The sequence below is a fragment of the Mastigoproctus giganteus genome, chromosome 2 (genome assembly GCF_048544385.1).
Source record: "Mastigoproctus giganteus isolate SK-2022 chromosome 2, ASM4854438v1, whole genome shotgun sequence".
NCBI classification, from domain to species: Eukaryota; Metazoa; Arthropoda; class Arachnida; order Uropygi; family Thelyphonidae; genus Mastigoproctus; species Mastigoproctus giganteus.
This window is the reverse complement of record NC_143576.1, coordinates 181,153,522-181,225,610: the sequence shown is the minus strand read 5'-3', so window position 1 is coordinate 181,225,610 and position 72,089 is coordinate 181,153,522. Positions and strand designations below refer to the sequence as shown.

The window sequence follows — 72,089 nt, the reverse complement described above, 5'->3', positions numbered from 1 at the left end:
ATTTCTGCACTTATCCTATAGAATAAGTATTGAATTAACTACATGTAGAATAGATGGCCTTTAGCCAGCGGGTGGTTAATTGCTGGAACAAACTTCCATCTGTCGTTGTGGAAGTTGATAGGTTGAATAAATTTAAGGAGGAACTGGACAGGCATTTGGAAGGAATAGTGTGATTTTTTTTTTTGGCTGATGCTGCATAAGCTCATACACTTGCTTTCTTGCATCACATGCCACTACTACTACTACTACATGTATCCCAAAAGAATCCCCTTTAACCATTATCTATCTTTAGCTACAGTCCTTTTGTATTACCTAATGGTGCATATGCCGTTAAGCACTTACTTCTGGTGGGCTGAATTCCTCAACTAATACAAGGATTGATCTTTGATTTTCTGCTCTGCATCGGGGTCCACCATCAGTCTGAGATCGCTCTTCTTCAGCTCCTGAACTGCTATCATTTGTCTGGGATACTATTCGCTTCGCCGATCATTCCTGGTGTCATATCTTTCTTTGCTGTGCTAGATCATTCAGTAGGAGTCGCTCCCCTTTACTTTATTTCTCTCTGTGGGCTGCAGGGCGGTCTGGTGTTCTTCCGTAAGCATTATCTCTCGCCGTCCTCCTTCTAAATACCTCTCTCAGTGGACGCTTTCGGACTGCTATGTTCCATCTCGAGAAAGTTCACTTTACTATAACCTATCTATACTTTACTTAAACTACCAGAACTTAGGCAACTCATCTTAACTGGTTCTACTGGTGGATCACTTCCGGGGACTGTTTCCCAAGCCTACCTCTCCGAAAAAACTTTCATCACCCCCTTTCTCGCATTCTCTTCCCTTTTTATTCCCCGAAATTTCGTATTGCTCCTCCTTTTCTCAACCAATCATTTCTATTCCCCTCATCATCATCTCCATTCTCATTTGCCTATTGTACGTCACATTGCCTCGACCCATGACAGGAAGGTCGAGCTCCTTCCGGTGGAGAGAGGACTTCCGGTTTCCACTCTTCGCTTTCTCTTTCGGGTAGTGGGCGCTGATCCTATATCTCTTTCTAATGTTTATTTTCACGGTATATTTGCTCTTACATTAAATATAGCCTCCACTTAATTCCATTAGCGTGAGACCCACTATCTTAAACAATATTTGTGATTTGTAATGTGTATTACTCTACCAGAAGCTTCGCTTAGAATTAATCTTCAAGTTTGGGGTATGGCAACCCCGTCATTGTTATAATAAAAATTATATATTTCTCTTTCTTTGATTTGTAAGATATTGTATCTTACAGTACGAAGTATAAGTCTTGGAGGTTTCGTAGTTAGGATTCAATTTCTGCAGTGATTGCTGTCTTTTTTGTTGTGACTTTGTGTTTGATTTAGTGTAAAGGTGGGAGTGCATAAGAAACAACCTTAAAACGGGAAAATAACAATTACACCCACTCACGATGCTTCTTGGCAGGAAAACGTAAGAATTTTCATTTAATCCTGATCACTGTGGGACTACAACAAATCCGGACCACAAAATAGCTCGTCGAGCTATTTTATTTTATTTTAATAAAATACCTTCTTTGCGACGAGATATTTTGTGGTACGGATTTGTTGTAGTCCCACTGTGATCAGGATTAAATGAAAATTCTTACGTTTTCCTGCCAAGAAGCATCGTGAGTGGGTGTAATTGTTATTTTCCCGTTTTAAGGTTGTTCCTTATGCACTCCCATCTTTTCACTAAATCAAACGTTTTGACTTAGGTTGGCGTTGTTCTGTCTTATTGTGTGTAAAATAGTCGTCGATCTGCAGCGGTTATTTTATTTTTCAGGTTTATTTTGGTTCCATGTGAATGTGAAAATAGCATGCACAGTATGTATGTGTGTGTGTGTTAGTCTAACTGCCTTTGGTATATTATTATACAGCAGTATTCGTACCAATAACAACATATGCTTCGGAAGTCTGGTTCCATAGAGCCGTTAATGTTAAACTCCGTTCCAAGCTCATCTCCATTCAACGGATTATGCTGCTTGCCATGCTCCGGGCCTGCAGGACAGTGTCCTCTGCTGCTCTGCAGGTCCTTGCTGGAGTCTTACCACTAGACCTGCATGTCATCTTCAAAGGACTATGCTATCGTCTAAAGCACGGAGTTCCCGGCGAGATTCTCGGCATCTCATGCAACTTAACTGCTAACATCAAAGACGAGAAACGGAGAATCTGGAATGAACTTATCAGTGTGTGGCAATCACGATGGGATTCCAGTACTACTGGTCAAGTCACCCACTCTTTTGTTCCTGCAGTTACCTTCCCTCTCAACAAGAGCGTCCGCCAATGGTTTTCTCCTAGCCTAACAACATCGTATATACTTACTGGGCACGGCTCCATCAACTCCAAACTATTTAAATTTGCCTTGTCTGACACCAATCTCTGCTTGTGTGGTGCTGAGGAAACCTGGACGCACATTCTGTATCGCTGCAACCTGTACCACGATGACAGAAATACATTACAAGCTGCTGTCAGCAACTTCTCTGAAGGAAATGAAGTGGCGCTGACTGAAAATTCTCAATCGTTCTCAGCTCTACAACAGTTCTGCTCTGCTGTTTTCACTAAAAGAAAGCAACTCTTCTCAAGTTTATCAACATATCAACAACAAGGAACCAACCCAACACCTGCAATGTCTATAGCCTCTTGAAACTGATATCGCCTGCCATCTATTCTCTTTTTTTTTTTTTTTTTTTTTTTATTAGCTGGTACCCCAGTTTGGGCAGCTGTGGATACAGGATTAGCTAACACCCATTGGTATATAGCACTACCTTCAGTGGGTGCGGTTTTCGTTCTTCCTAGGATAGGAAAAGACTGCTGTCTTGTGGTTCCTGGGACACAAGTAATACTTCTGTTTAATTACGTGATGTGAGTTGCTGTGTGAACATGATACATGTTCATCACACATATAACATTGTAATTAACACGATTATATGTATATATCATTGTATGTATCATTATATATTATATCATATATATATCATTGTATATATATCTATGCATGTACATAGCGGATTTGCCAGTTTCTGGCTAGGGGCCGCTTGCTGTTCTTTGTTAATAAAGAACCTATACAGATAACTGCCTTTGGCGCGTACTATTTCTGCAGAGCCCACGGCCTCCGTAGCCGAGTGGGCAGGAGCGGGAGTGCAGTAGCACACGCTCTTTGAGTAGACCCGGGGTTCAAGCCCCTGACTGCTGAATACGGTCGATCTGCCAACCCGCACTGGACCAGCGTGGCAGATTATGGTCCATTTCCCTCAGCATGAATTGTTGAGGAGGCTTCCACCCTGCAGTGGGTTGATAATGGCTGCACTTTACTTTTTACTATTTCTGCAGACATCGGCTATTTTTAGTCGAAATAATGAAATTAAAAGTGGTGACACTTCAATATACGCTTCCAGTAAAAATTATCTTAATTTTTCATGTGTTTGCTTCGAATTTTTCCTTTTTCAAATATAAAGTAAGGTGTTACATTGGTAAATGAAGAATTAAATAATAAACACGGCATCTGCTGATACATCAATAAGGATTTGATTGTAACAGCGGTGATTATTGATGCTATTACCATGGTTTCAGAACCCTTGTTTGCTTTGAGATTCAAAATTACTTATGTTTCTGGAAAATTATATGGTGAGTTTTGCGATTGTAACACACTGCTGGTTTTTCTTATTGTAACGTGCCCTTTAAAATGGTAGTTTAGAATTGTTTGAACACATGTATGGTGTTTTGCCTCATCTAGTATGCTGTTTTTGTCTAGCTTTGTTAAATCTCAAGGTTTTGTCTCAAATTACCGTTGCTCATCTTTTGTATGAGTGTGTGTATATGCAAATTCATCAGTTGTTATACAGATAGATTCATAAAAGTGTAGTTTCTGTTGTCATTGTTAATTTTACAGAGTGGGTGGGTGTATTTTCATGTTACTGCTGCAACAACAGATCCAAAAATTGTTAACATTTCAACTGTTCAGAGTACTTTGAAAAGTTTTTTTTATTATTAAAAATATCATCTTTTTACTGTTTTGCTATGTAAAAATCAGCAAAGTTATTTGTCTGTATGTCGCATGCATGCAAATTTTCAAATTTTGATTGTAAATAAGAAAAAAATGCTTTTTTATTTGAAAAAACCCTCTTATTTTTCACTAATTCTAATATATTCCTTGATTCCAAATGTGTCATTTCTGAAATTTTGAGTGATGATGGAATTCCTGGAAACACAAAAGATTTAATGTAATTATTTCAATGATATCGGTTTATGTATTTTTAACCTTAGGCGTGTCTTAACACCATACTCGTTTTGAGGGTGGTGGTTAAGAACCTGTGAAGTTGTGGCTGGGGTCCGGGGGTTGAATAAATGTTGAGCTGTATTATTTAAGATAGTTTTACTCAATTTTCTTATATTTCTGTCTCTTGACAGTGTTTTGTGTGTTTCGACCCAGATTTTTATTGTGATGAATGAATTTCATGTTTTGACAGCACAAAAATTTTGTGATGTGTAAGCAAATTTTAATTAAAAATCTCACAAACACATCCCTTGGGTACATGGGAAGAAGTCGATTCTTTTCTCTCTTTTTGACCATTTTCTCTAATTTTAAAGGGTCCATTAATTACTTGTATGCAGTATCCATGTGTAATTCTGAGAAAAAAAGCCCAAGACCATTGTAATTATTATTAATTCCCTTGAGTTGGTGATGACGCTCTATATATTTTAGAATCATGTGGCGTTAATCTGCAGTGATCCTTTGTGGGAACAATGGAGGGTTGGGATTTGGGGTAGGGGTCTCAATCTTAAATAAATGTTGAAAAACATTTCATTAAGATGTTTTCACATAATTTTCCTTAGATTTTCCAAGGTTTGGCTGTACAGTATTTGGTGGAGTTTTACGCTATTTGGGGATGCGTGTTACGCTGTTGAACAAAATATTTCCATCAAACATTTTCTTTTATAAAATAATTTTCCATTCCAATTGTGTTTAGCTGAAATTTTTTTTTGTGGATGTGGCTTTCTTGGAAATGGCTCTCTAAGGAATATATCAGTTTTGTATCACGTGTTTACAAGCTCAATATAAATCCAATGGTTCTTGGAGACGAGCACTTTTTCTTGTTGCGTTTCATGATTTTTGCTGTTATTTGGTTGCTATCAGTTGTAATTGGTGATATGTAATCCAATACTGTAAGTATTATTTATAATATTTGAATTTTTAACTTTAGTTTACTTGTTTAATAAAAATTCATTTTTCAGAACATTCGTTTTTTTTTTCAACTAATGATAGTTAAGAATAGAATTAAGGTGGAATGCTTTCTCTTTCTATTTTTCCAAGGTAACAAGGCAGTTTGGAAAACACAACGATGTTATTGTTTATCGATAAGTTTTTATTACAAATTATGCATTCTTTTAACAGTCAAATCGTTAATGTATAGGATGTAAATCGTTAATGTATAGTGTATAATGTCCACCGCATTCATGCGAAAAATGGGATGTGTAAAGGTGTGACTAGGGCATTTTTGATACTTTCGAGAACCTTATAACAACAAATTAAATTTGCTGGTTTTGAAATTTTTACTGACATTTTTATGAATATAAGATCTTTATGATTCATCGTTTTAGGTTGGATTTTAGATTTATCATAATTGAATCGCATGCATTATTTTTTTCCAGCATTCACAATTTTTTTTTCAACTAATAATAGAGTAGAAATAATTTGGGATGTTTTTTTGTGGTAACGATATGGTTTTGAAAGCACAACGATATTACTGTTTAACGATAAGTTTTAGCTGTCGAATCGTTAATGTAACCTTTTACAGAATATTGTGTATAATGCACACCAAATTCGTAAAAATTGGGATGTGTAAAGGTTTGACAGGGACAATGAACATTCGTGATATATATTTTTTTCCGAAAAGTTAAGCAGTCTGTTAATATGGTAATCTTATTCTTTCTACAGTGTTTTTTTTTCATATTCTTAGTTGTACATGTGAAATAACAATTAGGTGTCATTATCTTTTAGTTATATTTGTAATAAATTACTGAACAAATCTACAATTATTATTAATAACCACTCTCTTTCTTTGAAGGTAATTGAACGTGTTGTCGGTGATGTTTCCAAAATCGGTATGATTATCGACATGGACGGTTTTATGTTGAAATGTCGGACCACCTCAACGTCAACTGACCACAGGCGGGTTCTAGGAAATGGGTCAAAAATCAGCTGTGATTGGTTTTCAAATGTTTCTAAATTCTCATGGAAATTATTTTATAAAGGAAGTTGCATTTTTGACGGTGAAAATTTATTTAGTAATGTAATCTACCCACCATGTGGGTGGTCCAAACGCAAAATATTTGGATTTTTAGAAACTGTCACCAATTACTATGGAATTCGGGTTTCATTCAACATAAAGATTTAAGGATGTGGTTGGAAATGGTCACTACAAAGTGTAGTATAAGGTATGTGAAAGGAGAAGAAAAGAAACACATTTTGTCAAAATATACCAATGCATCTGTAATTAATTTAGAAAAAAAATGTCTGTCCACGAAGAAAGGAAATTCAGCTTGAAGCGGCCCCTTGTTTATTATGATCAAAATAGTTATTATTACGCTCATATAAAAGTGCAATTATTTTTTATTGGCTACAAAGATAAATTAAAATAATGTTAAAAATAAACTATTTAATTAGGAATTGTGTTCCAAGAATTATGCCAAAGGTTTATGATGTCATAAGACGTTTTATACCCTGTATGGGGAAGAAAACCTTCTCTTTGAATTCCAGGAATTACCCCAAAGGATTATGACGTCACAAGACTCGTTACACCATGCAAAGGTTTCAATCACGATTGAACATGTCTAAAGTTCAACAATTTACAGATTTAAAAAGTTTTGAAAGTTTATACCTTTGCGCATGTTTCTACGCATCTGTTTTTGATTGGCTGAAAACTGTTTTTGATCTGTGCTCATTTCAGTTCTCTCTCTAACCATGGCGTTTAAGTTTTTCTATTACAGTTTGTATCCCTCTGTGTCTTCAAAATGCCCCGCGAGTAAGTAGAATACCACGGGTGCACAGCGTTTGTTAGTGACTAAAGTGTTTTTGTGATACAAAACTTTGGTAGAGACTACTATCAAATTTTAGTTTAACTTAGTGTTGTGTGAAAAGTGGTGATACTTAAAGGCCCTCACATCCGCGTTGTGCGGGGCGGGCGGCCAGGCGACGCCTGGTCGGCAGAGAAGGGCCTTGTTGTTGGTGAACAACTAAATACAGCGTAGTTTTGGGATTTTGAGAAAGGTATCTCGAGTATTTCCGTGCCCTTTGGGAACGGAGATCAAGACTCCTGTTAACTTTGTTTAGAACTTGTTGTTGAAATTACGACATTCTCTTTGTTATATTGTGTTTTTTGTGTTGTTTTGTGTTGGTGTGTTATTGCATACTGCTGGTATGGCTGAGCGACCTGAGGATATCAGGCTGCCGGGTGATGAAATGGATGTGTCCAGACCAGCAGATAGGGCTACCTCTCCGCCAAGACTGAGGTCTTTGTCAGTGCGGGTGGAAAGAATGCAGAGTGCTGAACACGACGAAGCAGGGACTTCGGCCCAGGAAATGTGTGCAGAAGCTGAAGAACTGATGAATGTGGATACGATGCAGCGTTCTGGGAAAAAGCGTTTGAGAGTAGAGAGTGAAGAGGACGAGGACGACAGTGCTGAAGTTTTCGCTGATATAAAGCAGGTGCGGAAACAGCTCCATGACTTTATGTTTAAGGATTCCAATAAAGTTAATAGGGCTGCCATGAACTCCATCCTGGAGATGTGGGATTCATTGGAATCAAAAGCAATGAAAATACATATGGAGAATAGAATCTTGCATGCTAGGTTGCAAGAAAGGGATATTGTAGGTCAAGTGAAACAGACGTTTGCCGAAGTAGTGCAAAGAAGCGAAGGATCAGGTGAGAAGAGAGTCAAGGAGCGACATGCTGTTTTTATAAAGGCGAACTCGGATCACCTTAAAACTAGTGAGGAGGTGCATAAGGAGGTTATTCGGCATGTGAGACCTGAGCTAAAAGATGTGAAAGTTCGGGCATTCCGAACCATTCGAGATCAAGGAGTTGTCCTAGAGGTTGATTCCAAGAGTGATTTGGATAAGGTTCTACAATGTGAGATGATAAAGACCAGAGGCATGAAGATAGAAGTGCCGCGCAAACAGGGCTGTCGAATCATTATTTATGATGTTGATGGAAATGTTGAAAAGGATGAATTCTTAGAACAGCTGTACCAAAAGAACGTTCGTGATCTACAGATTGGGAAAAGTCAGTTTCTTCAGGACACGTATGTGAGATCTGTGGCAAAGGTTTTTGACAAAGACGCTAAGAACTGGATACTGGAGGTTCCTGATGGAATCAGAAGATTCTTGGTGGAGAGGGGCCAGGTTTATGTAAACTGGAGTTCACATCGTGTGAAAGATATTGTGTTTATTACCAAGTGTTTTAAGTGTCTGGCTTTTGGGCATGTGTCCCGAAATTGTAAAGCTAGACTTACTTGTGGGCATTGTGCTGGAGAGGGTCACCTCTTCAAAGATTGTCCTCGGCACAAAGATGATGCTAAATGTGCCAACTGTAAGCGTGGAGGTGGGAAGGCTGACCATTCAGTAAGGAGCAAGGAGTGTCCGGAGTTCCGGAAGTTTATGGAGCAGTTAAAGAAAAAGCCTGTTAATGGGTAGTACACCCACTAACAGTGTATTAACGAAATTGAAAATACTTCAGGTTAATGGTCAGCGTTCCTACCAGGTTGCTTTGCAACTGGCTGAGAGGACAAGAAGAGAGTTGTGTGACCTTCTCCTGGTGCAGGAGCCCTATAGAGTGGGTAATTTTGTTAGGGGCTATCCTTTGGATTATAAGGTGGCTCAGTATAGTACTGAGTGTCAGGCAGCTATTGTGGTGTGTAATCCGGACCTGGTAGTCACTCAGATACATGGACTTACGTTCACACATGGGGTGTGTGTAGAAGTAACTGGTAGAATTGGGAAGATTTATGTGGTAAGTTTATACTGCCAGTTCCGGGAGGCGCCGGATAGATATCTGGAGTATGTGGCAAGGGTGTGTCAGGTTTTAAAGGGAAGAAAGATAATATTTGGAATCGATACCAATGCAAAGTCAAGAACATGGTATGGTTCAGAAGGTGATGCTAGAGGTGCTCTATTCGAGGAGTGTTTTGTGGCCTGTCGCCTGGAGGTTGCGAATCGTCCACGATTTCCAAGCACATTTTCTACAGTCAATGGGCAATCTAACATTGATGTTACAGTAGGTACGGCGGATGCCGTATCTATGATTCAAAATTGGTGTGTTTGGGAGGGTTGGACGACCAGCGACCACCGGGTAATAGGCTATGAAGTGGTTGTATATGAAAGAGGGCTGTTAGAAGAGGCACCTGGCTCACTACTTAGAAAATCAGTGAATTGGAGTAAGTTCCATAAGAGTATCCAGGAGTGGCTAGTAGGGAAGGAGAGCACGTTTACTAGCAGCAATGCCGAAGTTAAGGCTGAGTTTGTGACTCATATGTTGAGAAGGGCTTCATGTGGCTCAATGTCTAGAAGAAAGAAAAGAGCTAAGTCTGTTCCCTGGTGGAGTGAAGACCTGGAGAGGTTGAGAAGGCAGGTTAATGCTTTGAGAAGGCGGGCTCAAAGAGCCAGGAGCTCGGGGTCTGTGTATGCAAATACCTATGGGGCAAGGTATAGGAGTTTAAAGAATAAGTATGTGGGAGATATTAGAGCAGCAAAACGAAAAGCATGGGAGGACTTTGTTCAAGTAGAGGGAAACAAAGACCCATGGGGTCTCCCATATAAAATTATGATGGGGCGTGTTCGAGTAGCTACTGTTGCTCATTCTATTCTTGCTGATAATGCTGAGACTTTGACATGGGAAGAGTCAATGACACGGATCCTGAGTACCCTGTTTTTGAACGACTCTCCATGGGATGATTCACCGATCCAGGGGCAGGTGAGGGCTGAAAATGTAACCTATGTTAGCTCAGATACGGAGGAAGAGTTTAGCTTGGAAGAACTGAAAACGGCACTACAGCAATCAAAAGTTGGAAAGGCGCCTGGTGGAGACGAGATCTTCACAGAGGCGCTGGTTAAGTTAGCAGAAACTCATGCTTGGTTGTTGATTGCAGTATATAATGCTTGTCTCAGTGAGGGAGTTTTCCCTAAGTGTTGGAAAACAGCAACTTTGCGGCTGCTGCTAAAACATCCCGATAAGGACGTTAAGGATCCAAAGTCCTATAGACCAATTGCCCTCTTATCGGTCTTGGGCAAGACCTTTGAGAGGATGCTAGTCGGCAGAATCATGAAGAGATATGCTGGTCAGGGGTTAATATCACCCAGACAGTATGGTTTTACTAAGGGCAAGGCCACTGAGGACGCAGTCTCTCAGATGCTTGACATAGTGAGATGTAGTGAGAACAAATATGTGCTAGGAGTCTTTGTTGACTTTGCGGGCGCCTTTGACTCTCTCTGGTGGGAGAGTATACTGGCACGATTAAGACGGATTTGTTGTCCAATGAATTTATACAGACTGATGCGGAGCTATTTTTCTGATCGAGCAGTCGTTGTAAGGAACAGATATTCTTCCGTTGAACGGAGGGTGGAAAGGGGAGCACCACAAGGCTCGATTTTTGGGCCGGTGGTGTGGAACCTTGTACTTGACGAAGTTCTGGATGACGACTGGGAAGATGTGGAGATTTTGGCATACGCAGATGATGTGTTGCTTATAATTCAGGGTGATGCCCGCTTGGCCCTGGAAAGTAGGGCTGAATGGGCTTTGAGCAAATTGAGTAATTGGGCGGACTCTAATAAATTGAGTATCTCAAAGGAGAAAACGGTCTGTATGCTTCTAAAAGGGAAGCTTAGTGCCAGTAGAAATCCTACGGTGAGGGTCGGGGGGTGCTCATTGAAATATTGCACGCAAGTCAAGTATCTTGGTATAATGATAGATGAGAAGCTTAGCTTTGTCCCGCACGCCCGATATTTAAGAGAAAAGATTAAGAAGGTCTATGGTAGGATTAGGAGAGTGGTGCATCAAGAGTGGGGATTAAGAGGACGGACTCTTAAGCTGATGTACGATTGTGTCTATAAGGCAATTGTGACTTATGGATGCGGTGCTTGGGGTGGTGCGGTGACACATGCTTTTGTCAAGAGACATCTGTTTGCTTCACAGAGACTGGCGATCCTGGCACTTACTAGGGCCTGTAGGACTGTGTCCACAGATGCTTTGCATGTTTTGTCGGGGAAGTTCCCAATTGATCTGGTTGTGGCGCAGAGATATCTTCTGTATAAAACAAAACGAGGGATCCCGGCAGAACTTCTTGGTATGCAAGCTTGTCCTGAGTTAAATAGAAGCTATGGTTTAGCTGATGTTCGCCTAGAGAGAAAGAGATTTGACTTAGAAATGGTTAAGATCTGGCAGGCACGGTGGACGCAGTCCGAAGTGGGAAGAATTACGTTCAAATTTCTGCCAGATGTTATGGCCCAAAGGATAAATAGTGGATGGCCTATGCTTGGGCTGTATCCCGCGATGGTCGTGACAGGACATGGACTTAAGGCCCGACTGGCCCGATTAGGGTTGTGTGACAGTAGTAGCTGTAGCTGTGGTGAGGAGGAGACGAGCGAACATATATTGCTGTGGTGCCCTCAATATGAGGGTCTCCGTAGAAGGTTACGAAGTGTAATGGGTGGAACTGTTGAGCCGCATGGAGTCTTTCAGACTCGAGAGAAGTATACTGCTTTTTTGCAGTATGTTGCTGAAGTCTTTAGAATAAGGTTTTAAGGATTTTAAATGAGTTGCTTGTAGATGTATTGTCTTAGTGTTTTAGTGGATGTATAGAGGTTGAGAAATTGGTTTGAATTAATTTATTGCTATGCTTGGTATATAATGAGATTGTATATATTGTAGATAGATTTTAAAGGAGTTCTTTTAGTCTAGATTTTATTTGTTAATATGGCTTTTAAGCGTTAAAATAAAATGGTTGTGTATGCTGCAGTGATAGTAGAGGACCTACCTCCACGCGGTAGGGATGGAAACACATGCCTTAAGGTCAACTGTGTTGGCTGAGGCATGTGGCTAAAGGTCCATAGAAAGCGCGATGTTATTTGTTTTTAGAGAAACATGTTGATGAGCTTTTGCTCAAGAAACATTTTAGTTTGATATGATGATGATGATGTGTCTTCAAAATGCCCCGCGACCAAGAAGAATGGCACGGGTGCACAGCGTCTGTTAGTGTGTGATTTAATAAAGTGATAGAACAATACTATTAACTTTTGTACTAACTTTGTCAGTGCTTGTGATCTTCTAGGAGGTTTCCACATCCACGTTGTGCGGGGTGGGCGGCCAGGTTTTCCTGGCCGGCAAAGAGAAACCGGTGCCGTCGAGTACGGCCAAACTGAGGTAGAAACGGACTTGGGTTTCTTGTGTTTTGCTAAGTGAACTAGAGCAATCAGTGTTTTCGCGGAGTGCTTGTGTTAATCTTGTGAGTATTGAGGAGTGTATCTTGGCCCCCAAATATATTGAGGTTAGTTTTAATTTCTGTTACAATTTGTGGTGTGCTATTTTGCATTTTTTGGTATTATCAGGGTGGACTTGTGCATTATCCGTGTCTTCACGGAGTGCTGACACTTTCTTGCTTGCGAGTCAAGCGAGTAACTTAATAACGCAGGTTGTTATTATATTGTCTGTATTATATTGTTTTATTGTTGATATATTGTGCTGTGCTCGTGGCTGTGCTGCCATTGGGTTGCTGGCCTGTGAGCATGTCTGAACCAGAGGTGTTGTATATTGATTCCTCTCCACCTGGAATGGAACCTGTTTCTGTCCAGTCTCAGAGAGCTGGAGCTGGCTCATCCATTGAGGGTGAAATGGAGGTTACAGAGGGTGGACAGCGTTCTGGAACCAAGCGAATTCGTGTCGACAGTGATCATGAGGATGAGGTAGGGGAGATGTTTAAGGAGATTAAAGTTGTTTGGAAGGAACTTCGTGAGTATATGTTTAATGACAGTCACAAAGTGAATCGAGCAGCCATGAATGCTATTCTGGAGTTTTGGGATGTGTTGGAATCGAAGGCTATTGGAATCTATGTGGAGAATCAGGTTCTCAAGGCACGGTTGAAGGAGAATGACTGTACAGTGCAAGTTAAAAAGACATTTGCTGAAGCATTAAAAGTGGTAGGCAAAGTGCCAGAAAGAGTGGAAAAGGAGAAACATGTGTTATTTATAAAGGCTGATTCCGAAAAGTTCAAGACAAGTGATGAAGTAAAGACTGAGGTGTTGAAGACGATACGCCCGGAATTGCAGGACATTAAGGTGAGAAACTTTCGGACAATTCGAGATAAGGGAGTGGTGATGGAGTTCGACTCCCGTCATGATATGCAATGTCTGATTAATTGTCAGAAGGTAAAAGATCAAGGAATGAAGGTGGAAATTCCAAAGAAAGCGGGCAGTCGAATTATTATCTATGATGTTGAAGCTGATATAGACCAGGAACAATTTCTTGAGCAACTGTACTCCAAAAATGGATATGAAACAGGCATGGACAAGGAGCGGTTTTTAAAGGATATTACTGTGAGGTCTGTGGCTCGAGTTTTAGACAAAGACACTAAGAATTGGATTTTGGAAGTTCCAGAGAGACTTAGGAAGTTTTTGGTGGAGAGGGGACGAGTATATATTCACTGGTGTTCTTATAAAGTGAGAGAGATAATGTTTTTAACTAAGTGTTTTCGCTGTCTGGCGTTTGGACATGTTTCACGAAATTGTAAGGCCAAGCTGGTGTGTCGGCATTGTGCGGGAGACGGCCATCTTTTTAATGACTGTCCTAAGAAGCGGGATGCACCAACGTGTGTTAATTGTAAGAGAAAAGGTGGGAGTGCTGACCATTCTGTTGGGAGTAAAGAGTGCCCTGAATATTTGAGATATAAAGAACAAGTCAAAAATAAACCAGGAAATGGATAAAAGTCTTTCTAATAATAAATATAACAAGTTAAAATTGGTGCAAATTAATGGTCAGCGCTCTTATCAGGTTGCGTTGCAGCTGGCTGTTAGGACAAGAAAAGAGGGTTGTGACCTGATCCTTGTACAAGAGCCGTACAGGGTAAATGAAGTGGTGCGAGGGTATCCACTGGATTATAGGGTGGCACAGCACGGGCATGGTTGTCAGGCTGCTGTGATTGCATGCAACCCTGACCTCGTGGTGACACAGATCCAAGGATTGACCTTCACGCATGGTGTGTGCGTGGAGGTCATAGGTTCTTTTGATAGTGTTTACCTGGTAAGTCTGTATTGTCAGTTCAGGGATGACCTAGGAGTGTACTTAGGGTACATTGACAAAATTTGTACAGAGCTCCAAGGTAAGCGAATAGTGTTTGGCATTGACTCCAATGCTAGCTCTGTGCTGTGGTATGCCAATGAGACTGATCCAAGGGGAGTAATGATGGAAGAGTGCTTAATTGCAAATAGGCTCTGGATCGTGAATCGTCCGATGAACTTAAGTACGTTCTCAACAGTAAATGGTGAGTCGAACATTGATGTGACAGTCTGTTCGGGAAACATGTTCGATAAGACTCAAGGTTGGGAAGTGCGAGAGGGATGGACGACAAGCGACCATAGGGCTATAGTGTTTGAATTGGTGGACACAGTGCGGAGTGATGTGGATAATAGATCTAGCAGACTGGTTAGGAAGTCCCTGGACTGTCAAAGGCTGGTTAGCGGTATCCAGAGTAGACTGCGGGGGAGGGATTGTGTGTGGTCCGGTGGCTCAGTTAATGAGCGCGCAGAAATGTTAACAAAGGTTCTGAGGGGAGCCTCGTACGGCTCCATGATAAAGCAAAAGAAAAAGTTAAGGTCAGTGCCCTGGTGGAGTGGGAGTCTTGAGGCATCTCGGAGAGAGGTGATTAGGCTACGACATAAGTATCAGCATGCAAGACGCTTGGGATATGAGGATATGATGGTATACAGGCGTCGATATCAGGATAGGAAAAATAGTTATGTGGGGGAGATTCGGAGGGCAAAGTCTCAGACTTGGCAGGATTTTGTTCAGGTAGAAGGGAATAAGGATCCTTGGGGTCTCCCCTACAAGATTATAATGGAAAAGGTCCATGTTGAGCAAATAGCGCACTCTATTCAATTAGACGGACCTGAGACAATGAACTGGGAGGATTCTATGATTAGAATCTTGAATGTCTTGTTCCCAGGGGATAGTGCTCAGGACGATTCGCCGGGCCAGGCGTGCACTCGGCAGGCAAATTTGGACTATGTTGCTAGTGAGGAGGAGGGCGATTTCACACTGGAAGAGCTTAGTAACGCCTTGATGTTGGCTAAGAAAGGGAAGGCTCCAGGCGGTGATGAAATCTTTCTGGAGGTGTTACTGGAAATGGCAAAACATTGGTCCTGGCTGTTGCTCTCAGTATTTAATTCTTGTTTAAGAGAAGGGATATATCCAGATTGCTGGAAAAAAGCGACCTTGAAGTTGCTATTAAAAAATAGTGATAAAGATATGGCTGACCCTGGGTCCTATAGGCCCATAGCCTTGTTGTCTGTGTTAGGAAAGACGCTGGAGCGTTTGATGATAGGTAGAATTAACAAAAGATACCGGGAAGCAGGGCTGACTTCTCAAAGACAGTATGGATTTAAGGCTGGCAGGTCAACTGAGGATGCCTTGTCTGAGGTGCTCAGAGTCGTTAAAAATAGCGAGAGTCGATATATATTGGGACTATTTGTTGACTTTAGGGGCGCCTTTGATCTCTTGTGGTGGGAGAGTATATTGGCAAGACTTCGACAAATGAGATGCCCAGGAAACTTATATAGGCTGATGCGTAGCTACTTCTCCAACAGACTAGTGGAGGTGCGGAATAAATTTAGAGTGGTGAATAAAGTCATAGAGCGAGGTGCGCCACAAGGCTCAATATTCGGGCCTGTGGTTTGGAATCTCGTGCTTGATGAAATTTTGAATGAGGATTGGGGTGAGGAGGAGATAGTGGCTTACGCAGATGATGTATTAATTTTGGTCCAAGGTGATTCCAGGCTCAGTCTGGAAACAAAGGCACAGATAGCTTTGGAAAAGTTGGATGACTGGGCTCTCTTAAATAAGTTAACTATATCAAAAGAGAAGACAGTTTGTATGTTACTCAAGGGCAGATTGAGTGGTAATAGAAATCCCACCGTAAGGGTGAAGGGGCGGTCCCTTAAATATTGTACTCAAACCAAGTATTTGGGGATAATGTTGGATGAGCGACTTAGTTTTGTTCCCCATGCAAAGTACTTGCGTGAGAAGGTGAAAAAAGTATATGGCAGAATCAAACGAATTGTACGAGTTGAGTGGGGTTTACGAGGGAAGACTTTAAAGTTGATATATCAATGCATATATTTACCAATTGTCACGTATGCGTGCGGAGCGTGGGGAACGGCTATCGCTCATGTATTTGTTAGAAGACATTTGAGCGCCTCACAACGACTGGCATTGTTGGCAGTTTCTAGGGCATGCAGGACTGTGTCCACTGAGGCTTTGCAGGTTATTACAGGAAAAATGCCAGTTGATCTGGTGATTGCAAAGCGGTTTTTGATATACCATACAAAGCGGAATTCTCCTGCAGAGTTATGTAGTATTAGCGCTTGTCCTGAAGAGGGAAAAATTTACGGATTGCAGGATTTGAAAATGGAACGCAGGCGATTCCAGAGAGAAATAGAAGATGTTTGGCAGAGCCGGTGGGCACGGTCTGAGGCCGGTAGGGATACTTACCGGTTTCTTCCTGATGCCTTGACATTGGTGAATAAAGAGAAGTGGCCTATGTTAGGATTGTTTCCGGCTATGTTGATAACTGGGCATGGACTCGGGGTTAAGTTGCATAAGTTGGGATTGAGGGAGAGCAATAGCTGTGATTGCGGACAGCCAGAGTCTAGTGAGCATATGTTATTGAGATGCCCTCTCTATGAGCAGCATAGGGAACGATTAAGACAAAAAGTTGGTGGAGGAATATTGGAGCCGTGCGGGCTCCTTAGGAACCTAGCAAATTACAGGGAATTTTTAGATTTTGTTAATGAAGTGTTTAAAATTAGAAATGTACAACATGATGGATGAGGTATAATGTTTAAAGAAATGGATTTTTGAGAACTATTTAATGGTGCAGAAGTTGATGTTTTTATGAGAGATTTTATTTTGGAGTTTATGGGCGGTTATACAATTGATAGTAGACGACCCACCTCCCCGCGGTAGGGGCGGTAACTGTTCCCACAATAGTTAAATTCTTAGCTGGTGGGATCAGGCTAAGTGGTCGATTTTAGTTTTTATGACAAGTGGTTGTTTTTAAATTTAGTTACTTTTGTTGATGAGCGTTTGCTCGGGAAACAAATTAGTATAATATGATGATGATGATGATGTGTCTTCAAAATGGCTTGCCCAGGTTGGATTCGTAAATTTTAAACCCTGTCTCTAGTTGGAGTCCGATTCTAATGTAATTTTTATTAAGTGTAAAGAATGGATGCTGCTTCAAAAGAAATTTGCGGAATTTACAAAATATTTGAACCAAAAAGAAGACACCAAATGCAGAATAAGTGAAAATCTGGCAACAGTATGTGGGAATGGATTTATGACTATTCGCTGTATAGAGAACAACGATATTCACGATGTTAAACTCGATGATTTCGAGGTGCAAACTTTATCAGTTAAAACCATATCCATTCGAAAACGACTGCAGCTTTTACAGGAGGAAGCGCCTATCTTCAAACTTATGGGTGATATTATTGTTCAAAAAAGAAAACTCATCCAAACCAATACTTTCTTGAACAGCGCTAAGGATGAACATTTCATCGATATATATGAATTATATTTAAAGACTGTATATCCTTATGATGTTGTTCTTGAATTTAACGGGAAAAAGAAAGGTAAAGGACACTTCTCACAATTCGATTCTTATCAAATATTCAATGCCGTAAATCCAATGTTATCTGAACTGAGATCCATGTTGTTAGACCAAGCACGTGCTCATTTTTATTATTAGATTCCATTGTGAACATTGAAGAGAGACCTGTGAGTAGAGATTTTATCAGAATAATTGTAAATAATTTGGTTAACAGCGTTCAATAAAAGACTTCCTTCATTATAATTCTGTCTTAATTAAAAATTATATTGAAAATCACTTTCAACTGACAAAATACCATTGGTTAAAAATATTGGTCATGAATACTTTTATGTTCAAATAATACTATTAATTTGTTCATGAATACTTTAAAGTAAAAACAACAATTCAAAACAAAACAAACAACATTTAATAGCACTAATTAATTTATTGCCTAAAATAACATTAATATGTTGTTTAAAATAGTCTTCTCATTTAAAATTCTTATTAAAATATACATGTGTTGCCATCCAGCAGCAAAAATTAAAAAAAAAATAACGAAATTCGGTGAGCGCAAAGCAACATAGGAAGTCAAAAACATCAAAGTACTGAGAAAAGATTGCGCAAAGGATGATGGGAAGGATTGGTGATGTCATCACATTCAAAGATTCAACATCTGTGTGCGGGGATGGGGAGAGGGAGGGTTGTCAGACCGCCCCCCCCGGTATGTCACCTAGCGTGGATGGGGAGATGGAGGGGGGTGGAAGACCCCCCGCCGTGAAATTCTGTTCAAAGTGTTTCGACTGAAGCGCCAACTAGCGGCCGCGCCGCAACTAAATTCTGTTCAAAGTGCCTCCTCTCCTACTTTTGTGATATTAAGTGTAGACAGGGGAGTCAAATCGCGTACGGGGATGGGGAAGGGACGATTAGATTCTTCCTTTACACGACTCTCATCAAAATTACTATCTGCCCATTCTATGAAGAGGCTATCAGCCAACTGTATATTCCTGCAGTGCTTTGGAAATGGCCGCTTCGATCTTCATAATCTGTCAGCTATATATATTTGACTTGTGGGTTTTACTTCAGAACTGATGCCCGTTTCTTTTTAAAGTTATTAAAATCGTGTGTAGTTCCTGAACTCTTCCATTTCCTGAAGGCACACTGCTAATCTAGAAAGGCGGACTTCAAGTCTCTTGAGAACTATAGTTTAGTAGACAGTATTATCTGTCTCCTGACTTCTCCAGTAATACTGGTGTTTTCTAGGTTAAGTTCTATCTTTCACTCTTTTACGCTTTTATGTTAAAGATCTCTTTTCAATCTTTTCCTCTTGTATATTAATGACTGACAGGAAATCCTACCCCTAGTTTTGCTGGTGACAGCACACGACATTTTACCTTCCAGTTTGAGAAGCCTTTCCTTCCACAAGCGGTACCAAATTATCGAATATATACCATCAATTCTCTAAATGCGGAAATAATTATTTAACACAATTATTGAAACAATTACCGAAGAAAACTTAGTGACTTGCATCATCTTCAATGATATAGGAGTAGGAGACGAGATCACATAAGGGATTACCCTGATTTGTAATCTCTCTCTTGGCAAATCACATATTGCTTCTTCTGCGTCCAAACCGTGGGTTTTTTTTTTTTTACTATGGAAGTTACTTTTTCTACTAAATAACTACAGATTCTGTACAAATCCTAAATCTCTCATCCCATGGAACATTGTTCCCACATCTGGGATGGTTTCCCAAAACCTAAATCAAGATCCTTGACTGATAAATCAAGGCCCTGGATGACCAAATAGCAACTGCAACTTCCTGAATAAAAGATACATCAGAAGATACGGCACAATCTGCTTTTGTCATTGTCAATGGACAGTTACATATAGACTGTAATTTAGCATCATAATGACTATTCATTATGGACATTCATATATCTTTCATTTTTGTATAAAAGCCAGTTATTCATGAAATAAAAAAAAGAAACGGTGTAATTTGAATATTGTCCTTGGCAGCTAGTTCAAAAGAGGGGAGTTACAATAAACCACGCCATGTATTTCTAGAAATGTTGCAACCTACAGAAATTCAAGTCTAAGCAGTATCCGTTTTTTCTGAGCCTTTCATCCCACACGTACTATAAGTTCTGATATCTTTTGTATTTGGGATTTTCATAAAAAAAATCACATTTGAAAATAAAAGAACTCACACAACGTTACTCACGCCGATTCCATCATTAGTAGTACTGTAATATGAAGCTAGTATTCAACGTGGAACCTTTTGGGACATCAAGTGAAACAAAAGAGATGTGTGGCTTAGAAAGATGATGGATACATCCGATACTCCAAGGCCCTGCATGATCGAATACCGTGTGTTAAGCAACTGTAAGTTACAGAATGAAAGCATACGTCAGATATTGCACCATCTGGTTTTGTTACTGTCAATTGACTGTCACATACCCCCTATAATTCAGATCCATAATGAATATTAATTTTTTTGACATTCATATCTCCTTCATTTATGTATGAAAGCGAATTATTTATGAAATGAGCAAAACAAATGTTTTAATTTGAATATTGTCCTTTGCAGCTAGTTCAATTTGTTAAAAGATGCAGCTCTGATTTTCTTCACAACTGCACAAATTTAATTTTTCATTTCTCACCTAAACAACAGAAGGCTGGAATACTGATTACGACATTTAAAATGCGTTTTTGGATTTTCTCAGCAATCTTATTGCAGCCTGTAGTCTGTGGATTGTATGAGCTCTCTGTGCAGTCATTTTGTTCGGAATGTGGTAGCGCAACTTCGAGAGTGAAAGTATTGAATTTCTTATTATTTGCGTATGCTGATCAGCATGCCCTTTCAGCAGTGTTAAGGGTTATTCGGGCAGTTGGAATTGTTTGAAGCCCTACTAGAAAAGGGAATTATACTTTCATACCAAACTTTGATCCTCAGGGCCAGTTCCAAATAATGTTGGGGAATACGAGGTGACCTGTTATGACCTGCTCATGAGTATTTTTTATAAACGATGTAGAATACTGGCTATTGCAGTCAGAATATCTATTTTTTTCTTTGCCACGTATTACTTATTAACAATACTACAGTGTTTGAAGTGCTATAATTATTATCATTATTATTATTTAGCAAATAATATTTTTATGCAAATCATAATATCAGTGTTAAAAAATAAGATGGAATTCATTTGCTAAAAAATGATAATACCTCAATACGAGAGATTATCCTTTCTTAATGTGAATATTTATTTGCTAGAAGTGTTGTTATTTATGTGCCTTTATTTATTTATTTGTTTGATAGAGGTCTTATTATTATTCAATTTTTATTTATGGAAATGCTATGTGCAGTATGTTGTTATTCAGATTTTTGCTATAGGATAACACTGAGGTACTCTATGGAATAGCTGTTAAGAAGACAAGAAAGATATTTAATATTCAAAGTAAAGTAATTTTCTAAAATAAAGGCGTGCGTGTAAAGTAATTATCAGGTGGACTGTCAATACTTTTGCGAGGAAAGGGGACGATTTAGTGAATGGTCCTAAAATAGTTATTTAATTGCTAGAATAAAACTTCCATTTTACGATCATCGAATTTAAAGTATGTTTTATCCATTCCGTCGAAAGTCTCATAAGAAAAATGCTAAATTTTCTTTAAAATTACTTTCTTCGTTCAGCTTCCATTTTTCTTTAATCATCACAAGAGTAAAATTTCCTTGCTTTTATTTGCAGTAGCCGAGTGGTCAGGAGCGGGAGTGCAGTAGCACGCGCTCTTTGAGTAGACCCGGGTTCAAGCCCCTGACTGCTGAAGACGGTCGATCTGCCAACCCGCACTGGACCAGCGTGGCAGATTATGGTCCATTTTCCTCAGCATGAATTGTTGAGGAGGCTTCCATCCTGCAGTGGGTTGATATTGGCTGCACTTTATTTTTATTTATTTATTTTACTTATTGGTACATTACCGCCTGACATATGAACAGGGGGCTACCTTGTACATACTGTAAATGAATGCTAATTTTATTATTTTTTGTTATGGCTTTATTACACATTTCGTCTACTGTTATGGACAAGTATAGAGACGCAGTTCCTGTGATATGGTCAGGTGTAGTCCCCTGATGAATTACCTGACCATGTATCAATATACTTCAGCTGACGTCAGACTTCGCATTTTTTCCATCCCTGTATTCGACTTATAACTAAATTTGTCCACCAATATCCGATGACAGCTCTGCCACGTGTTATTTATATTTTAATTTATTTTCTTTAATCGCTTGGTATTAATAATTTTCTTTACAGTTCGTTCACATCCAAATTGATTTTGCAATTCAGCCTATAATTTTCTTAATTCATCATAACTTTTAGGATATTAACGTTCTTTTGTTTTTTCAAATCTACAATACTTCTTTTTTCTACTATCCTTATCATTCTAGTCTTTGATATTTTGTGTAATTTTCACCTTTCTATATATGTATATATACTGTGTATGAGTAGGAAATGCAAGAAAAAAGAAAAACAGGAATTGCGCCTGAATGCGCAAGGCTGCAAAAAGAGGATACAAAAATATAATGATAAAATTATAAGTAATTAATAGAAAACAAAAAGTGGAGAAATAATTAACGCAGGGTGTCAAGCCTAATAGAAGAAAACTAAGAAAGAGAAGAGTATGATCAATTAAAAGAAAAAGAATGTAAAGAACATAAAAAAATATATAAAATTATATATAAAAGGCTGAATTAACAAGCTAATCATATGTACATGAGCTGAAAGGGAAAGCAGAAATTAATAAATGTTAAATAATATTGAGCACCAAAATGATGGTGGTAGGATGGTAAATAGCAGAAAAAAAGCTTTTGATGGAAACTACATAAAATTGGTACATAGATCAGGGGATTCATCAGATCATGTACCAAACACTGCGTTTCTATGCAAACTTATGTTGATGGAGCAAAGATTAAAATATAACAAAAAAGGGGGAAGATAAAACCTCCAAAAACCTAAGTAAGGTAACCCCAACACAGTGTATGTAATTTAAATTAAAACAAATTAAAATAAAAGCGCCTTATTTTCATGTACTTGGTTTAAAAGTATAAAATGCAAGGCAAATTCTGAATTGTCTAAAGATCGAAATGTTTTTGAAAAATGTTTTTAAAAGACGAAAAGGTGATTTTATGTATATAAATCCAACAAATGCAACAGTCAGTGGTACAGAAATGGGAAATAATGTAGGGTAAGGGAAGATAATAAAAATAAAGGAGGCGAAAATAGCAAGAATGAGAAAAGTAAGAATGTCCGAATCGCCCTCGTATTGCACTAACAGTTCACGTGACTGAAGAAAGAAGAATAGAAAGTAGAAAGATGAAAGAAAATGATAAGAGTTTAAAGGATACTACGCAAGTTAGGTGTGTAAATACCCAACTTCTTAGAGAGGTCCTTGGCTGGGAGAGTGTTCGTAGAAGTAGAAACTAATACCACTAGCCTGTGTTATATTTTAGAATGCCGAAAAGTCCTTCACTCAAGAAACTTTTTTTCTAGACAAGTAAATAGTTTCCCCAGTTTAGGAAATCATAACGGAAGGAATGAAAATGCTGATATGTTGTTCATCATATTGAGAATTCAAAATGCAATGTTTGTATTTTCAGCCAAAAAAAACCTTCTATTTGTCGTTTATTTTAACTTCTTAAGAAAGACTCACTTGGACTCCTAAATGGGAAAACAAGAAAACTTGTTGTCACAGAAGGAGAGATAAATCTAAACTTTCTTTTGAGACTCGATAACTGCAAACCAAAATGAAACTATCTTTAAGAGTAGTCTTCATGTGAAGACCCATTCGGGACTTGTAAAGAAAAAAATGAAAAAACGTTATATCTTCACAAAGGTGCATTTAACAATAAAATGCTTTAGAGAGGCCCGCATACCACTTAAATTTATTTATTCTCTTAGAGCATTAGAAATAGAGGACAGCAGGGTTTACTGTAGTCAAACTATCCAAGTTGAGAGTCTCTGGTATACTGTAATGAAAAAAAAAACCGCAGTTAGTTTATGGTGTTCAATAATCTCAAAGATTTTACATGATGCCATTAATACAACAATGGATCCATTATAAAAGAGTTTCCGAAATTGTGATTCGATGACCACTTATGGTTATGAAAGTGGTCCGCGAGAATCGAAAATAAAACATGATATTTTTGCTGTAAGCAACAGTCTCATTAACAGCGGTGGGAGTACAGGTATGGCTATAACAACCTAACGTGTACAACATTCGCTAAATGTGAGTACATATCATTGTATTTAAAAATTAGTTATTAATATATTTCCACGTATAGTTTTTAAGATTATGTTTTGGTCTGTGCCCTCTACCTCCGATATGAAAGTGGTGCGTGTCTGAAAATGTTGAAAAATGTTGCGATACATCATAAGGAGACGAGAGTTCATGCTTAAATAGAAAAGTACTGCACGTACTTCGGATAATTATATATAGGTTCTGAATAGCGATTAACAACTCCACTTTCGATTCAGTTAAAGTATTAAAAGTATAAGTATTGATACGCCACATACAGATTTTGCATTTTAAAATTAATTCTCAAGTTTTCGATTTTGAGATGACCTAATATAAATGAATCCTTATAAAAGTGACCGTAGTGGCTGCCGTTTTGGCTAATTCAAAGCTGCCACTTTAATTCCAAACGTAAAAGCACTGAATATTTATGAAATGAATGCAGATGTCATGCATTCAGAAATGGTCCAAGGTTTAAAAACAATTCATTTTGTAATATCGTTTCGGTAAAAGATGGATTATAATTTCGAAACGTGTATATGACGTGCATAGAGATGCTTTCGTATTCAGAATGTGTTCTGTTTATTTGACACATCGGAGGCAATCTGATGTGATGGGTCTGTTCTGAATATTCAGTATAAATTTCGCAAAAGGCGGTGTCATTTCGCTATGAAAGATTTGCATAAAATGATGCTTTTTTTTGTGTTGTTTCTTGCATGTTTATAGAATGAACCGCAGTATAGGAAAGTAAGTTCTCTTGTTTGCCCATAGCTTATAAGTCTCGATTTTCGGAACATCTATTAGTTTACAGAGAAAGGCTAACACGTAAGTTGCAGTTCCCTTCATTTAAATAAAAATAGTTTATTCCTTTACAAATATTTATGAGTAGCAAATAGATTTTATCCTTAAAATTATTATTATGTTTTATAATTAAACTGATGCTTTCGTCTATTTGAAAATTTACTGGGTTTCTTAATGCAAAATTTACGCAAAAGATAAGTCGAAATTGAGTTTTTTAGACTGATTTATTGCTGTGAGTTGCTCTGGTATTGTACTGGTAGTGTATATTTCTCTGGTATATTGTTACTGTTAGTATATGGCTAGTGCATATCAGTCTAGTAGTGGATAGTGTATTCGTGTCTAACGGCACCAGCGGTTTCCCCCATCTCCGCGTTGCTTTCATTGTGGGTGTTCCAATTGACTGGGAAGGCCAGAGATTTAAAAGTGTATGGATTTTGTAAGTTTAATGTTGTGTATTTTTGTTTATCTGGCCATTTAGACGCTAGACCCCTGGGGTGTCCATACTATGCCTCGGGGAGACCAGGTACCAAGTAATTTTATGTTTTCACTCTGGCAGGACCCGCTACCTAATTTCCTGAGATTTCCGTGGCTAGGCCCTAAAAAAAAAAATAAATAATAATTTAATAGTATTGGGAAGTAGTCGCTAAAACGTTAGGCCGAGAAGGGTTTTCATATCAAGTTGGAATTTTGGCAGTTTTTTAAAATTTTTACATTATGTGGGGCATTCGCTTATGTTTAGGCAGAATAGGGGAGGAGGAGACTGAAGACAGGGGGAAGTCAAGAGTATGGAGTCAATAGCTGATGCGACCCCAGGTCAAAATTTTAAATTTAAATTTAGACTTGTGTGGTGTTACAATTTGAAAGTGAACAGAGTAAGGGAGAGACTGAAGGTTGGGGAGAGGGGCAGGCCCATATCCCACCAGGAGGAAAATGAGGGCGAGGAGAGGTAGAGCCAGTGAAACTATCTCCTCCCTTCCTCAGGGAAGTGGAAAGAAAGTACCGTGCAATTGTACAGGATATCCTGTGGCGCTGGCAGCAGAGCTGCAATGATGTCAAGTCTAGTAGATTCAATTCCATGGTAGGTCTTTTATTTAAGTTCTAGTTCTTCTAAAGACACATCAACTTCTAGGGTTGTGGGTCATTTCTGGGACAAGTCCTGTCCTTGCAATTCAGTTTGTTGAGGTTGCCCTTGCAGCCGGTCATCAAATTTTCGGTTATAATCTTTTTGTGTTTCAAGGAGGAGAAGTCCTGGTTGGTGATATGCTTTGTATTTGGGAATAGTCGGGTGGTATTTTCTCTTTTACTCAGAGTATAGTAATTTGCGCCCTTCGTTTAGCGAAGAGGTCCTGGGTGAATCGTGATAGTGCTTTATTATCTTTTTCCGTTTCAAGGCGGAGAAATTCTTCGCCTCTTGGAAGACATCTCACTTTTGTAATCAGAATACATCTTAAGTCTTCGTAGATGGGACAGTCAAACATAAGATGGTTCCTGTCTTCTATCTCTTCACAAGTACAATTTGGGTTTTCTGTGAGTCTGAAGCAAGCGAGCTTAGCATTGAAGGGGTCATGCCCTGTTATTAATTACGTTGTATGAAGTCCAGTGAAGAACCATGATGGTGATTTCGGGTATACTCTCACTGTGGAAAAAAAAATGCGGGTGTTTCTCTCCTTTGGTGGTAACGGTCCACCTCTTTTTCCACTCCTGCAGTAGGTGGTTAAGTAGGCGTACTTTTTTGCCATGCTGTTATGATATTTTCTTCCGTTTTAAACAGTGGTGCCCGTTGGTTTTTCTTAGTGTCCGAGACAGCATTTTTTAATATGAATGACGACATGTGAAGGTTTACCGCCAACATTGCAATCAAAAAATCTCTGTTTCTCAGAAATAAACTTTTGAAACCGTTCCAGAGTAGAGATAGGTAAAATATTATGAATACATACATAAATATGAATAAATGAATCAGCAAAAAATATTGATGCATATTTTTAAATTTATATTTTTATTTTATAGGAACAAAACTAGATGGTGATATGGTGTAGATGGATGTAGGCGTATTAATACATTATGCCATTTTTTTGCGAGGAGACTCAGCATCTTTCTCAGTAGTGTCAATTTAAGTTAAAACAGAGTATAATATTTTTGGCTGGGACCCAATTCTGCCAGTCCACAAGAAGAAGTGTTCCTTTTACACAGGTGTCTGTTATGTGAAGTTTCACATAATAACACATAGTGGCGAAACTACCTTACCGCCAGGTTCGCCATGATGGAAGAGGCCTAAGAGAACGTGAGAGGATCCCATGGAATATTCGACAGTCTCGTGCTGGAAGGCACAATTTGTCGTTTGACTACGGATAATAGAGAGCCTAACAAGGGGGGTAGGGGGGTGTTCTGTACCTTCATCACTTCTTCCAATCACTGAATATTTTGGTGGCAAAAGTACTGGCAGTTCTTTACCGTGTGGCATTGGCCTAATTGCTGATGGGATATTAGGTTATTTGAGCAGTGTTTCCTCGTTTTGGAAATACCTTTTATTTTTGTCATGCATTTGAAATAGCAGTCGTCGAAATGATACTTGGGCTCGCGCCACGCCATAGGGACATCAAAAAGTGCTCTCAGCTTTCCTTCTAATCACAGCATTAAGTTCGTTGAACAAGTAATACAACAGATATGTGGAGCCCAATTTTTTTCTTGGTCACCGACCTTGCAGCCGAAGTACAATGGATATGCAACTTTTGTGACATTGTATATTTTCTTCCTCTGAGTTTTTGTGGTTAAGTGTCCACAAACATAGCAGACTTTGTCTGGGTGATTGACGCAAGTTCTGCGCTTTGTCTTCTCCATTTTAACAATGCGTTAACCTAAAAACAGTAAAAGCAATTGGTAAATTCGAACAGAAGGGGAATTCTTGTAGCGTAGTTTATCATACACTATAAATGGAACAGTTGAATGGTGTAATAAAATTAATAATAATACTGACTTTTCTGGAAAAGTGCATCAAAGTGAAAATATACTATATTGCATGTTGTACTTGTTTAAATTTTATCCCAATAAACAAAACCAACCAAAAGTTAATAAGTTTAAAAATTGTATTTCAAACAGAAATGATATCGTTGTACAGAATACAGTTTTCTGTCTATATCCTAACACTGAGACAGGATAGGAAATTTTATGATTGATTTTAAATTCTCTATTCTCTACATAATAATAATAATACAATACAATTTTATTTTATCAAGAGAATTTGTTTACAATAAAAGAACTTGTTAAGAAAAGTGAATTTCTTGACAACAAGTTGTAATTCATCATTTACAACAGTTTTTGAATACAGATTTTTTAACTAACAGAAAAGACAATGAAGTCATTCCACACTGCAAACAGAGAAAGTAATTGATCTGCACATCAGGTCTAATCTACTGTATCGTTGAGTATCAAAAATCTTCTTATTAGGAATTTCAATTTGGAGATAGAATAACTTCTCCTGAGCCTGAAATCAACAGTAGCCAACAAGTTATTTATTATGTTCATTGTGTGCCTATCTCCAAATCTATTTAGTACCCTAGGGTGAGGCAAAGTAATTGCTTTTGGATTCCTATAGTTATGTGATACATTCCTTTGAAGATTCGACTCTTCATAAATAGTGTTAAGATTCTTGAAGAATAAATTTAATTTCAGGTTTTAAATTGGATAAAGTATTTTATATTTCAACAAAAATTGCCTTCTCTTATTCAGATCATTCCTAGAGTTTGTCCCCATTAAAAGTTTCAGAATCCGTTAAGTTAAGTAAGTTGTTTTTTACCCTTATTTCAGTTATATTTGCTCGTGTCCATACATTTACTAAATAATTGAGTTCGGAGTTCACTAAAGCATAATATAAGGTAACTGTTGTTCTCAGATTTAACTTATTTTTAATGTAATAAAAAAGTAAAAGTAAAATCTCTTTTTTTGTTGTAGAAGTTTGTTATATGCATTGCCCAACTTAGACTGTAGTCAATCCATAACCTAAGGTAAGAGTTATTTGAAAATTCTTCCACTGTTAGACATTTGCAATTCTGGAAATCCTGAACATGTAGACATTTATATTCATGTAATTTAATAGAGGTATGAATAGTGGTCCAGGGTTTGATGAGGAGGTCTAAATACCAAAAATTTTGTTTTTTCAAAGCTGAGTGCTAATTTATTTATTGTCATGCAACCAATTTTGTAAAATTATTACATCCTGCTTTAAATCGTTTGCCATTTTTGTGAGGTTCTTTCCAATTGTATATAAGATTATATCATCTGCGTAAATTTTTAAAAAGGAGTTCTTAATTACTTCGAATATGTCATTTATAAAGATGTTGAACATGATTGGCCCTGCATGAGTGCCCTGCGGTACTCCTCTCTTTACATTGTATGATTTTCCCTTTGTATTCTCTACTTCTACTTTTATTTTTCTTTTGGTTAAATAAGATAATAAGAGTTGATTGATTCTTCCCCTTATACGATATTTCAGTAATTTCTGTTTCAAGATTGGGATATCAATTAAATTATATGCTTTGGTAAAATCAAAAAATAAAATCATTATGAAGTTATTGTTGTTTAAATGTAAATTAAAAGAGTCTACTAAACTTTCTAATAATGTCTCTGTGCTTTTGCACTTCCGATATGAGAATAGAGCGTTGTTTAACTGCCCATATTGATGTAAATATTTGTTTTTACTGATGTAAAAATAAGCGACTGAACTACAATTGGTCTATAATTTCAAAAAGTCATCAGGTTCTCCGTTTTTATATATAGGGAGTATTTTAAATGAAAGTAGATTTGTAGGATAATTTCCCGATTCTAATATTCGTGCTATAAGCTCCACCAAGAGAACTGCTCTTTATTTCTCTTTACTTCGGTTACTGTAATACAGTCCAGTGCGTAAGTTTTCTTGTTCTTTAACTGTTCTATGATCTTAAGAATCTCAGTATATTGTGGAGTTAAGACTACACAAGAGTTCACTATCTGAGGAGGACTATCTTGTTGAGCAAAGCAGTCTTGGCAATAGTGTATGTTGTATTGTTGTTGTTGTTTGGTTTTTAGGAGCATTAGCAACTAAGGCCATATTGCTCCGGAATATGCGGTGGTCATTCCCTGACCTTTCCGCATCCTCCATATTTGGTGGTGACGGGCTCGAACCCCGGTCTAATCAAGAAGCGTGTGGTACGCACTGCTGCTCCTTCCCACCTGGCTACGGAGACGCCTGTATGTTGTATCTACTGAGATCTAATACAGCTTTGGCAAATCTATTTGCAGCCTCATATTGTTTGATTGTACCAAATATCTGTTCTAATGTTTTAATTTGATTTCCCCCTTTTTTCCCTTGTACTTAGTAGGTTATTTATAATGTTCCATTTTTCCTTTTGAGTTATCTGCTTATCCATAGAAAGTTGATTGTAATAAGTGTTTTTTTGTTTTCTAATAATACCTGTCACTTTATTTCATAGTGTTTTATAATTAGGATAATATTCTATCTTCGATGGACAATGTATATACTGCCTTAAGTATTTATTTCATTGTACCATTAATTTTTCTATTTCTTTTGTCATCCACGGTTTCTTATATATAATAATAATAGTAATAATAAAATTCTTTATTCATAGACGTTTAGGACACGATTCCCGCCACAGGTAACCAGAGGAATCTTATAATTAACAGAACACATTACGTTCAGTATATAAAAACTACGTGAGTACACAGCAAATACATAAAATACATAGACTGTGCAACATACACAGCTAATATTGGATTAAATGGATTTTATAGTTATTATAATTGATTGATTATACACAGCTTATGTTGCATTATATAGATTTTACAGTTATTATAATTGATTGATTATATAGATTTTACAGTTATTATAATTGATTGATTATATAGATTTTACAGTTATTATATACAAGATGCAACACATTGAGACAGTCCAGAAATTTTTACTGGGAGCTATTCCGCTGACAATTGCAGGAATGCTGAATGCACTTGACTGTGGATTTGCGCTTTTCTCTTATGTAGGCAGAATCTGTGGACCACACACCGAAATCAATGTTTGCGGAGTTCAGCGCGCCGTTTATGCTGTTCGGAAAGTGCAACTTGAAGGTCGAGAGCTTCTGCAGGTTAGAACAGAGCACTCGACGGTTTCTTAGGGCTCTATCAGGGATTTTAGAGCATCCGATTTCCCAGATATTAACGAAGTCGAGAGCAGCGGAGCACAGATTAAGCGCCATTGTGAGCTTTCTCGCATATGCCAGGTGCTGGGCTGGGGTGAATCTGAGATTTATGCAGAGCTGTGATTTTGATTTTGTATAGGGTAGGTGAGCCCAATTGTTGGCCCACTTTAGGACCCAGAATTCCAGACCACAGACTGGACATAGAAGCAGCCGACCTAACTTCAATACCATAACTGATGATAGAACTATAATTGTAGAGGAGGAATTTTTTGACTGTTTCCTTGTTGTGCACTCTATACAGATCAAGTTTCATACCCCAGAAAGCCCGTAATACTCTTGAACGCAGTTGCTGGATTTGTTCCTTATATGTTAGGTTTGGTCCATTACCACACCTAAGAATTTTACGGAATGTGTGGCGACGAGAACATGCTCCGCAATGTCGGGCTGCAGAGAAGCTGTTGGACTGAGGTCTGCTTCTACTCGAGGTAGGTGAGAAGATGATAGATTTGGATTTTCCGGGGATTATTTTAAGCCTAAAATAGGTAGCGTATTCACACATATAAAACTTGGCCAGAAACAACCTTTGATTTGCTGGAGGTAAAAATTATGTTGGGTAGTGTAATAATATAAGGCCCATATCTGATAGTACTAAGTTCGTACGGCAAGGAAGCATTAACATGATAAATCAGCATTAATTATTGTTAATTACATTTACTTGGTAACTGATACGAGCAGATATCTGAGAACTAGAGGGTCTCAAGAATATTCCCGTAAAGATTATTTTCACAGATTATTGATCATTAAGCTCAACTAGCCATTTTACGATTAGTGCCATCGCAGGCTGAATTATTTAGAATCACCGGCCTTAGTGACCCCAGTACAAATTAAAAACCGAATCTTCACATACAAATCCATACAACTACCGTCGGGAGAGCCCGACTAACTATGGAACCCACACGTACTCTGGAAACAGGATATATTAAAACTTTATGTGCTTAAGCTACAGTGCTTATTCTAAAGAATAGTCTTTGCTATTCATGACCTATTTTTAAAAAAAAAAATGATGGAATCTTAATTTACCGTAATTGTCATTTTTTCCAGAATTAAGGCAGGCTGTTTTTTAGTCCAGAAGTCTTTCATTTCTCTAAAGAAGCAACGATATTGAGAGAAAGATTTCTGACATCTTAAGCGAAGATGTTGAAGTTACTTTCATTTTCATTCCTCTTCAGTTTGGCACTTGGTGATATCTACGAGACTAGTTCATTGGCGGAGTGCGCTAGATGTTGTGAGTAATATATAAAATTACGTAAATATAACAAACAGTTTTACTTTCCAAAATCTTTTTGGAGCAATCTTAATATAAATAATGTAAAATGTTTATATATATCCTACAGTAATCATAAGTCAAAGTAAAATGAGATTATCATAAAATCGAAGAATCCGGATGTAAGAAATGTGATCAAGTTGTCACTAGTACAGTAAGCCCTCGCTGCTCGTCAACCAATTAATTTTAAATCACTTGAGTTTTGGGCATTTATTGAGAATTTTTCAAAATTCCTTATAAATCTCATTGGAACATTAATGTTACTTTCAATTATTTAAATATGTTCAAGAATAATTTAAAATTCCTGCAATATATTCAAATATTTTAATACCCTTCATTATTAACTTTTAGGGTCGCGATAAAAATTCTTACAAAGATTCCTGCTTCATGTAAATGAAAAAGGAGTCTTTTGGAAGCGTGTGCCTTCTTGTACATTTATCAAAGATGTAATTCCTGCTACAATAACTTGACAAAGAAAAAGGAAAACAAATGAAACAACTGAAAATGTTATTTCTGAAAGAATAAAGTCGCATTATCTGAGTCCCTACATAAATAACTGGTTACTTTTTTTGTTAATTTATAGCTTACGTTACATGAAGTTTATACAGAGAAGAAAACATTTGCGACTCGAGATCACGAATTACGTGGGCGAGAGAGTAATGCATGCATAGAGTCTGGAGAGGATTGGTTCGACCGGCCATATTATTATTCATTTAATTTGTTCATCACTATTCTCGGAACGCAACTACAATGAAAAGCGAGAATTTACTGTGAAACGTTCAGTCATTTCAGCAAAGAAGTATATTGGGAAAACCCATTAAAGCGAAAGCGGTCAGGTCCTACCGCACTTCAAAATCCATAAAGCCATTTCAAATGATTAGTCGGTAAAATGGATTAATAAAGTTTGTCGACAATAAATCAATAAAAATGTGGTCTCCACATTTAAATATACGTATGACTGTAACAGATTTAAACCAATAAAGATAAATCTTTTAAGAAAATAAACAATTTTATATATGCGAAAAAAAAAGTCCTAAAAATACTCCTTCCAAAGTAGAATAGATAAGCTGTTCAAGCCTTTCAAAAGAATACTCACATGGCCAACAACCCAATGAGTGACAGAGAGAATATAATTCAAAGTACAAGGCAATCAACAAGACAACATGAACGTAGAATATATACTCTCCTACCATTAATATCCGGACACCTACCTTTAGACAAAAAAGAGCTTTTATTTTGTACTGAATTTTGTACTGAAAGGGTTTCAGTACAATATTTTGTACTGAAAGGGTTTCAGTACAATATTTTGTACTGAAACCCTTTTTTGACAGCCTTCAATCTTCGCAGCATACTCTCAACCAGCTTTATATAAATGCCAGATGATATGTTCCTCCACTCCGCCTTTAACGCAGCCAGAACTTAGGTCTTGTTCTTTGGGCGATCTCGATGTGCACGTAACCGGCCATCCAATATATCCCAAAGTTGCTCGATAGGGTTCAGATAGAGGCGGACTGCAACAAGAATTCTTACAAGAGAAAACTTGTAGCGTCCTCATGCTAGATTTTATGGCCAAATTACACTGGACTCCATCGGCTCCGGCCTCCGGAGTTTCCCTGATAAGGCATATGGCCAGTCCGACTCTGAGTTCAGTTCAGTACTCTGGGTTGGCCAATCCAACCTTTTCACACTCATGTCTTCAAACCACTCTGTTATGGCCTGAGCAGTATGGTATGGCCCGTTGTATTGTTGATACAGGTATGGGTCTTCTCCAAAGTTTTGCCATAATGTTGGAAATACATAAGAGTCCAAGCTGTCCTCATTAACCGTTCTGTTGATAACGACAATTGGGCCCAAGCCAAACTATGAAAATCAAACCGATAACGCTAATAGCCAGTCCGCCTCTCAGTTCAGAACATGTCGCTGGGCTGGCCAATCCAACATTTCCATACCCATGTCCTCAAACACCCTCTGTTAGAACCTGAGCAGTATGTCATGGCGTGTTGTTTTGCTGATACTGGTATGGGCCTTCTTCGAATTATTGCCACAATTTTGGAAGTGCATAATTGTCCAATGTGCCCTGGAATTGCACAGCATTCATGGAATTTGTCCCATTAGTCGTTATCGACTAATGGGCCAAACTAAACGATGAAAAGTAGTCCCATACGTTGACACAGACTTCACGAAACGTCATGGTTGGGAGGATACAATCAGGAAGGAATTGTTGTCCTTGCAGTCACCACACACAGGAACTGCCATCAGACTGGTAGAGTGCGAACCTCTACTCATCTGTCCATAGGACTGTTTTCCACTGCTCTACAGTTCAGGTTTCGCGCTCCTTAGGCCATGTTAATTGGAGTCCAGCATTTGATGAGGTGATTAATTCTGTTGAACTATTCAGGTGATTCTGTTGAACGTGCGTGTCATCTTTCAGCGCATTTATGCAATTGTCTGTTCAAAGAACAGTGTGCATATTTATAGCAGGTTCTGTGACGTGTTGCATGCATAGAACCTGTTTGCCCATCCAAGAAGGGGTGGTTCACGGACATTAATGGTAGGCAAGTGAATATGCCCTACTAGATAACTGCTGTGTAGGTGCAAAGATTTTTAAGGTTTATAATAATACTCTTATATATAAAAGACTGTTGTACAAATTGGAGCATTGCGGCATTAAGGTCAAGTTGCTGCAATGGAAAAGGGATGATTGAATGGTAGAAGACAAAGTGGTTATCAATGGGCATTGCTCTTCTTGGTTTAACGTTGTTAGTGTAGTCCCCCAGGTTCCATGCTGGAATCTTTGTTAATGATACTGATGAAGGCATATCAGCCTGAATCTAAGTTTGTTTGCAGATAATACTAAGGACGGCACAGTAGTTAATCTCAGTAATCAGCAATGCAGCAATATCTAGACAAATTAGGCAGATGAGCTGAAAAGTAGCAATTGAAGTTTAATATTGACAAATGCAGAGTGTTGTAGTTCATATGGAAAGCAGCAATTCCAGATTAATATTCTAACTTTGTAGGACTGCTCTCAGGGTGATGAAAATGAGAAAGAGCCTGAAGGGGAATGAATTGTGCAGTCAGATATTTAGTTCTTTCTCTGAACGGTGCAGGCAGGCAGTTAGGAGACAGCTCTAGTTTGTGAATGATACACAGAATTTTGTGATTAGGGAAAATGAGGTGATTATATCATTGAATAAGGCAATATTTAGGATACATTTTGAATATTGCATGCGGGTGTAAAATCATAATTTTAGAAAGGTGGTGAATGTATTGGAACAGGTGCACAGAAGAACAACAAGATTTGTGAGCGGAAAAAAGGAGGCTCTTACCAGGAAAGACCCCAGACGCTGCAATTTTGATAATTGCTGCAGCTGGATATTACGCGAGAAACGTGCTCATTGAGGGGTTTAAGGCCTTCAACGGATTCAGTGAGCTCAGTGCTGTGGAATATCTCCTCTTGCTCAGACTACACATGATGGGGAGCATAAATTTAAATTGCGAAAGGATGGTTGCAAGTGAGGTCGGATGTGCAGAAATTTGCCTTCAACAAGACCGCGGTTAATTGTTTAAACAAACTTCCATCAGGTATTATAGAGATTGTAGCTTGAATAAATTCAAGGAAGAACTAGATAAACTATTAGAGGGGATGGACAGGTGAAATAGGAAGTGTTGACATTTTTATGGCTGTTGCTGTATAAGCTTGCTTTTACAGGTTTTGCCTCTAGTTATCATTTATCAGGGTTTTTCTCTAGTTATCATCTTACTCATCTCCTTTACCACTCTTACGTTATTTTATTATCATGGACATTCATAACAAATTGCCTCAACCATAGTAACTGACTTCCTAATACAACAGGAATGTTCCTTTTTTTAAAGGATTATCACTCAATTGCTTTTAGTTGGCTTATGAGTCCTTGCATTCAGGATTCCAGAAAAAACAGGTAGAGACTTACGTTCCGGAATGGCCGCTATTTGCAATTTCTTTGCGTTCAGGCTTCCTTAATGGCAAACGGGCTTTCTGCCATTTCTTGGGCACTTTGCTTTCTTTAATGACGGACGGGATTTTATCCATTTCTTGGGCACACTGCCTTTTTATGCCGAACCAGGCTTTCTTTCTCTTTTTGGCTCATATATCTGCGCAGCTAGCCATTTCTCAACGGGACTGACCCTAGACATAACTGCAGGCTCTCTTTCTCTTCTTGGTCCACTTATCTGCACAACTGGCCATTATCACTGCCTTCCGATGCCGGGGTTGGCTTTCTTTCTCTTCTTGGCTCATTTAGCTGCACAACTGTCGAGGCTCATGTTTCCACACTTCCATACCTCCAAAAAACGATAATCACTTTCAGTTCGCAGTTACTCGGGTCCCCTACCCCTGACTATCCTTTTCTCTCACGTTTTTTCTTATTTCTCTTTTTCATCTTGCTATCACGAGATGTGAACTCCGACCACCGAACAATCTACTCCCACTGCAACCTGCAAACTCACGACCTTCTCCTCTTGACCAGAGGGAAGTCAGATACAGAGTGGACACGTGCTCTATTACTCCCCCCGAACTTTTTCCCCTCAAGTTTGGAAATCCTCCCCCAAGGACTCATAACCAATCCTCACACTCCTATTTTCTAAAACATCTCACCCCAGCCGTCGCCCTAGCGCATCAACCAACCCTTCTCTAGAAATTTCTTATTTTTTTTTTCACACGGCAGCATGGCACTTTCACGTTTGCCGGCAATCTCCGAAACACCCACTTTCGTGTTCACACTTTCGTTCTAAATAAGGGCAACTTATCCAAAATTCAATCACCATGACGCCGTTTTGTTTTGATGCGAACACTGGATGTCCACTACTTTCCTGTTTACTTCATAACGGTGGCTTAGATCAAAAGAGAGGCTTCATAATCCCGTTTCACTGTCCTACTGCTCTTGCCCTCAGCAACGCTTTCACGCCTGTTCTCAAATGGTACCCTCTACCTAGTCCTGCTGTCCCAGTTTTTTCTCTGTATTACTCGAAATTACTTGTTTTCATTTAGCCGCTATTTAACATATTCGTCTATAACTTTCCCATTCCGAAATCCAGTATTTCTTACAACTTTAACCTTATTTACATTAAAACTAAATATCCAATCTTAATACTTACTATTTTAAACTTAAACCTTGTTTTCCCTCGCCGTTCCTGAATTTATTTTAGCAAAACTGATATTTAAATTTTATTCGTAATATCTACTTCTCATACTACATAATAACCGCTCATTCCTTATTAATTCTATAATATTCAAATTTCAATTTATATTGTGTATCTAATTGTTCGTTATAAAGGTTTATTTATTATATATTATTACAAGGCTGCATCAATCCAGTGCCTCCATGTTCATTGAAGTTGAGAGTGCAGAGATTAGGGAGACACATACGGTAGTGTTTTTTTTTTTTTTTTTTTTTTTTTGATGGTGAAGAAAAGTTTGGCTCCCTAGTACTGCATGGTAAATCCTTTAGTTTTTTTTTTTTTTGTTTTTTTTTTAAGGAGTTATCAACTAAGGCCATCAACTATCAACTAAGGCCATATTGCTCTGGGAATATGCGGTAGTCATTCCATGTCCTTTCAGCATAATCCGTATTTGGTGATGATAGGCTCGAATCCCGGTCTAATCAAGAAGCGTGTGCTACGCACTGCTGCTCCTGCCCACCTGGCTATGGAGCCGCCTATCATCTAGTAATATTATTGCTGTCAGACGTGTAACCAGCATGAGAGCTCTTTGTCAAATTTGCTACAGTTTCAGGAGTAATAATATTTTTACTAAACGCCTGAATTTTGAAGGAGTGACGAGCAGTTTTGAACAGTGAAGGCCTCACGACTAAAATCACGAATATGCATGCATATTAATTTTTAACTCAATCTAATTAAGTGTCATAAGAAAACCTCCCTCTTATTCTACAAAAGCTTTCTATAAAATTTTACGGTTGTAACTTGTCTTTGTTGCAATACTAGTGAATAATAATATCATTTAAATTACAGCATTTGAATTCGTTCAAATTTCATTTGTTAAATTAAACATTTGTATTTGTTAAATTAAACATTTTAATTTGTGAAATTAAACGTTTGAATCTCTTATTTTGAATATGTTCTATGACACCACAAATTCAAAATTTCATCATTCTAGATTCTCTAAAGAAGAAACATAAAACAGAAACGAACCTTTTTTATTTTCATTGCAGTTTTAACAGAAGACAAGCTTATAGAGCATCTGCAGTGCCTGAATGAAAAGTTCTACAAAGTAAATATGCTTCTTTTAGTGTACAATAATTTACTTAAAATATCAATGTTATAATACCTATTTTTGTTTGTATTAATCCTGCTGAAATTTATGATATCTGGATCGACCAACATACTCATTTCCATACCGAAATTTGGATCTATGATTAAGGTCCCAAATTTTAGTATCGGATGATTCTAGTATCCATGGTAATACGTTTCGTAACTAATATCGTATTCAATTCACTCATAAATGAAGGTTACTTCTACCGTCCAGATCCAATTAGTGATAATCATTGAGCAACGTGACTTATAATCAAATCAGTACATTAATTAATTTATAAATTAATTGATAAAGTCATAAAATTTATGTGACTGTAGCTGCATGAATTCTCAAAAGCTGGGGAACAAACAACAACAACAAAAAGGAATGCCTTTTAAAATACAAATAAAAATAAAACGAACAGCTCGTAATAAATAATTAATGTGGAGTAGAGACGTGTACCATTATTTGTAGTTTGTATTTGGAATCTTCATTCATTATTACTAAGAAGGCAACGTGGCCTCTTCGTAATAATAAAGGAAGATTTATTATTACGAAACACACAATTCATGAGTGCACCTGTTTATGCTCTATTGAGAAACAGCCTTTGAATGGTGTGGAATCTGCTCCAGCATTACAGTAACTTTTCACACACCCACACACATACATATCATATAAGTCATCAAATGTTTGGGGAGATCGAGATGCGCGAGATCGGAAAAATAAAATTATCGTTATATTAAAGAGTTATGGTACAGTTTAGGGCTCAATCCTCAGGTTACGTAAATAGTTTAACTAATGTACAAGTTAGTGCATTTGCATCATTGCAGTTAATAGCCAATTACTTAAAAAGTTATAAATTGGTATCATTAAGTATATCTCATATTGTGAATACTTTCACGAGTTGCCAAGATATTGCACTACCTCGAATAAGTCACCCATACGCAGAGGCGGATTTAACGGCGGGCTCACCGGGCGCGCGCCCTGGGCCCCGACTTTCGAAGGGCCCCTCAAAACCCCAACTTGACACTTTTTTCTAATGACAGCAGTTTGGTTTCATATGTGCAATTTTAATTACGTACAAGTTTACAATCGGCGGTAAAACCTGATAGTATGTTTATATGTTAACCCCTGGCCTTGTGGCCGTGAAGGGCTTATTGCAATGTATCCATTGTATAATTATAATTATTATTATTGCAATAAAGATTTCTACTAATATTCGCTTATTTTCATTATTTCATTACTACGCTGCATACTATACACATACCACGCTGCATAGGCCCCGCGCGGCTTCGCTACCGCTCATCGGAGCAATAGAATCATATTTGCTACTTTGTACTTAGAAAGGCTCTCCTGCATTGCAGACTTACGATATACCCAAATACGCGTATATCGTATATTGTTGAAATTATATTAAGATAAAATGAATTCCTGTTGTTACATCAGCGCCTGGAGTTTCGTAGTTTATGAATAATTTTTGAATTTTAATTAATCATTAATTTATTGCACTATAACGAAAATTTACTAAAGAATTAGAAAGAATACTTCATGAGAATCAACCGAAAGAGCAAGCCTGCTTTAGGACAGGATTCTCAACTATGGATCATCTTCACGTAATATCACAGCTAATGGAGAAAGCAAATGAATATAAAACACCATTATGCCTGGCATTTGTGGATTATGAAAAGGCATTTGACTCCATACAGCATAAGGCAATGTTTCGGGCACTGGAAAGACAAGGCATAGATACTCCATATATTATGATTTTGAAGAAAATATATGAGAGTGCTACATCCTTTATTAGACTAGACAAAGACAGTAGCAAATTTAAAATCGAGAAAGGAGTTCGACAAGGAGACACAATATCTCCGAAGCTGTTACTGCTGCCCTTGAGGAAGCTTTCAGAAGATTAGACTGGTCGAAGAAAGGAGTCAATGTGAACGGAGAGTACCTAAACCATTTACGATTTGCAGATGACATTGTGGTCATAAGCCACAATCCCAAATAATTAGAGGAAAATCTTAATCAGTTATGCACAGTTAGTAAGGATTTTGGACTAAAGATGAATGTGGCTAAAACAAAAGTAATGATGAACAAGTATGCCACAGAAAGGGAAATAATGATTGAAGGTGCAGTAATTGAAAAGGTGGAGTCATATACTTATCTGGGGACAATATACTTATCTGGGACAAGATATTAGCTGTAATAATGATAAATGGCTGGAAGTCAACAGAAGAATAAAGTTTGGATGGATAACATTCAGGAAATGTATTCACCTACTGAAGAGCAATATCCCAGTTTGTCTGAAACGTAAAATAATGAACCAATGTATACTCCTCACCATGTCTTATGGAAGTGAAACTTGGGCACTCACCAAAAGAATGGAAGAGCAGCTGAGAACTACACAGCGAAGAATGGAACGAATTATATTGGGAATCAGACTGTTAGATAAGAAGAGAAACACATGGATTAGGCAGCAAACTCAAGTAAAGGACATTCTTATCAAAACTAAAGAACTAAAATGGTCTTGGGCAGGACACATAGCTCGAAGACATGATGACAGATGGACTAGGAAAATAACAGAATGGTACTCTACTCAAGAGGAGCTAGAAGAAAACCTGGAAGACAAAGGCGGAGATAGATAGATGAAATTCATCAGTTTGTGGGTTATAAATGGATGGGAAGTGCTGAAAACAGAAGGAACTGGTAAGTTGCTGAAGAGGCCTTCATCCTGCAGTGGATTGAAAATGGCTGATGATGATGAACGAAAAATCTCTTCTCTAGTATTCTAATCATCACACTATTAAATTTAAAATTTTTCTTTTCATTGATAGGCTACCAATGGTAGCTAGAAAAATGAAAAGACATCTATCAGGGGCTGAAAAAAAGACAAATTAAAAAAAAAACGCGAATATAATATAATACATATATTATAGTAAATTTTTCTTGGAAATAAAACATTAACAGTACGCAATATTTTTTATTTATTTTAAAAAATGGTTAACATGTATTTTTATTTTCCCTCTCTCTCTCTTTTTTTAAGGGTCACAATATTTTCTTCTGCGTCCGGGGCCTCAACCGACCTTAATCTGCTTCTACCCATACGGCACAATTACGGAGCTTATTGCAACTCGTTATAACGATGTTTTGTTTGTTTGTTATTTGATTTTTAGGCGCATTAGCAACGAATGTCATATTGCTCCGGAGAAATGGGGTGGTCATTGCCTGACCTTTCCACATCCTCCGTATTTGGTGGTCACGGGCTCGATTATTATGTTATATTTTTGGTTTTTAGGAGCATTAGGAGCGAAGGCCATATTGCTCCGGGAATATGCGGTGGTTATTCCTTTGTCCTTTCCGCATCCTCCGTATTTGGTAGTGACAGCTCGAACGCCGGTGTAATCAAGAAGCGTGTCCTGCGCACTGCTGCTCCTGCCCACCTGGCTACGGAGGTGCCTCGTTATAACGAGTTGCATTAAGTCACAACAAGTTGCCAATATCATGGCAACTCGTTGTGAAGGTATACACATTATGAGATATTGTGATGATGATGCCAATTTATAACTACTTATGTAGTTGGCTATGTACAGAAATGATGCAAATACACTAACTTGTATATTAGTTAAACTATTTACATCACCCGAGACTTTAGTTCTAAACTATACCATAATCTACATTACTCCACACCGTCAGGCATCTCTCATATTGGGGATTTATACTTCGCAACTGGGATGTCATCATTGTACCATCTTGCTAGTACAGTGATGAGGAGCCAATAAATTCCGAAAGGGGGAGAATAGCCTTCGCTTATGGTGAAGCGTTACTTACTTGAAGTAGTGCAATATCATGGCAATTCGTTGTGAACGTATTCACAATATGAGATGTACTTAATGATGCCAATTTATAACTACTTATCTAGTTGGCTATGGACAGAAATGATGCAAATGCACTAACTTGTACATTAATTAAAGTTATTTATTATATGCTGATTTTTTAAGTAGGCTGTATTTATTTCCTTCTAATTCGTGCCATGATATATACGAGATATTTTGTTAAATTTACTTTACATTTATTTTTCGTTTATATTCCTTCAGTACAGTAAACGTTGATAGATGCAAAGCATTACCAAATTCGAATATAAAATGAGAATATGCCAGTCACCAATACGAGCTACAGCAACAAATGAAGGAAGGAAGGGGAGGTGATATATTAAGTTAAACCTGTTCGTAGGCGTTGGCAGGTGATTTACGCCAGCTTACGGCGTTCGAAGTGCCCCTCTAGTTTGCAAGCCTTCACCCTCTGCTTCCTGTAAAACTGTGCATTGGAAGGCGCGCTTCAATAGCGCGTCAATATACCCCAAAGAATGCTGTAGTTGGTATGTGCTCCTAAATTAATTTAGAAAAATGCCATTTAATTGAAAGTTAGCGGCGTCCCCTTGATGACACTTTTCTGAAATTTCCCTCTTTCCAACCTTTCCTTTCTGCTTACAAGCTGACCCTAACCTTATCTCATAATCCTTCAGTTTAAATACTGCACAGATAATTTTAACATTAGTATTATTATTTTTTTAATTTGCCTATTACACGCATGATGTTAAGACGGGAACGGATTATTCTCTCTATTTAACAAAAATAAATAACTAAATAAACCACTTTACGTGTTTTCAGTTTTTGGTTTTACTCATCCCTTGCATTAACCTTTATTCAAAAGGAACTCACAAATGTAAGGGCTTACGGTATCAGAGTGTTAATAATAAATATTATTTAAATAAACTAGATGCAACTAGGCATAATATTTTAAGAGTTTGGGATTCGATATCTATGTAATATCGGTGCAGATACACCACAGACAACTCTTAAAGAAAAACTACAATCGTATTGTGGAAAGCATCATTTCATCTGTATCTCGTATTGGGCTCATCCTTCACAACGAGTTACCAAGCATTGCACTACCTCGAATAAGTAACGCTTCTCTACAATAGTCTTCTCTATTAGTGATGAGCACAATATGAGATACAAAAGAAATGATGCCTTTCACACTACTACCGTAGTTTTTCTGTGATTTTTTAAGAGTTTTATCCTATGGTGTATCTACACCGATATTATACATATATTATATTATATATAATAAAATATGTAACAAATTATAATGTAATATTGATATAGTTTTCCGTTTTAATTCTTAAAGATAGGAGATATAAAAGTCGATTGTTTGAAAGCTGTCGGAGAAGATTGCAGCCAGGGCTACAAAGATCTTGTCAAATTCACCTGCAGAGATGTTTGGATTAATTGTGACTGTAACCATTACCCTAGTGAGGTAAACTTACACATGTTTCTGGGGTTTATTATAAATGTCTTACAAAGGTTCTCATGCAAATATTTTTAATGATAATTCAGCGAGGAGAAAATAAGTTGAAATGATACTTTTCATAACCTTTTATTAGCAAGGTGCAAGGATAAATAGTAATTAAAAGTCAATATGATTACTGAATTTTATAAATAGTAATAATTTGAATCGTAATTAAAATTTCTAACTACGTTATAGTTAGCGGAGGCCGAATGGCGTAGCTAGAATTTTTAGATCCCTACACAAACAGCCCCAGACACTTTCTCTCAACTTTTTATTAAAGTGAAACGCCATATTTTATTCTCAAAATATTATTTATATTTTTAGTAATTTTCAATAAATGTGAACTATAAAAACCAAAGCAAAATTGGGATTTCAAAATAAAATAAACAGTTTATAATCTACAACACGTTATAATTAGATTAAATCATAAACCGGTGGCTAGTTGTAATGGGAAAAGTTTATAAGACGTTGCATTTAATTCAGCAATATTTATAATCTACTGGCAGCATTTAAGAATGAAAAATTCCTTTCAGTTCTTTTAAAGGTATGCTTAGCGTGACAAAAAAACTTTACCCTTCATGTATATAAATTATGTAATTATTGACGTTAAAAACGTTTTTACTAGCATTACTGCAAAAAAATTGCAACGAAGAACCGTCATGCGAAAGCGTTACGTAAGTGACTTCATCTTCAGTTATACGTCCATAATGTGGACGTATAGAATATCGTTGGAAAGCAAAAGAATTTAGAAACAGAAATATTAAGGCTTTAAGATACAAAAAAAAAACTTTCGGAAACAGGGATATGCCTTAATTCGAACACGAGTCTGGTTTAAAATCATTTGGTATTTTCAGATTAAATGTAATTTTTTTTTCTTTACAATTAAACTCTGAGATTGGGAACGAGTTCTGCACATTTATGAAAACATTCTTCAACCTGGACGTGTCATCAGATCTTTAGATAAATACTACACGTTATGGAACAATTGAAGATGGTGTATTTAGTCGGGAACTCTTCAATGTAAAAATTATATATCATACTTTAGTAATCACAGACCAATACTTTCAGTAACTGATATATAATTATTATTAATAAAAAAACCTTGTTATATAATTATCCATGAATTTTATTAATATATTTAAAAAATTAAAATGTTTTTCACGCCTGCCGATGAATCTTAAATGTAAAACTCCTAAATATGGCAGCGGTAGGACACATTATGTACCTGATACAGAATTACGTAACTTTTTTCATTAAAAAAAAATGAAAAAAAATGTAAGAATCGATCCTACCTCCCTTACTGTGCAGTGAATTCAAATATCAATCGTTTATCCATCATGTACAGTTTTATAATTTAACTTTTTTAAACAGAATCATAACTCGTCATTGCCTTTTAAGTTTACTCTGTTATTTGCTTGCAGTCATCGACATCAGTCGTTCTCCAATGTAGCCTCAAAAGGGTGTATAAACAGGCTTTCCATGTTTTTTAATATTGATGTTAAGTAAAGAGAGGTAGAAAGCGTCATAGAAGTGTAATTTAAACACATCCAGAAAATGACAGTTTCCAGGAAGCAAAGTGGTATATGAGTGTGGACTGTCATTTCACTACGTTGTGGATTTAGTTTGGTTTACTAAGAAGAATTTCGGTGGAAAACAACGAACACTTATTTACACTCAGTTGACAGCTTATTTCTTACATCTCTCTCTTGCGAGGTCGGATTGGATTTTTGGATTAATTTCCAAACAACGAACTTCAGTGGCTTCAGTGGATCGCCGTTATACCGTGTGTTATTCTAACTCCAGTTCGTCGGCATGATGAAGACCTGAAAGAGTCCGAAACCTCGCACTTCGTGTAGCACGGTAGTTACGATCGCTGCTGCTGCTGCTTCCACACAATGTGTTGTAAAGGCCTGTTCCCGATTACCTTCAATTGTGGAGGAAGTTGTAAGAGCTTTTTCATAATGTAGTCAATCGCCGAGGAACGTTCCACAGATTTCATTTATGTAAAAGAAATAAATGGGACAAAGAATGTGTGCAATTAATAGACAGATGGTCGTGTATGCGAAACTATATTTCGTCCATTCACCCTCAGTAAAAAACATAGATAAATAAATAAAATAAATACTTCGTCTTAATGTCGTTAATTTCAATAGAATAATTCAAATGAATTAAAGAGTAAGAATTTCACTGTTCCCATGTGAAACTGTAAGAGGATTCGACGTTTTTTCAGGAAAATCTTTCGATTCTACTTCACTACGTTCTACAGGTAATCGACGATCCAAATCGCTCAGTTCTTTTTCTTTTTTTCATTATCTAACCATCAGCACTCACGCTTATACATGCGCCTACATGGTCACGACCTTCCCTTTTTAAATACATCGACTTCTGTTGACTTTTGAAGCACAAACGTATGCTTGTCAAGCAATGACAAATTGTAGATTGGCATCCGATACAAATCTCTTCGAACCTCATCTTGTTTGTGATATCCCTACATCCTGCTGGCTTTTAAATTTGTTTCTTCTACTGTACACGTTTAGTCCGCTTTGGTTCACTACTTTGGATAGCTTGTCTGAATTCTTTTGGTGGGACAGTATACTGTATGAGTATTGACTACTAAACTGAAATAACAATAAAAATTACTTTATAATTATTTTAAAATAATTTATTCGTATAGAATCTGAAACGATGGGTGGACTGTATCTTTCAAGAATTCGAAAATGCTACTGGGTCAACTTTTATTTCACAATTAGACGGCTACATCAAGGCAAATGCGGTAAGCTAGGCTTCCTTATGCCATTAAAGAAATAATTTTCACAATTGCGCCTGCACTATTATTATGCATTCGACGGAAATGTACACTGAGTGCTGCTTTATTAAGTATACGTACCCTTTCATGATAGGCGCCTCCGTAGCCAGGTGGGAAGGAGCAGCAGTGCGTAGCTCACGCTTCTTGATTGGACCGGGGTTCGAATCCGTCACCACCAAATACTGAGGATGTGGAACTGTCAGGGAATGACCACCGCATATCCTGGAGCAATATAGCTTTAGTTGCTAATGCTCCTAAAAACCAAATAACAAACAAACAACAAACCTTTCATGAAATGGAGTTCATCTTCAGAAAAGACATCACTTGTTCATAGCATGCGATATAAAGCAGGTGGGCAGATACACAGGGACACTGCACAAGCGTGGAATGCATTGCGAGAATAGTCAAGCCGAAAGATTTAAGTGCCTTTGAACGCAATGTGGTAGCCGGCATCACATGCACCGATATGAGTATTCCAGAAACTGCAACCTTGATGAGGTTTCGACGTAAGACTATGCGTTGAGGGTGGCGAGATTGTTCCGATCACAAAAAACATTCGGCCAACGGCTATCCAGTGGTCGAAAACAGCTCGTTGATGCGAGAGACAAAATGATGCTGACAGCCTTGTGCAGGGCAACAGAAATACTACAGTCAATCAAATTGAAACACATTACAACAGTAGTAACAAAAGAGGCATTTCAGAGTGCAGAACGCATCGTACCTTGTCACAGATGAGGGTATCGTAGCTTCGACCGAACTAGGGTTTCACTTCAGTGAAATAAATAAATAAATAAGACGGTATACAGCGGGTTCAAAAATAGTAATGTTAGGTATTGGAGAATTCGAAAAATGTTGCCTGATCTGATGAATCCTAGTTCTTAGTGTTTTAAGCTGACCGGAGGACCTGAACATAATGAAAAGAGCACGGGCCCACCCTGTTAGGTGTCAACAATGAACGCAGATGGTGGTGGTGAAATGTTGTGCGTAGAATTTTATTGATACACATTTGGCCTCCTTTATATCAGTTGAGCAACATTTGGTCTCCCACAGGTTATCTGGAAATTATTTCCAACCAGATGCATGAGCACCCCTTTATAATTGAGGTCTATCCATCTGCGAATGGGTTTTACAACAAGATAATGCACCACGGTACAAGGCATGAATTGTTCTAAACTGGTTCCACGAATAAGAAAGTGAATTCACCATATTGCATTAACCATAAGTCGTCAGATCTCAATTTATTTGAGCACCTGTGGGATGAGGTAAAATATGCTCTTTGTAGTAGAGATCTGCAACCATTATATCTGTGAAAACTGCGGGGAGAAATTGAGCAAGTACAGACTAGTCCTCCTGTGGCATTCTTTCGTCATCTCGTTGTGTCCAACCCACCAAAAATCCAGATTCTTCTGAGCTCTACAGAGGGACCTATTTCCTATTAGGTAGGTTTTCCCAATAAATTGGCTAATAAAGTACACTCAGTGGATATTCTCTTTCACTTGAACGTATTATGAATTTTACTATATAATTTGAAGTTGTTTGTAAATATTACTCATTTATGTAATTGAAAAGTAAGCTTATTGGTATGTATGTATATGTGCAGCTATATATAAGAGAGAGAGAGAGAGAGAGAGAGAGGGCAATTTGATCGTTCATGGGCAGTGATTCCATTGGAAGGAACAAATAATTATTTTGGAGCGAAAAGTAATTAACCCATTTTGGCCGTAATGACAAATTTCATTGTGTCGTTTCATTTTGAAAAATATTTCTTTTAATTTCTAAGATAATTATCAGGAGACAAGCGATATTTTGCTTCATGCTGCCTTTAAGGTATCAGTAAGCTCTACAAAATAATGGGTCCACTTGGGCTTGTCTTAATTATGTGCTCCATCTCGGGATTATTAAAGTGCTGAGCAGTAGAAAACAGATAAACATTTTCCCCTTAATGATGCCTAGCTGTTAATTTCATCAGCGAGGTGTTCTTATCACGGAATACTGCTCTGATAGGACAGTGTAGAAGCAATATCTTATAGTTTGTTCATTTAGAAATTAATTTTGTCCTATAGCTTCATTATATTTTATAGGTTAGCTGTAACTTCAAATTTTGATCTTTTTTTTATTTTACAGGAATGTGGAATTGATCTCACTCCTGTTTTGTGTGCATTAGAACAACCTTAAACATTTTATAGTTGCTTAACTGTCTAATGGCTATTGATCAGAAAAAAAAAAGTCTTCACATTTTATTAATTTTTATGTATAAATTCTTTTATTGGCAAATAATATATTTTTAATAATGTAATGAAAATTGGATAAATAAATCATTTTTTTTTTGTTTTAATATTGCTTATTCGTGCGGGTGTTCGTTTGGTTTTGGACATTCATATGAATAAATTATTTCTTTATTTATTTTGCAAAAGTCATGTCGGGAAATTAATTGGATTTTTCAAGTGAGCAGGGATACTTAGTTTTGATGGAAGCCATGGAGTCCTCTCGAAACCTTTTTTAAATCCAGCAAAGACAAAAGATACAATGGTATTTTACTTGGCAGAAGTTTCTTCGGAGTGATGATTCAAACCAGCTCAGTACTCCGTGAACACTACAGTAGTTTCGATAAGTCGCATTAGTTATTGGGAGAGAGCTAAAATTGAATCCATTCCATCAGAGAGTGGAAAATTCTAAAAATTCTCTTAATAGCAATCTTAGATGTGGGACATTGAATTTACCTCCCTGACTTTTTTTGGGTTTTAGTCCCTCATAATATGAAAATTATCCCGCAACAAATGCTTCTGCAGGCATAATAATCGGTATGAAATAGAGTAGCAAAACAAAACAACAACAACAACAACAACAACAAACTCAATTGAGCATTACAATAGAGCCTTGTACTTATGCATTCATTCTAGGCAGGCCAACAGCCACACTACTTCTAGAAATCCCATTTCAGGATCGAGTAAACTCTAACTGACTTCGAATAAATGAAAGTGATTTTTCTTGTAAAAAAAATTTCCTTGCATTTTTGCTTGTATTTCCATAAAGCTTTCTGATAACATTTTTCCGTTATATTTAAATATTGCAACCGGGATTGGCTCTTGCGAGATCTAACTTTATATGGAATTATGACACTGCGAATTTAAACACGATTTTTCAAGAATGCATTTGAAACCACTAGGGAAAGAATTCTTATTCACTTATGCGAACAGACTGATCATTAATTCCTGCATTCAGTCTCATATAATTTATGATATTTTCAGTGTAAATAGACTTGTTCCAAAATAAATAATCGCTATATGCGAGAGGATATTATCGTATTCTGTTTTTTATTTTTTTTATTTTGCACCGGAAAAGAAAGGGTATGATCTTATGGCTTCAACCGTAGAGCGCGAACGAACAAGTGTTGTCACTGCTGTCGTAAGAGCCTGTCTTCAACTGAATTTTTATGTTTGTGGTCATCTGTTTTGAAGTCAGTCGCAGAGTACGAAACTACCTAGTTTTCCTATAAGATATAAATCACGAATTAGATTATAGAACAAGCCTAAAACGTAAGTTGCAGTTCGTTAGCATTAGCATTAGCATTAGTAGAGGCATTTGATGCAAGAAAGCAAGCTTATGCAGCATCAGCCAAAAAAAAAAAAAAAAAAACCACTTCCACTTCACCCCTCTGTTCGTTCAAAATACCTGTCCAGCTGAGCCTTAAACTTATTTAGGCTATCAACCTCCACCACAAGGGATGGCAGTCTGTTCCACCAACCAACCACCCGCTGGCTAAAGGCAAATTTCCGCACATCTATCCTACATCTGACTTTCCTCAATTTGAATTTATGCCCTCTCAGGTGATTTTCTGAGCTAGAGGAAGAATCCCATCAGCATTGAGCATGCTTAAACTATTCAAGGCTATATACACCTCTATCAGATCACCTCGCTGGTGCCTAGTCTCCAGACACTGTAATTTGCAAAACTTAAGCCTTTCTTCGTAAGAGCACCCCTTTGTTCCATTCACTAATCTTGTTGCCCTTCTCTGTATTCGTTCCAGCAGCTCTACATCCTTCTTGAAATGAGGCCTCCAGACCTGTATACAGTACTCTAGGTGTGGCATGACCATTTCCTTATACAAGGGAATAATCACCTCCTTATCCCTGCTGGAAAAATTCCTGTATATCATTGGCAATACTCCATGAGCTACTCTTGCAGCCCGTTTGCACTGCTCAGAGAACTTCATATCTGCCTGCACAACCACCCCCAAGTCCCTTTCATTCTCTACCACTGTCAGTGTAGTACCACAGAGTTGATACGTTGCTCTGGGGCTGTTGTTTCCCATGTGTAGTACTTTACATTTGTCAATGTTAAACTTCATTTGCCACCTCTCAGCCCATCTGCTCAACCTTTCCAGATCCTGTTGCAGCAGCATAGTGTCAGTAGTGTCCTTGACAACCCTGCCAACCTTTGTATCATCTGCAAACTTGGACATTAAGCTTGATATACCATCATCAATATCATTTATAAATACAGAAAACAATAATGGACCCAACACTGAGCCCTGAGGGACTCTACTAATAACATTAGTCCACGATGAGCAGTGTCCATTGATTACCACTCTCTGTCTTCTCCCCCTCAACCACCCCTTTATCCATAGCAGCAATTTGCCTCCAATGTCACACTGCTCCAATTTGTGTAGCAGTCTTCCATGTGCAACAGTATCAAAAGCCTTTCTAAGATCCAAGTATATAATATCAAAGTTATTTCCTGCATCCAGTTCTTTTGTGACTGCATCATAGTATCCAATCAAGTTGGTCAGGCAAGACTTCCCCTTAACAAAACCATGCTGTGTCTGAGCTATAACTGAAGTCTTGTCTAAATGATCCTGCAGTGCTTCTTTAACCAGTGCCTCCATTAATTTTCCTGGAACAGAAGTTAAGCTCACAGGTCTATAATTACTTGTGTCAGCCTTTGATCCTCCTTTGTGAATTGGGGTCACATTTGCACATTTCCAGTCTATGGGTACCTCCCCTGAGTCCAAGGAAGCTCTCATAATTATGGCTATGGGTTTGCTTACTTCCTTTGCTGCCTCCTTTAATATAACTGGATAGATCCCATCCACTCCGGGTGCCTTTCTTGTGTTTATCTTCAACAGTTTCTCCTCCACTTTACTCCCAGTTATTTCAAGATTCTGTAGCTTACTGCTAGAGTTGAATACACCTCTGGCATTCCCCTTGCTGAATAACTCCTCATGTGTGAATGTCGATGCAGAATATTCATTTAGTTTGTTAGCTACCTGAGCAGGATCATCAACAGTTGACCCATCAATATCAAGTGGACCAATCTGATTCATCCCCTTCCTTCTAGAGTTTACATAAGTAAAGAACTCTTTGCTGTTTTTCTTTGCATCCCTTGCCAAGGATTTCTCGTAATCTGTCTTTGCCTGCCTAACCTCCTTTGTAACTTGGTTGCATATCAACTTGTATCTATCATAGGCTTCTGTGTCATGTGTTAATTTGTAAGTATCCCATGCATTTTTCTTCTCTGCCATATGCCTCATTAGTTCATCTGACATCCATTTTGGCCTAAACCTTGAACAATATTTCTTAGTTGGTATGTAAAGCCTAGTAGCTTCCAAGATAAGTTCTTTGAATGCTTCCCATTTTGAATTTGCTGTTGGTAACATCATCAGTTGGTCCCACTGTATAGATCGTTCTCTCATATTTGGGAGTAGTATATACATCTTTATCCTAAATTTGGTTAACATGTGTTTTATAATTAAATCGATGCACTTTTATATATTTGCAAAATATGTGGATTGCTTAATGGAAAATTTTCCCTAAAGAAAACTTAAAATTGATCTTTTAGATTTCCCATGATATTGCAAAAGAAAACAAAATTATTCTGGTATAACTCTATAGGGTGTCTCAAAAATATTGGTACAAACGTTTAGGGGAGGTAGGTAACATCTAAAGGAAGTGAATTCCGCATAGGAACCCATAACCGGAAACGTCACGGGAAAGTAGTAGCAGAGGCACAAGAAGCAGAAATGACAAAGACGGTAATTAGTGGCAAACATTTATTTGACATAATATTAACAATGGATTACGAGATGGATGCATTTCATGATGTTACAATAGATGCTTGAAGGTTCCACTATGAAACGCGATGAATGCGTGACACCGACGCACAGTGGATTGGCGGACACGGTCGAGCACATGTGGAGTTTCTTTGACAGTAGCAGTAGCGCAGACGAGTCTCGCCACGAGATCCATTTCCGTCTCTACAGGCGATTCATACACGATAGATTTGAGGGTCCCCCACAGAAAGAAATCAAGGGTCGATAAATCAAGCGAGCGTGGGGGCCAGGCAACGTGTCCACCACGGCCAATCCATCGACGCCCAAAACGCCTGTTCAAATGGTCACGAACACACCTTCCATAATGGGCAGGCGCCCTGTCATGTTGAAACCAAATGTTGCGTCGCACATTTGCTGGAACATCGTCAAGTAACCCTGGTGGAACTTGTTCAAGAAAGATCCGATATTTAGCGGAGTTCATGCGGGATGGTAACAGGTACGGGCCGACTAAGCAGTCACCGACCATACCTGCCCACACATTTATTGCGAAGCGATGTTGTAGCGCATGGGGGCGCACACCGTGTGGGCCCGCTGCTAATCCATACACTAGGTGCATGTCTGCCAGCCCACAGTTCGTATATCGATGCATGCTCTTCGCGCGACTACTGATTGAATGAGTAAACCAGAAATTTTCACGCGAACTGATGAACAGCGCCGTGTAACCGACCTACTGAGACGTTTCCGGTTGTAGGTTCCTATGCGATTCACATTCCTTTAGATGTTACCTACCTACCCTAAACATTTGTACCAATCTTTTTGAGACACCCTGTATAAATAAATAGCAGTCCTCAGAGAGAAATATGATGATGTTTGTTTGTAATGTGACACAATCATCCCAGCCATACCTTCTATCTGACATCAGCAGGATGGATTTGAAAGGAAACTTTATCGTAATAATAATAATAATAATAATGAAAAAAATTCGTTAAGAAAACTTAAAATTGATCTTTTAGAACGGTGGTGTTTGGTCAAGAAAGTGTACCGTACCACGAGTACGAACCCTAGGCAGTACTACAACCCACAAGCTATACTGGAACCGCGCCATAATAACGTGTGGCCGGTTTGAATGAAATGGAATGTCTTTTATATGTGGTTTTTACTTTTATTTAATTTATCTGATATTAATATTAGATACCTAACAACTTGTTTTGTTCCCTTATTTACTTAAACGCCCCACTTACACATCTGACCTTGTATTCACAGAAGAATTCCAGATTCAAGGGAACTTCTCAATTATGTATACTTCCCTTTGGAAAGGCTGAGTGTTCAAGAATGACAAAGACAGACATTAATATATAACACGACCTAGTTTATTTACATATATATATACTACATGAGATATAACTGAACTAGATAGCATGTAATATGACATACAAAGTTAAATCAAGGATACCTTGCATAAATTATTCTTATTCCTATTTCCCTTCACTAGCTAATCTGAGTTGACCATTATATGAAAACACTTGATTTATGCTTCTTGCCCTAACTCCTAACGCTTATACACATTCACCATACCTATTTCACTTACTCCTGGATACAATTGTGTTTCTTATATTAACAATCAATATGCTACTTTCATCATTATGCTCTGTGTTCTCACCATTCTGTTACAATATACTTGTAGATCAATCTTAACTTTCCTAAAGTCTCTATTTGTTATTAGTCTTTCATATAAACCAACAAATCTTCATTAATAAAAACACTATTTTCAGAGTTGCTCATATAACTCAATTATCTATAGTTAAAACATATTCAGAATCCGTGTTTATAAACTTACTACCCTTCTAACACATTATAACTATTTGTACATCAATTTCATCTGTTACTCATTCCTTCGTTTCCCTTGCATTATACATTAACCCTCCTTTTTAACATAATAAGCTCTGTTAGTATATCTACCTCAGAGATAACTTATCTTTCATTTTACTTTCTAGTGCTACCCCTTTTAATTAATTATTATACTATTTCACTAACAGTCCTTCTTGTTAACTTAGTGTACTTAATATATCGCTCACCTACTTCTATCTTGTTCTTTTCTTTTCCAGGGAGGTTTCAAGCTTCCATCAAAGGCTCTCTAAGCTGTCTTCTAAGGCTTTCCTTCATCCTATTTCTCCGGAATCTGCTTCAGATAATATTACAGAACTCTTGGATGCATGGGTCTGGCGTCCTTTACCTCCTGATCATGCTACTTTCCATTTGCCACCTCGCTCTGTCTGAGCGGCTGCGAATTCTGCGGCTTCGCTCCGTCTGATTGGCTACTAATTCTGCAGCTTCTTTCCGTCTTTTTTTTTTTAAAACTCACTCACAAGAAGAAAACTCACAGGGCGCTTCTCTTCTTTGCTCCACCTTATTAAAACTCATTCACAAGGAGAAAGCTCATATGGCGCCACCCTCGCTTCTCTGCCCTACCTTTTAAAAACTTATTCACACTAACACAGACAACAATCTCAACTGTGTCTCACGCTAAACCATTTTTACCAACACCAACAAAAACTGGGCTCTGTGTTTTTGCTAACTCATTTTCACAAACACCGGCAAATACTTCAACTTTGTCTTTGCTAACTCATTTTCACAAACACCGACAAATATCTCAACTTTGTCTGCTACTAAACCATTTTCACTAACACCGACAAATACCTCTCAACTTTGTCCACCTCTAACTCGTTTTTACCAACACCGACAAAAACTCAACTCTGTGTTCCTTAACTCATTTTCACAAACACCCACAAAAAACTCAACTTTGTCCTTCTTCTCTCCCCCGGTTCTCTCTTTTTGTTTCTCTAAATTCTGTACCGCCCCCCATATTTGAGGTCTGCCCTAGTTCTGAGTCTTAACCAATCTTCTCATTTTATCAACCATTCTTTCTGTTCTATTCGCCCATGTTATCTTTTCCCAAGCTGTCTCTTCAGTGCCCGATCCAACTTGTCATTTTAATAAATTTGTAAATTTCCCAGGCTATATGATCTTTGAAGTCCGCCGCCATTTCGTTATACTTAGCAGATTTATTTCACAAGATCTACAAAACTTGCCATCACCGACCGCCAGATGCCAGGCTTAATTCTCACCCGAGCATTTGTCCCATATTTACTTCCTGTCTCTTCTCCAGATGTCACCGATCAAAGGAATGTCCTGACAATATGGTCCACCCCACCATTGTTTTCCAGAGTTCACACCTATTTACCAACAGCCGTTGATACCTGTTTCCATTGTTTTGGTTTATTCCTGTGTGCTGCGAGCTGAAGTGCACCCCTATTGCCACTAGCCTTTCAGCTTACCGCTCCCTTCTATTAACCTTGTCTAATTGAATTCCTAGCGAGTGAGCCATTATCAAATAATATTCGTCAGTGGTAAGGTTTCGCCACCTGATTTATTATACTAGAAGCGTTACTTTTAAATTTACTTTTTTTAATCTCTCCTGAGTATAAAATATTTTTACTTGTAAGATTTTATATCTTACAAAGGGATAGGACAATTCCGCACAAGAGACAGGAAATACCCCTTGTGGATAAGAAGGAAAAGACTACCTAAGTGATTGACATAGCGGTACTGATCACTAGTAAACTGCAGAAAAACACATGGGTTAAAAATTAGGAAGTACACGAAACTAAGACAGGAGTTTAAAGGGATGTGGGATATGCAACAATTAACGACCATCCCGATCATCATGTCAACCACAAGAGGTGTGGTGCCAAAGACCCTACATAACAGCCTAGTAGCAATAGGTATCTCGGCGAACACCTACAAGGAACTCCAGAAAGTCGCAATCCTGAACACCTGTAGGATAATCAGAGAGTTCCTCTATCAACAGAATCACCAGACATAACAACAACCACCCTGTGTTCTTGGAAGCAATACGCGTCACGAGGTGGAGCACCCAATCAGGGAGAAATAATATAAGAGCAATAATAATTAATAACAATAATACAATAATAATAATAATAATAATAATAATTATTATTATTATTAATTATTACTTTTTTGTATCTCTGATTAAGTGATTGGGTCTAAGAGGAAACTGAGGATCCAAAATTTTTCTCGATATCTTCTCTGTACAGCCTAACTTTTAAAATACAGTCCATTCCTGTTATTTAGGACACATCGGGACTAGTGAATTTTGGCCCGATTAAGCGGCTGCCCCAATTATCCGAAGTTTCACGTAAATAGTTAAAAATACAATGGACACCTGCCCTCATGCAGCGCACACCTGCGCTCATGAGGGCAGTTGTGCGCTGCATGAGGACCCAAAGGGTTCAACTCGACGGACGAGACTGACAGTCCTTTTGTTGTTCCTTGCTGGACACGCCTAATTTGTGTTGAGGGTCTTGTAATGCTGATTACAAGAGGCAGAAAATGAAATAAAATTAAATAAAGATTAAAAATGAAAATAAAATCAAGTAAAATTGAAAAAATGAAAATAAAAACATAAATAAAGTATTTGAAAACAAAGGAAGGGTCGGTTTGATTGACATATCCAGAAGGAAGCATAATTGTAGTTAAATTTCTTCGCTCACTTTAGAGAAACACATTAAAATAAAATAAATTTCAAAGCTTCTTGAGAACAGGTTTATTTGATATTTAAGTTGTTTTTGAAGAGTCGGTGGGCATCATATATCTACAAATTTGCAATTTTTTAATCTTGCCTTCCTGTTACATTAGTTGAAATATCCTAAATATGTCCTTGCAGAGGATGCTTTCAGCACTGGATAATATCTTAATGCTCTGTTCAATGCATTGAAGTTTAATTTTGTGACTCATTTGGAGCTATTAATAGAACCTCTTAACAGCTTATTAAATAAGAGGAAATCGGCATTTTCTATTCTTTCTTCCAGCGTTTCAAGCTCAAAGAATTCACACCCCTCTTGATAGGATTTCTCACTATAATATAATGGCCTTACGCTTCTTTTTTTTGGGTATTTTCTAATTTAAATTTTTGGTAGGCTACCTGGGGAGACCAAACATGTGAGGCATGATCTTAGGTTGGCATAACATAAATTTCATAAAGAAACATAAATCATGCCAATTAATAAAATCTCTGTTATATCTTTTAAGAAAACCTAACTTATTGCTAGCTGGCTTCACAATATTGCATCAATTAGCCATTGATTTGGCATAGGGAGAAAGGTCTTCATCGACCACAAGGACTTCAACCCAATTTTCATAGATAGACATCCTAGAAGCATCCATATCAAAGTGGCGAACCACCATCAAACTGGAAAATAACACAACCAAAACGATGCTCATTAGAGGAGGAATCTTGCAGAAAAGTGCCCAAGCTATTTTTCTGTCTAGCGCTCAATTCACTGTACACCATGCACAACAACAAGTACATATATATATATCATTAACAAGTACATATATATATCATTAACAAGTACATATTTATATCATTAACAAGTACATATATATATATATGTACTTTATATATATATATATATATTAAAGAAGGTTATGAGGCTATGAGGGTTGCAGCGGCAGACTCCAGGGCGGGAATTTACTACAAGATTTTCAATTTGAGGGGCATCTAAACTCCCAGTCAGAAGTTGTGGCAGAGTGCAGATGTTACGTATTGTGATAATCTGAATCCACGTAGCTGTGTTCAAGTTTGCGTACAGTATGGATTTTTAAATTGTGAAGGACTTCCCGGCAATCCTATTCGACCACCGGAGCAACCGGTATTCCAGGCTGAGAAATTTCCTAATATAAGTATTGGGAGCAGAGGACCAAATTGTCCAAACATATAAGGATACAGGAACATTTCATCTTTGGATATGTTGGGTCACTAGTTGCTGGTTTCGAATCCCAGTTATTTCCTGTCTTACAGCCCAAATGGCAACAAGAGTTTTTGATCTGGTGTTCTGAAAGTGCCTTTGGAAAGTAAGGCCATCGTCCCACGTCACTCCTAGATCGGTGTATGAGCTGACTTTCTTAATCTGTGCTCCATTAATAGATAATTTGATTTGATTTTTTATGTTCTTATTAGTCATTGTCAGTTGTGCTGACTTCTCTGAGTCTAGCCATAAACCGAATTTACGTAGGCATGTCTCCAGGTCATACAGCTTAGCGTTGGCATGGAAAAGGATATCGGACACCTCAGATCCTTCGTTAGGGACAAAAAATATTCTATATCGTCGGCGTAGGAAATAAAATTATGATTCCGCGCCACAAAAGCCTCAAGAGCGGCAGCGAACAGAAAATCTGACAAAACACCTCCCTGATGAGGATGTATTCTGCACGGAATTCTTGGTGTGTTACAATTAGGTGCCTTGGCTTCAAAATGGTCTTGATGATTTGTAATAGTGTGCCCTCAATGCGGAAATAAACTTTTAATATATTTTGAAGCGCAAGTAACGACACATTATCGAAAGCTGCCTTTATGTCAAAGAAGATGATGTCATTCATTTAATGCGTGCAGCATTCTGAAGAGAGGCTCCAACAGATTAGTAGTAGCGGATCGTCTCGATACTACGGCATGCAGTTGTGTGGTGGCCTGTGCAGAAAAGCACTGTTGGGTTAAAGCAGGAAGGATGGCCTTTTCTATGAGTTTTAAAAGACAACAACTGATGGATATAGGTCGAAAGTCTGAAGAGGCCTAAGGGTTCTTCTTTTTTGGAAACGGCTGCACAAATGAGTGATTCCATCTCTGTGGGGAGAACCCCATCTGAAAGATGGGGTTCTCCCCACCGATGCAACAACACATGAACAATATATAAATATAGGCACCGCATATTTTTAAAATAAAGATATGAAACCCGTCGGGGTCAATCGCAGATTTGTTAGGCAAGGAATTAATGGCTTTGATGAGATCTTCTCTTGAAATAGTGACTGTGGGTAAAGCATTCTCACAAACGACTCCTCTCGCTAAAATATGTTGTGCCATATCCTCCAGCTGATATCCTTGCACATTTGTGTGCTTTACCTTCAACTGGCAGCCTTCCAAAGCACTCCTTAGCCCAGTGTCCGATTACTTAATTCCATTCCTAACGTTTTATGTTACGTTTGCATTTCTGTTTGTATATACCTTTCTTGCGGAGGAAGGGGTTCGTTACCCCAAAAGCTTATTCGTCGCCTTAAAAACTTATTAAATTTACTTTAGTTACCGCTTTCACTGGCTCTGGCTCTACTGTATTTCCTTCTTTAAATCATGGAAACCAGTGCCACAGGCCCATTCTCTTTATAATGATTTTGCTTAATTTTCCCCTTCACAAACGAACAAAATTCAATCTAAAGATCCAATGTACCGTTAAAGGCTAATTTGTTTTATAAATCTTTACCCTTCTGAATATCTTCTGTAAAAACAATAGTATTTAATAAAATATCACTTGAAATAAAATTAATTTGGAATTATGTTTCCCGTTGACGTACAAATAGCATTTCACTAATTTTACTGACGCCAAATGCAATAAAGTTTTCTTTTGGAGAATTTTTAAAATCTGGGCACTTCAACTGCATACAGTAAAATCTGTATTGGACGAGGTAGAAGTCTTGGAGGTTTCGTAGTTAGAATCCAATTTTTTCAGTGATTGCTGTCTTTTTTGTTGTGACTTTATGTTTGAAGTTGAAGTGTAGAAAGGACTGCAATTCATTCACTAAATATACGTACTACAACGATAAAATGTTGGTGAAAAATCTGCATTTCTTGTAGAAATAATGACAGATTTCTATCAGAAGCGCCTACATTTACACTTTTTGTACTTTGATTTACCCGCGCATTATACTTTTAAAAGAACAACTTGGTTGCTATTTTTAAATAGAAACATTTCTTCGAAATGTATAGTCTAATAGGCATATCGAAAATTTTTATTGTTTGTTCAGCCTTAGTGAAATGGTTCCTGGGCAAGGCACTTACTGCTCTCGCTAGTGGACGAATACACCTCTTGGCATGTATATAGGTAAACTGCATCACTGCATTCACGTAGACCGAAATTCGATATCAGTATGCATAAACGTTATGAGTCAGCCGACTTTGAAAGAGAGATGATAGATGGGTGCTTGACGGAGGGGTCATTCTCTGATGGAAGTGGTACAGAAATTGCACTATATCCTTTCTACAGTATCAAGAGTGTAACGGGAATAGGCCATTTCTTGAATTACATCTCATTATGGACAGCGCTGTGGGCGGTGAAAGGTGGTGGTTGAACGTGGCCGTCGACTTCTGTCTCGCATTGTTTCATCCACCCGGAGAGCGACAAGGGCACAAATCACTGCCGACAATTGCATATGCAGACGACTTGGCGGTTGGCGTTACTGGAATGTCGAGAACAATCTTAGAACAAAAGATCCAAACAATATTGGATGATTTATCCAACTGGGCCAATCTAAATAAGCTGAAAATTTCCCCTACAAAAACTAATTTCATGGTTTTTCGAAAGCAATTCAATTATGGCAGACCTCCCAGAGTTATCCTAAATGGCTCACAGATCCCCTACGTATCCAGCACCAAGTACTTGGGACTTACAATCGATGACAAACTAAACTTTCATACTCACGTATCCAAAATTTCTGAGAAAATTAAAAACTTCACTGCTGGAATTGCAAGGATTTCCAGAAAAGAATGGGGCCTCAGCAAAAAGACGTTGTCTTTATACTATAAGACTATCTTCCTACCAATTGCTGCGTACGCAGCAGGTGTTTGGTTCTGGAGGGTCTCAAAAACTAAGACTAGGACTAAACTTCTTTCATTACAGCGTTCGGTGTTGCTCACACTTCTACAAGCTCCTCGGACGGTGTCGAATAATGCCCTACAAGTTCTAGCAGGAACCCTGCCTCTGGACCTTTATATCTCCTACAGGGGTATGATCTACAATCTCAAAAAAGGAATTTCTGTAAATATTTTCAATATTGTAACAGACCCTACGAACAGAATAAAAGAGGAAAAACGAAGACTCTGGAAGGAACTCACCGCTGTTTGGCAGCAAAGATGGGCTGAAAGTGAACACGGTGAGGTTACACGAAGATACATTTCAAATGTTGAATTCGCATCATTACCCACAGTCTCAAAATGGTTTGTGCCTAGCATGACTACATCATATTTAATGACTGGCCACGGATCGCTCAGGGCTAAACTTTTCGAAAGGGGCCTTGAGCCTGACCCTTTCTGTCACTGCGGTGCATCTGAGACATGGCAGCACGTTCTCTTTGAATGTAATGATTATTCGAATGAAAGACAGGTACTGCTGAGTAAAATAAATAATCTCTCAGAAAATAATGTACATTTGCTCATCGAAAATTCTGATGTCTTCACTACATTTCAACAGTTCTCTGCGGCAGTTTTCAAGAAAAGACTTGCGGCTAGAAACTCTACTGCGGTGTCATAATGATCCAGATTAACTCACTTTTGGGAAGAACATATAGGAAGATAGCCATCAACGCAACAGGAAATGACAGGTAGACCCCTTTCTCCTCTAAGTGATGCTGGATGGGATTCCAAGAAGCTTTGTGTATAAACGGGCCTAAATTATTAGGAAGCTAACCTCGAAGAATTGTAAATAATTGCTTAACGTACAGTTAAGAATACCCATACTTCTGCGCACCCCAACACGCTTCTTTCTCATGAAATCTTATTTAAAAAGAAAAAAAAAAATAATAAAATAAAATAAGATCTTCTTCCCATAGGATGAATCCTGCAATAATCTGAAATGCCATCAAGCCAATTGAACACAAAAAACTCCAATTTCTGCTCTCTGACTGATGTAATGCTGCACGTACAGAAAATTTATAGCTACACGTATAGAAAAACCTTCTGCAAGGACGCTAGTGTTACTGCAAGTGCTTTAATGCATGCTGGGACCTCCTCTCCTGCCTAAAGCTCAGGAATACCATGTGAACTTTCTACATGGAAATCGCCTTGAGGAACTTCTATAGCCCTACTCTACAAGCTCAGATTCTACCGGGGAAGAAATTAAATGAGACTATATTTCCTGAACAGTTAGACTACTGGACAGTCTTTACAATTGTATAAAACAAAAATACATGTAACTATTGGTAAGTAACAACTGATGTTGCTGTAAAAACGACTGTAAATAATTCTGAAATTCTGTTGCTAGAACTGTCAAACAGAGAGACTGGTAAATCTCACTGTAATGTAAATAGTGATCAATGTTAACAGTTTATTTCCTTGTTAATGCTAAACTTAATAGGATAACTGATATATAATGCTACTGATAACTGCAGGTCTCTTTAGAAATGTTTGTCTTGGCTGTGTGACTTCAATGGGTTTTTGGAGCTCCAGCCTTGTTTTTTTTTTAATTTTTTTTTTTTTGCGGGCTCCCAGGCCTGGGCAGCCTGTGAGCGAGATAGCGGGCACCCACTCGTATTGCACTACCTCCAGTGGGTGCGGGATTTCGTGCACTTTGGCATGTAAAAGGTTTAAAAAAAAAAATCAGGCCTGGCTACACGCGCCTGGGGACAGGCACCAGACAGCAGCTGCACAGGAGTTGGCTGCTCCTTTGCAGAGGTCCTACATTCAATACAGATCCACTAGGTGGAGATGGGCTATGCCTAGGGGCCACCCTTGATACCAGGACACACACGTGTTTTGTACTGTGTTTCCTCAACTGTATTGTGAACAAAATATATATATATGAGAATGAAAATGTACATAAAATTGTATATAGATTATTGTTTATGTTTCTTGAAATTGTACATAATATTTGGGTGTGTAAATAAATGAAAAAAAAAAAAAAATGCCGACACAACGAATAGATGACCACAAATAATAAATAAAGGGAAACTGATAAAACACCAACACAGAGGAAAGGATAGCAAAATACTAAGGACAAACGGCATAATATGCAGCAGAATAAATGAAACAGCATCGACCTAGGAACCAATGCGAGTGGCTCCAGCCAGGATGTCGTCGCTCCCAGGATGAAACGACACACCTAGAAAAGGACCAAACCCCACCAACGATCATCAACAGACTGCACTTGCTGGAGGGCACTGCAAATCGCCGCTATGGCGAACTGGGCAGGGCTCCCTTGCCCAGCCCACTTTCTCTCCCTATCCCTGGTGGGGGTGAGCAGAAGGACTTCCTTCCCCCTCCCCACCCGACCACCCCCTCATTTCCCTCTGGTGGGGCAAGGGCATGCCCCACTGATATACCTGGGGTCGCCTTCCCTATTGACCCCATACTTCTGTCTTTTCCCCCCAGCCTTCCGTCTCTCCCCCTACTCTACCTATATCTCCAGCGAAAAGCGAATGCCCCACACAACGTAAAAATTTTAAATGCCAAACTCGACACACTTGCAACCTCTTTCGGCCTAATTAAATTCAAGCGTTTATCCCCCCCTTTTTTATTTTATAGGTCCTAAAAGAGCAGAAGGACTTCCTTCCCCCTCCCCACCCCACCACCCCCACATTTCCCTCTGGTGGGGCAAGGGCATGCCCCACTGATATACCTGGGGTCGCCTTCCCTATTGACCCCATACTTCTGTCTTTGAAACTGCCACTGAAACTGACACTGCCTAGCCACTGAAATCTCAGGACATTAGGTGGCAGGACCTGCCAGAGTACTTATCTTATCTAAAAATACTGATGTACCTGGTCTGCCTCAACGGGGCTAAGTGTGGGCAACTTTGGGGGCCTCAGTAGGGGTCCAGCGGCTAAACGGCCAGATGAACAACAGAACACAACACTACACATGTACAATATCCATACACTTTTAAATCTCTGGCCTTCCCAGTGAACTGGTACACTCACAATGAAAGCAACACGAAGATGGGGGAAACCCTGGTGCCGTTAGACACTAAATACACTTTACACTTTACACTTTTGCCGACTTCAACGAAGGAAGTGCCAGAAACGTATCCACCAAGATTATCAGGCGGGCATTAGCCGCAAAAGGTTATGGATGTCACCGACCCACCAGAGTCTCATTGCTAACACCGCGACACAGAACACTACGCCGGGCGAAAGAACGTCGGCGCTGAACCCTGGGTGACTGTACACGGGTCGCCTGGTCCGATGAGTCCTATTTGCAGTTATTTTGAGCAAATGGGAGGATGTGGAGCGGGAAGCTATGTTCTCGTTATATCAACAAGGAAATGTTCACGCACGTGGACAGTCGGTAATGGCCTGGGGCGTGTCCATCTAACACAGGTTGGGACCTCTGGTACGTCTACATTGAACGGTCCAGGTTACGTGTCTATATTTGCAGACCATATGCATCCCTTCATGGTCAACGTGCACCCAGAGGGCAATTGACTCGTCCAGCAGGATAGTGGGCCTCCCCACCCAGTCGTGGTGACTAGAACATGGTTCGAAGAGCATTCTGTACATTTTACGACCATAGAATGGCCTCCCCGTTTACGAAATATGAACCCTGTGGAGCATCTTTGGGATGATGTGAAAAGGTCCTTTCGAGCTTTGGATGCTCCACCCAGGAATGCGGTGCAGCAAGCATGGATGGAAATACCCGTGGAATGCTTTCGCGAATTAGTGAACTCGGTGCCTCGCCTCGTTACTGCCCTTATTCAGGCTAAAGGTGGGCCTATCCGTTACTAGGTAGGTATTCTTTGATTTCTGTCCACTCAGTGTATTTAAAGCAACTCTTTTATTCCAAAAAAATAAAAAGTTACATATAAGGTATCCGAAGATATTATCAAAAGCATGAGATTATATTGAAAAAAGAAGTTCGTAAAAATGAATATTTAAATTGGATGACAGTTATCATGCACGCGATTAATTGTGTGCCGAAAGTTCACGCAATTACTGAGGGTTAAATGTCAGGTGCCTCACTATAACTGCAGAGTTGCTTCAACGTGAAATAATATTACAAATTTATACTAAATAATTGTGCACATGTGCACAATGGTTCATTTGATGTGTTTCAATGGTTCAAAGAATGTGTTTCTTTCAGCGTGGTGTGGACGAGTACCCAGAATCATCTGTCCCCCTTATTTATAATGATATACAAAATATTCGGCACAAAACTTTCTTTTGAAACACGCTGAAAATGGCAGTCATGACGAGTGCCATTAATTTATGACCTGTTTCTGAGGAAAATTTTATTCCATTTATGGCAAAGAATCTTACTTTGCCTGAGACCAAATTAAAGGATCACGGAAGTTTAAGCTGCATGCAGCAGTCTATGAAAAACGGTGCAAAATGGTAAGGTCGCACCGTTCGGTTCGTTAATGTAGATAAAAACTAAGAATATCCGTTTGAACATCGTGAGTGTAATTTCAACACCAAAGCAAGGAAGGCATTAGAGGAACTCCCCGATTTACGTAATACTCAACTTACGGAAATTCTACTTTACGTAATGTTTTGCCGGCCAATGCAAACTTAAAGAAATCGTGGAAACGTATTTTGTCTCCCTTAGGAATAAATGGCGGTATCGTAATGTCAATCCAATAACACACATTGTTTTTTTTTTTTTTTTTTTGTAATTCGTTCCAAGTCCTTTCAAGTGGAAAATTTCGCTATATTACTGAGCTATTTATCTCTCTAAAAGGTCATATTTAAAATGAAAATTGCACTACCCTTTCATTGTTATCACATGTTTCCGTTATATGACTCAATTTTGAACACCTTTGGGATATTTTTATAAAGCACTTTTAGGAGGTCACGACCAAAAAACAATTTGCACTTTCCGATTTATTGGGCCTTTCTGTTCGTGCATCTAATTATAAACGGGTAGTAACTCGATCATATTGCATTTGTGATAATACCGATAACTGCAATTGTGTGACTTTTTGCGCTGTTATGGTGAAATGTGTTCCCCTTCACTGAAATCTTCAGTCATATTAAAAACAAATTTTCAGAAACTTCTGTTCATTCCTGTTTATGTATTACAATGATGAAGGGAAAGCGACCAACGGAAAGTTCGAATGCTGGCACTGCCAGGAAACGAAGCAAAATTGATTTAGAAATGAAGATGAAAATTATTAAGAAGTACGAAGCAGGACAAAGTGTGTCATCTATTGCACGGGAATTAGGTCGCACTGCTTGAACAGCGAATACTATTTTAATGGACAGTGCGGGTATAAAAAAAACATGTCAAAGGATCAACGCACTTAAGATCAACAGATCAACACTGATCAGATCCACTGTTGATCTTAAGTACGAGTTTAGCTGGGACTGGCCCATCTTCCCGTGGTGGGGACGAGTACCCAGAATCATCTGTTCAGGTGACTGAAGCTTCTGGGTAGCCAAGTGGCCAGAACATAACAACAGAACACACACATAATACACACCAACCTACGTCACACACATCTGGCCCATTTGTAGTTATACTGTTCTTCACAGAGATACGAGGCGGAGTTGACCTAACGTTATAGGAGCCGCCCCTTACAAAAACACATGTCCACATATTGATCTTAAGTGAATCTGGTCAAAACAGATTCAGAAGCGAGTGCCCCTGAGTCTAATGACCATTCAAGCAAAAGCAACAAGTATTTACAAAGATATTAAAGATAAGTACGGCAAACCCCAAGCCAAGTTTGTAGCAAGCAACGGGCAGTTTAATAGGTTCAAGCATCGCACTGGTTTCCAAAACATTAAAGTATGTGGTCAAGTCACCAGTGCCGATTCTGCAGCTGCAGAGAAATTTTGTGATTATTGGAAAAAATTATTGATGAAGGCAGCTATTGAACGCAGCAAATTTTTAACGTTGGAAAAAACTGCCGGATCGAACAGACATTGCCAAAGAGGAAAATACAATGTCAGATTTCAATACATCAAAAGATAACCCCACGCTCTTCCGGCTAATACAGCAGGAGATTACAGATTAAAACCACTGTGTACCATTCTGGAAATCAACGTGTATTTAAGGGCATCAATAAAGCCATCCTAACCGTGCATTTTCGATTGAACCAGAGAGCATTGATAACAGTATCTCTCTGTGAGGATTGGTTTTAATGCTGCTTCATTCCCGAGGTTGAAAAATATTGTAAAGACAACGAGGTTCCTTTCAAGATTTTGCTTCTATTAGATAATGCTCCTGGGTATCCTACGCATCTAGATGACTTCATTTCGAACGTGAGAGTGATATTTATACTGCAAAACACGACTTCGCTCATCCAACCTATGGATCAGGGTGTTATTTCGAATTTAAAGGCATTCTATTTACGCACAACATTTGCTCAGGCATTGTCTGCAGTAGACGATGAGAAACATTTTACGTTAAGAGACTTTTGGAAATCTTACAATATTTACTACGCCAACTTAAACATTAATAAGTTCTGGGCGTAAATTACTAAAAGTTGTTTAAATGGCGCACGTAACAGGCTTCGAAGAATTTGAAAAAGACGAATCATACGAAGCGGTTACAAATAAGATTGTAAAGGTTGCAGAGCTACTTCAGCTGGAGGTTGAGGCCAAAGACGTGGAGGAGTTAATAGGGGAAGAAGAGAAGGAATTATCTAACGAAGAACTTATTGATTTGCAGGTAGCAATGGTGAAAGAAGAAAATGCTGTCGAAGCTCAAGATGAACCAAATGAGGAACCGGGACGCTTCATCACTAGAGAGCTCGCTATGGCAGTTCGTGAAATTGCATTGGCAATGGCGACATTTGAGAAGATGGATCCTGACAGCGAATGATTCTTAAAAGTTAACAAAGTGGTGAATGACATGCTTGCTTGCTACAAAGAAATCAGCGAAGAAAAGAAAGAAGCCACCGTCCAGTAATCAATTAATATGTTCTTTCGTAAGGTTGAGCGGCCGACCCCTTCTAAATCTCCACAGCCCTCAACCTTCGAGAGACTTACTTGTCAGCTGATGACGTCGATTCTGGCAACGAAACTCGAGAGATGAAACTTACTGAAGTTATGCCAGTCTCCTCTCTTTTTATATAATTTTATAATTTTGAAATATTTTTAAATTGCACGTTTTTGTAATTTTTCCTGCGCATGAGATAAAAAAAATGAATAAATAAAATAAATAATTCTATTTACAAATTCGTAGAACATTTCTTTTTTGATTCAATCAATTCAGCGAGCACAGTTGGGAGTGCTGCACAAGCAGGGGGGAAATTCCGACTTACTTACCGTACCGCAGAACGCAACCCTTACGTACGTCGGGGAGTTATTGTACTATATTAGGCCACTCGAATATTTAAATTCATCTGCCGTGCATTGTATATTATGTCTTTAAATTCCGTGTATCCTCTGGTCGATTTGCCTGTTTTGCTGGACAAAAAACCCCCAGTTTCTGGAGGGGGAAACTTTGCTATCTATGCCTGAAACTGACTAAATCAGCCAAGGAGTGAAAAAAGCCCATTAAAGTTCCTCGAGTCATTAACGGGGTTCGAACCCGGGGCTTTTCCATCCGGTTTCGGGAGGACGGTAACGATACCACTGTGCTACGCACGCAGATGTCCACATGGTGCAACAGGAAATGTGATTCATCGGACCAGACGACCTTCTTTCATTCACTCAAGGTTCAGTTTCGATGCTCGCATGCCCATTGTAAGCGGTGTCGCCGGTGAACGATGGTTAGCATGGGCAATCGAAGGAGCCTCCGGCCATGCAGTCCCATTTTCAGCAGGGTTCGATGTATTGTGTGTCACAACACACACTATATCGTTGTTATGGGCCTATATGAGAGTTTGAAGGACAGAGTGGATGCCCTAGAAGGATCTAAATTGAGGGGCCCATCAAGCTCTCAGCTGCCCACATCAACGCCAGAGCTTGCACATGGTCATCATGCAACACAGTGGCATCCCCCAAGGCAGAATGCGCTGGTCCCACAGGAACTAGTACTTGTTAGTAACTCTATTGTCAGGGAAACGGGGAACATGCTTTGTAAAAAAGGATAGATGGAACAGGACCAGGCTATGTCTGCCAGGGGCAAAGGTTGATGAAGTTGTAGAGCGGATATCATCTTTTAAGGGCACAAAAGGTGATATAGTTGTACACGTTGGCACTAATGATATTAAGAGTAGGAGACCGTCAGAATTACTTAACAAGTACAGGTCACTGTTGAACAAATGCCCAGAATTAGGGTTGAATTTGAAAGTGCCTGCAATTCTGCCCAGACACGATAGGAGGGAGTATATGATGAGAGACTTGTCGATCAATTCGGCCCTGGAGAGATTGTGTAAGGCTCAAGGGGTAGAATTTTTTTCAGCCTGGTCTGCACTTGTTAACAGGAGAGACTGCTTATACAGGGATGGGATACACTTTAAAAGAAAGGGTGTAAGAATATTTGCTGATGCTATCGATGCAGTGTTATGTGGGTCGGAAAACTGATAGCTTGGGGGGATACAGGGACTAATAGTTTAACTGTAGCCGCAGGCAGAGGTGAAGGTGATTCTTGCACAACTACTATTAGAATAAGTAGCTATCTGGAGCGAGGGGTGTTGTGGGTTTCAGGTACGGATGGCAGTCATCGTGAAATAGGTGGGTATATGGGATGTGTTAGGGTAACTAGGAATATGAGTAGGAGCATGTATGCTTGCATGTATACCAATGCTAGAAGTATAGTAAATAAATTTGATGAATTTGAAGTGTTGGTCAAGACATCAAAGGCGGATATTGTTGGGATAGCAGAGACGTGGTGTCACACAGATATAAGGAATGCTGAACTGGAATTTGGGGAGTACAATGTGTACAGAAAGGATAGACAGGATAGAAAGGGAGGAGGTTTTATGCTCTTAATTAAGAAAAACATAAAATCAAAAGAAGTGCACCCAGTTGATATAGATGAACAGTGCTCTGTTGAGTCAGTTTGGTGTGACATAAGCACTGCGAAAGCAAAAATAAGAGTAGGAGTGTGTTATAGGCCTAATGACTCGAATGAGTACAATGAACAATTGTACAGAGAAATAGAATGGGCTAGTAAATCAGAATGTCTTATAATGGGGGATTTTATCTTCCCAGATATTGACTGGAACTTGTAGGTTGGTCACTCACACACTAGTCAGACGTTTGTGGATTTATTGGATGATTGTTTTCTGCAGCAGCATGTTCGAGAGGCAACCAGAGAAAGTAATACTCTTGATCTGGTTATCAGCAGTGATCATTCATGTATTAAGAATTTGCAGATAAAGGAACCACTAGGTGGCAGTGATTACAGTGTACTGATGTGGGATTTATTTAAAGATTTAATTACCATCAGGGGTAAAGGAAAGGGTTTTTATTTTCGTAAAGGGGAGTACAGTGGTCTCAGACAGTTTTTAAATTCTGTACAGTGGGACAACTGACGATGTTACCAACAGTGAATTCTAAGTGGGAAGCATTCAAGGAATTAATAGTGGATGCTACTAAAAGTTTCATACCTATTAAGAAATATTGTTCAAGGTTTAGGCCTAAATGGTTATCTAATGAACTAATTAGACTCGTAACAGAGAAGAAAAATGCATGGGATGCATATAAATTATCAAGCGACTCAGAAACTTATGGCAGATATAAACTAGTCTGTAATCAGGTCACAAAGGAGGTTAGGCAGGCGAAGGCAGATTACGAGAAATCTTTGGCAAAGGACGCTAAGAAAAACAGCAAGGGTTTCTTTACTTATATGAACTCCAAAAGGAGGGGGATGAATCTGATTGGTCCACTTGACATCGATGGCTCGACAATTGATGATCCTGCTCAGATAGCAAGCAAACTGAATGAGTATTTTGCATCTACATTCACACATGAGGAATTATTAAGGTTTGAAAACGGCAGAAGCTTATCAAATTGTAGCAGGGTACTTAATGATTTTGTAACAACTGAGAGCAAATTGGAGGAGAAATTGTTGAAGTTAAACATAAGAAAAGCACCTGGGGTGGATGGGATCAATCCAGTTATATTAAAGGAGGCGGCAAAGCAATTAAGCAAACCCTAGCCATAATTATGAGAGCATCCTTGGACTCAGGGGAGGTACCCATCGACTGGAAATGTGCAAATGCATCCCCAAACCACAAAGGGGGATCGAATGGTGACACGAGTAATTACAGACCAGTTAGTTTAACTTCTGTTCCGGGTAAAATAATGGAGTCACTGGTTAAAGATGCATTGCAGGATCATTTAGACAAGACTGCGGCAATAATTCAGACACAGCATGGGTTTGTTAAGGGAAATTCTTGTCTGACAAATTTGATAGGATATTATGATGTGATTACAAAGGAACTGGATGCAAAAAATA

General features: G+C 38.4%; 1 protein-coding gene across 1 annotated transcript; it reads left to right on the top strand.

Moving 5' to 3' along the window:
• Window positions 1–24,851: 24,851 nt before the first annotated feature.
• Window positions 24,852–49,242, top strand: LOC150089805 (uncharacterized). Its single transcript, XM_090368826.1, has 6 exons — window positions 24,852–24,982; window positions 32,245–32,428; window positions 38,677–38,735; window positions 43,944–44,072; window positions 46,780–46,878; window positions 49,036–49,242. The coding sequence occupies exons 2-6, from the start codon at window positions 32,338–32,340 to the stop codon at window positions 49,084–49,086; spliced, it is 429 nt and encodes a 142-aa protein (XP_090224952.1). The 5' UTR covers window positions 24,852–24,982; window positions 32,245–32,337; the 3' UTR covers window positions 49,087–49,242.
• The last annotated feature ends 22,847 nt before the right edge of the window (window positions 49,243–72,089 follow it).

What these genes read in the sequence shown, in the direction of transcription:
- LOC150089805 (XM_090368826.1), top strand. Translation starts at nt 32,338, where the DNA reads ATGTTGAAGTTACTTTCATTTTCATTCCTCTTCAGTTTGGCACTTGGT. An exon ending in GGCGGAGTGCGCTAGATGTT is followed by an intron (nt 32,429 to 38,676) that starts GTGAGTAATATA and finishes TTTTCATTGCAG; the next exon opens with TTTTAACAGAAGACAAGCTT. An exon ending in TGAATGAAAAGTTCTACAAA is followed by an intron (nt 38,736 to 43,943) that starts GTAAATATGCTT and finishes TAATTCTTAAAG; the next exon opens with ATAGGAGATATAAAAGTCGA.